The sequence below is a fragment of the Pelobates fuscus genome, chromosome 1, assembly GCF_036172605.1.
Source record: "Pelobates fuscus isolate aPelFus1 chromosome 1, aPelFus1.pri, whole genome shotgun sequence".
Classification (NCBI taxonomy): domain Eukaryota; kingdom Metazoa; phylum Chordata; class Amphibia; order Anura; family Pelobatidae; genus Pelobates; species Pelobates fuscus.
The window spans coordinates 166207113-166279201 of NC_086317.1; positions in this window are offsets into that span (position 1 = coordinate 166207113).

Sequence of the window (72089 nt, forward strand, 5' to 3'; positions counted from 1 at the left end):
GAATGCAGTGTGTGTCAGTGTAGTGGATACAGTGTGTGTGTCAGTGTAGTGGATGCAGTGTGTGTGTCAGTTTAATGGATGCAGTATGTGTGTGTGTGTGTGTCAGTGTAGTGGATGCAGTGTGTGTGTCAGTGTGGTGGATGCAGTGTGTGTGTTTAGTAGTGTATGCATGTAAATGTAAAGTTATTCCCCCCTCCCTGTTTCTTACCTGGTTCAGGGAGAGGGGAAGATTCTTTGATCCCTTGTGGTCCGGTCCGGTGCCATTGTGGGGGCCCCCCGGCTCCCTATACTTGCAGAGGGGGCCCAGCGGACTGTAGCTGTACTTTACAGCATTTCCTGCTCTCTAACTCCCGCGAGATGTGTTATGCGCGCCGCGCGGAGCGTTGCCATGGCAACGCTCTAACGGCCGCACATCTCGCGGGAGTTAGAGAGCAGGAAATGCTGTAAAGTACAGCTACAGTCCGCTGGGCCCCCTCTGCAAGTATAGGGAGCCGGGGGGGCCCGCGGCTGCACCTAAATATAGCGATCATCGCTGTATATAGGTGCAGAGAGTAATTGTGGGGCCCTGGACTGCCAAAGCAGTCCGGGCCCCCCAGGACCGCCAGGCCCATGACAACCGTCACGGTTGTCACCCCCTGATGGCGGCCCTGATCAGGATGCCCAAACGTGGCACCACTGTTAGACTGGGAGCATCAGTTAATGCGTTCACTCAATCACAAGCTCCCCAATCAGAAAAGTGAATGAAAAAAAGTATGCATCTTTTCCACTCACTTTCTCAATGAAGAGCTTCTGTCAGCTAATGCTCTCAGCCTATAAGCGGCACCCGGTCCAAGGCTTCAGACCTTTAGAGGAAGTGTTTGGGGTTAAACGCTTAATGGTTTAACAAACCTTTGGTGAGATGGTGCCATGGACCTCACCACACCATAACAACTTCATTGTGATGGTGTTATGGTGGTCAGAGTATCCCTTTAATGCCACAACCACAACATGGGAAATTAAATTGTTTCTGTTCTTGTTAATTAAACTCAAATTTAATTTTCAATTGGATTGCATTTCCATAGACATTATGCAGTCAGCCATTCTCTCTGCAACTAGAACAGAGCTGTCAATAGGCAGATCCCCAGATGTAAATGTTGTAGAACTACAACTCCCATGATGCTTTGTCATTCTAAAGGCATGCAAAGCATCATGGGAGTTGTAATTGTACAACATCTGGGATCTACCTATTGTGATCTACCCTGATCTAGAACATCAAGTTCTATTGTGATGTCACTAACCAGAGAATAGAGAACCCTATTCTTGCTGGTTGTACTAGCATTTCACAAGCATTTTCATTGCAGTGGGATGATTTATTAAGAGAATGGGTAACGCTATTTCTATATTTGAATATCCTCTGGTTTCATGGCTGTGGGGTAATCAACCCCCACCCAGGAATTCTACTAAAAGAGAATTCAAAAAACAGCCAAAGATCCAGCCTTCTACGGACAGGTAAGTAAACATCTGCTACATGTATCATATTAGACAGAGCTATTAGAAGTTGGGGTTAGAGTTCAATAGAGATTAGAATAAAGGATGGTTTGTTAATGGGCATCATCTCTATAAATAACACAGCTTTCCTGAAGATTTAACAGTGTCATCTTGAAATGAAAAGTAATAGAAGGGTTACATTTCTTAAAATGTGAATTTAAGTTTCATATTTTAGTTATTTTTGATGAGATAAAAAAATGAACAAAAAAATAAATAAAATGAAAGTGTTTATTTAGCCTAGCCCATTTATAGGTATTGAAATAAAGCAAGCAGGCAAGTTATACAGGGGTGCAAAAAAAAAAAAAAAAAAAAAAAAGTAAAATATATAAGAATTATCAAAGCCGTTTCTAACTGCTCGATTCTCTACCATTTAGGAGTCAAATCACTATAATTATGCAGCTTTAATCAAACCTCCCTGAACTTGACCTAAAGAGTCTCCCATACACATTTCCTGTGAAGAGAGATCTAATGTTGAAACTTCTTTTATTGCACAGTCTGCTTAAATTAGAATTTAATCTCCCATATTCTGTTAATAGCCTGCAGGAACCTCATGTGTGCTATGAATGGTCAATTAACAGTGCAGTACATAAAATCTGCAAAGTAAACACACAGTGCTGTTACATCTGATTGAAACGGAAACAATTTTTTTTGTCAAGTTGGTTGTGTGAGTCACTGCCCAGGGAGGTTTGGCTAGAGTTGCATAAACAGAAACAAAACTGATTTAACTCTTAAATGGCATAGAATGAGTTGCATTGAATCATCTATACACCAACACTGCTTCATTAAGCTAAAGTTGTGTTGGTGCTTAGAGACGTTTTTTAATATTGTCAAAGAACAAAGACAAAATTACAAAATCTTGATCTTGGCGTTATGGTGGCCGGAGTATCCCTTTAATGCCACAACAACAAATTGAAAAATTAAGTGGTTTCTGTACCTATAATTTAAATTCTATTTAAATTTTCAATTGGATTTAATTCCCATAGACATTATGCAGTCGGTCATTGTTTCTGCATTTAGACAATCAGGTTCGATTGTGATGTCACAGACCAGAAGATAGAAAACCCTACTCCTGCTGGTCCTACTACCATTTCACAGGCATTTTCATTGCAGTGAGATTATTTACAGAGACCATGAGTAACGCTATTTCTATATTTGAACATCCCCTGGTTTCATGGCTGTGGGGTACTCAACCCCCACCCAGGAATTCTACTAAAAAAGAATTCAAAAAACAGTCAAAGATCCAGCCTTCTACAGACAGGTAAGGGAATAGCTGCTACAGCTATCGTATTAGATAGGGTTATTAAAAGATGGTGATCAGAGTAAGATAGAGATTAGAATAAAGGATGATTTGTTAATGGGCATCATCGCTATAAATAACACAGCTTTCCTTTACATTTAATAGTGTCATCTTGACATTAATGGGAGTAATATAAGGATTAAAATCCTTAATATGTGAATTTAATTTTCATCTGTTAAGAAGAGTACCTAACAGATAAGCTAAAACAAACAAACCAATGAATGTGTGTGGCCTAGTTAATTTGTAGTGATACAATTTGAAATAAAATAAGCAGGCATGATAAACAGGGGTGTAAAAAAAAGTTAAATATATAGGAATTAATAAAGGTGTTTTGAGACCCTGATCAGATAGCACAACCGTGGGATGAAATGCAGAATGACATTAATTTGAGAAATCAAAGTTAGTTAGTTAACCACACAACTAATAATGCATAATATATAATGCCTTCTTTTATCATCTCCTAAACACACTCGGTTATTCCAGAAATAGAATTTCAAATGTATGAAATATTAAAATTCATTAATCACTTTTTCATTCCTAAATAGGCTTAAAGCTGAGCCCCAGATATTACCCCAGATATCACCTAATCTGGATGTTTGTCCAGATCCTGAGAAGGGTAAGAAATGGGAGCCATGGAAGCAGAAAGGTGGGCTTGTGAAAGAAACTCGAAAAATGTACCAACACGGCAGAAAGAGTCTTCGCTTTCCCCCTTCTGTTACATCTAAATTTGCAGAGCTTGATGAAAGGTAAATAGTGTATGATCATATTAATCAATGGGGGGAATCCTGTGCTTATTTTCTACTGTTGATATTTTGTTTTAACAAATTGACATTTTAACCTCTATACTGCTGTGAGAATTAGACTGACCATTTTGTTTGTGTTTTTCTTCAAAAGCTTTAGACGTACCTTTGTCAGCTATGGAATAGAGCATAAGATTCCCGAAGTACCATACTATGTTCGGGTGACTCCAACAAAAACCAGCAAACTAAAGACGTGTGCTCGGCTACCTAAGTAAGTGTATCATTAGACACAGAATAACTGACCACAATGCTATTAGGACATCCAAATAAAACTGCAGTGTCCTCAGTAAGCCAATACCCTGGTTCCCTCACTGGCTGTCTGTGTACACAGAAAACCAATGAGAGAAGAACCACAGATAGAGAAATATATCACTGCTCTTTCTGAACCAACAACACAAATCACTGGGAAGTACTAGGGCAAAGTAACTTACTAAGCATTACCTAATTTCCATAAGGAATGCATTTCAAAATATACAGAAGCTTTTATGGTACGAATAAACTAATGAAATTGCGGTAACCAGAATCCAATATATGAAAAATAAATGATCTGATAGTGTCCCTTTAAGCTGTCACAAGTCTAGAGGACATTCTTTGTCATACGTCTACGGAGAGGTAAGTGGACAGCGGCTGCAAGTATCCTATTAGATAGGGTTATTAGAAGATGGAGGTCAGAGATGGGTCACAATACGACCCAAATAATAATGACTTATTTTATCATCTCCTAAACACACTCAGTTATTCCAGAAACAAAACATCCAATGTGTGAAATATGAAACTTCACAAATCACTTTCTCTTTCCTAAATAGGCTACCTCTTAAAGCTGAGCCCCAGATATTGCCCCAGATATCACCTAATCTGGATGTTTGTCTAGATCCTGAGAAGGGTAAGAAATGGGAGCCATCAAAACAGAATGGTGGGCTTGTGGAAGAAATTCTAAAAAGTTACCAACAAGGCATAAAGAGACCTCGCCTTCCCCCTTCTGTTACATCTAAATTTGCAGAGTTTGATGAAAGGTAAATACTGTATTATCAAATTAATCAATGGGGGGAATCTTGTGCATTTTTCTATTGTTGATATTTTGTTTTAACAAATTTACATTTTAACCTCTATGATGGGTGATATAAGAAGTAGACTGACCATTTTATGTTTTGTGTTTTTCTTTAAAACCTTTAGACATACCTTTGTCAGCTTTGGAAAACAGGATAAGATTCCCGAAGTACCATACTATATTCGGGTGACTCCAACAAAAACCAACAAACTAAAGATGTCTGCTCGGTTACCTAGGTAAGTGTATCATGAGACACAGAATGATTGATCACAATGCTATTAGGACATCCAAATGAAACTGCAGTGTCCTCAGTAAGGCAATACCCTCGTTCCCTCACTGGCTGTCTGTGTACACAGAAAATCAATGAGAGAAAAAACACAGACAGAGAAACATGTCAATTCTCTTTCTGAACCAACATCACAAATCAATGGGGAGTGTTACGGCAACGTAACTTACTAAGCATTACCTAAACTTCCATAAGGAATGCATTTATAAAAAAAAAAAAAAAAAACAATCTTTTATGGTACGAATAAACTACTGAAATTGCTGTAACCAGAATCGAATATATGAGACAAATGATATGATAGTGTCACTATAAGATGTCACAAGTCTAGAGGATATTCTTTGTCATACGTCTACGGCAGGGGTGGGGAACCTTTGGCCCTCCAAATGTTTTGGACTACATCTCTATTGATGCTTTGCCAGTATTATGGTTGTAAGAAGATTATAGGAGATGCAGCCCAAAACATCTGGATATCCGAAGGCTCCCCACCCCTGGTCTATGGAGAGGTAGGTGGACAGCGGATGCAAGTATCATATTAGATAGGGTTATTAGAAGATGGAGGTCAGAGTTCAATAAAAAATAGAATAAAGGATGGTTTGCTCATGGGCATCACCTCTATAAATAACATAGCTTTCCTTTAGATGTAATAGTTTCATCTTAAAATGAATGGGAGTAATATACGGGTTAAAGTACTTAAAATATGAATATGAATTTCATCTTTTAGTTATTTTTCATAACAGACAAGATAAAAAATGAACTAAAAAATGAATGTGTGTAGCCTAGCCCATTTGTAGTGATTGAAATTAAATAAGCAGCTATGGTATACAGGGGTGCAAAAAATAAAATATATAGAAATTAAGAAAGGTTTTTGAGGCCCTGATCAGACAGCACCAACAGGGATGAAATGCAGGATGAAATTAGTCCAGACATTTCATAGGTTTTACAAATCATATTGAATTATTTAACCATTACAATACAACCCAAATAATAATAATGCATAATATATAATGGCTTCTTTTATCATCTCCTAAACACTCAGATATTCCAAAAATATACCATCCAATGTGTGAAATATGAAACTTCACTAATCACTTTCTCTTTCCTAAACAGGCTACCTCTTAAAGCTGAGCCCCAGATATTGTCCCTGATATCACCTAATCTGAATGTTTGTCCAGATCCTGTAAAGGGGAAGAAAGGGGAGCCATGGAAACAGAATGGTGGTTTTGTGGAAGAAATTCTGCACAATTGCCAACAAGGCACAAAAAGACTTTGCCTTCCCCCTTCTGTTACATCTAAATTTGCAGAGCTTGATGAAAGGTAAATACTGTATGATCACATTAATCAAAGGGCAGGGGAAACAGGGGGGTAAGGTCTGGTGATTTTTTATCTATTGGTAATGTTTGTTTTAACAAAGTGAGATTTAACCTCAATGCTGGGTGCTGGAATAATTAGCCTGACCTTTGTTTTTTTTGTGTGTTTTTCTTCAAAAGCTTTAGACATAACAGTAATGTCAGATATGGAAAAAAGGAGAAAATTCCCGAAGTACCATGCTATATTCGGGTGACTCCAACAAAAAACAACAAACTAATGACATATGGTCAGCCACCTAGGTAAGTGTATTATGAAACACAGAATGATTGACCTTATATATATATACACATATACAAATAAAACTGCCGTGTCCCCAGTAAGCCAATACCCTGGTTCTCTCACTGGCTGTCTGTGTACACAGAAAACCAATGAGAGAAAGAACACATACAGAGAAACATGTCCATTCTCTTTCTGAACCAACATCACAAATCAATGGGGAGTGCTACGGCAACGTAACTTACTAAGCATTACCTAAACTTCCATAAGGAATGCATTTCAAAATAAACAGAAGCTTTTATGGTACGAATAAACTACTGAAATTGCTGTAACCAGAATCGAATATATGAGACAAATGATATGATAGTGTCACTATAAGCTGTCACAAGTCTAGAGGATATTCTTTGTCATACGTCTACGGCAGGGGTGAGGAACCTTTGGCCCTCCAGGTGTTTTGGACTACATCTCCATTGATGCTTTGCCAGTATTATGGCTGTAAGAAGATTATAGGAGATGGAGTCCAAAACATCTGGAGGTCCGAAGGCTCCTCACCCCTGGTCTATGGAGAGGTAAGTGGACAATGGCATCAGGTATCATATCAGATAGGGTTATTAGAAGATGGAGGTCGGAGTTCAATAAAAATTAGAATAAAGGATGGTTTGCTCATGGGCATCACCTCTATAAATAACATAGCTTTCCTTTAGATGTAATAGTTTCATCTTAAAATGGATGGGAGTAATATACGGGTTAAAGTACTTAAATATGAATATGAATTTCATCTTTTAGTTATTTTTCATAACAGACAAGATACAAAATGAATGTGTGTAGCCTAGCCAATTTGTAGTGATTTAAATTAAATAAGCAGGCATGGTATACAGGGGTGCAAAAAATAGATAAAATATATAGGAATTAAAAAAGGTGTTTTGCGGCCCTGATCAGACAGCACCAACAGGGATGAAATGCAGGATGAAATTAGTCCAGACATTTTATAGGTTTTACAAATCAAATTGAATTATTTAACCATTACAATACAACCCAAATAATAATAATGCATAATATATAATGGCTTATTTTATCATCTCCTAAACACACTCGGTTATTCCAAAAATATACCATCCAATGTGTGAAATATGAAACTTCACTAATCACTTTCTCTTTCCTAAGTAGGCTACCGCTTAAAGCTGAGCCCCAGATATTGCCCCAGATATCATCAAATCTGGATGTTTGTCCAGATCATGTAAAGGGGAAGAAAGGGGAGCCATGGAAACAGAATGGTGGGTTTGTGGAAGAAATTCTACACAATTGCCAACAAGGCACAAAAAGATTTTGCCTTCCCCCTTCTGTTACATCTAAATTTGCAGAGCTTGATGAAAGGTAAATACTATACGATCACATTAATCAAAGGGGGGAGGGGGTAAGGTCTGGGGATTTGTATCTATTGTTGATGTTTGTTTTAACAAAGTGAGATTTAACCTCTATGCTGGATGCTGTAATAATTAGCCTGACCTTTATTTTTTTTTGTGTGTTTTTCTTCAAAAGCTTTAGACATAACATTAATGTCAGATATGGAAAAGAGGAGAAGATTCCCGAAGTACCATGCTATTTTGGGGTGACTCCAACAAAAACCAACAAACTGATGACATATGGTCAGCCACCTAGGTAAGTGTATTATGAAACACAGAATGATTGACCATAGACATACACATATACAAATAAAACTGCAGTGTCCTCAGTAAGCCAATACCCTGGTTCTCTCACTGGCTGTCTGTGTACACAGAAAACCAATGAGAGAAGAGCCACAGATAGAGAAACATGTCACTGCTCTTTCTGAACCAACATCACAAATCACTGGGAAGTACTACGGCAACGTAACTTACTAAGGATGACCTAATTTCCATAATGAATGCTTTTTAAAATAAACAGACGCCTTTATGGTACAACATAAACTACTGAAATTGCTGTAACCAGAATGTATTATATGAAATATAAATGATCTGATAGTGTCACTATAAGTTGTGCAATAACTGATAAATACAAAGTGATATGGTGGCTGACGGACCAAAGTAAGAGAATAGCTGAAGAGGAATAAGATAAATGACAAAATGGGATGATGGATGGAGAGGGAGGAAAGGATAGAATTGTATTTTAACTTTTCCTAATTAATTGCAGGGACCCATTCTGTTTTACTAAAGTAAAGCCTACATTACTTCCAAGACAAAACATAGCAACTGAAAAGGCTGCAAGTGTCCCAGAAAAGGAAGTGGTCAAAAAAGGACCAGAAAATGAAAAAGATTCTGCTGAGTATTTTAAACAGAATACTATTCTACAGCCTGGACCTGTCACAAGTCTAGAAGATATTCCTTATCCTTTGCTGCAGTCTATGTCTCTAGAGCCTACAGCGATTTTCACATGTGTAGAAAACAACAATTCTCTAGAATGCCCTGTTTGCACTATCGAACCTCATACAAATAGATTGACAGAGGATATGCCAGTGAACCTTAGTCACCCACAGTCCACTTTCAGTTCATCTAACCCTACAAATCTAGATTCACAGAACCCAGTCACAGGTCATTGTCATTTGCTGCAGTCTATGTCTCTAGAACCTACAGAGGTTGTCATGTGTTTAGAAGACAACAATTCTCTCAAGTGCCCTTTTCGTACTATCGAACCTCATACAAGTGAATTGACAGATGAGTTGACAGTAAACCTTGATCAGCCACAGTCCACTTTGAGTTGTCCATCTGAGCTTACAAATATATATTCACAAGACCCAGTCACAGTTGGTCCTTCACTGCAGTCTATGTCCATAAAGCCTACAGAGATTGTCACATGTTTAGAAGACAAAATTTCTCTAGAGTGCCATGTTTGTGCAATCGAACCTCATACTCTGCCACAGTCCACTTCAAGTTGTCATCCTGAGCCTACTAATCTAGATTCTCTGGAGACTGCCACAGTTCAGGAACAGAGTATTCTTCTTGATGTCCCAGTTTGTCCTGCTAAACCACACACTAATGAAATGTTAGAGGAGCTGCCAGTAAACTCTGCCACTGTGATTTATCCCTCTGAGACGACTTTGGATTCCCCTACTGTTAAGCATGAGGAGTTGTTTTTAATTAAGAAAGAGGGCACCCCTGAGCAGAAGCAAATTGGGATAGAGAATAATCAGCCTGCATCATATAGGAGCCTGAGCTGTGACCCTAAAGAGCAAGGATTGCCAGAAACAGAAGAAAAAGAACAACCTGGTAAGGCTGATGTGGTTTCAAAGTCAATTACAGAAAGCCAAGACCTTGCAGTACCTTCACTCCAAGATAAGTTGAATATCAAAGCAAAGGTAGAAAGGATATGCTACGACAGGAATTTCTTACTCCAATTCAAATCGATCACGCAGGAACCAAAGGACTTCTCTGAAATCTGTAAAATCCACCAAGGCATGGTTATTAGACCTCACCTTCGGCCAGTAGATCCATCACGTTTGACTCGCAGGAATTGGACACCTCAATCTGGAAATTCCTGCCACCCTGCTAAGGGTAATCGCAGATTGCCACCTGGAATCCATCAAATGAAGTCTCAGCAAGCTCCTGTTAAAGAACGTCGACAAATCCTTGAACTAAATGAGAATGTGAAACTGCAAAAATGTGAAAAAGCTTGGAGACCTCCCATGAAAAGGGCAAACGAAGAACCCAGTAGAGTCAAGGCTGAAGAACTGTTTCGGAAAGTTCGCGGTATCCTGAATAAGATCACTCCTCAGACATTCGAGCACTTAATCCATCAGGTGAAGGACCTCTCCGTAGACACTGAGTATCAGCTTAAAGGAGTCGCAGAACTCATATTTGAAAAAGCAGTAGCAGAGACTCATTTTTCAGTTATATATGCAAACATGTGCAACTGGCTAATGATGCTTGAGGTCCCAACTGAAGAAAATCGTGAAGTGTGCATTACGTTCCGCAGGCTGCTAATAAGGCTCTGCCAGGTGGAGTTTGAGAGAGGTCGAAAGGGTGGTGAAAGAATTGAAGAACTGCAGAAGGAACTGGACGCTGCTATATCACCTAATGAAAAGGCTCGACTAAAGGAAGAATTAAGTGATGCCTATAAAAGAGCACGCAGGCGATCCCTTGGAAACATCAAATTTATTGGGGAGCTATTCAAATTAAAGTTGATCTCAGAAGCCACCATTAAAGAGTGCCTTATTAAACTACTAAACAAGAACACCGAGGAGTCCATGGAGTGCATCTGTCAATTGTTGACATCAGTTGGAAAATACCTTGAAAATGGACAGCCTGGCATGGACAATTATTTCAATAAGATTAATATCTTTGTTAAAAACAAGACCTCTTCTAGGATTAGATTTTTGGTGCAAGATGTGCTGGATCTGAGGAGGAATAATTGGGTACCGCGACACAAACATGAGGGGCCAAAAACAATTGATCAAATTCATAAAGAGGCAGAACAGGAATCCAAAAGAAAAGTGCCTTGAACCAAAAGAAAAAAAAAACAAAAAGCACAGAGTATCTTAACATGTATAGCTCGGAGGAAACTATAACTTGGATGAAAGACGAGACAGGAGAATATGATAAAAACATTTACAAATATAAAGGAAATCAACAACATAAAGGAGAAGAGTAGTAGTGGATGCATGGAATAGCCTTCCGACTGAAGTGGTACAGATTAACACAGTGAGGGAGTTTAAGAATGCGTGGGATAGGTATAAGGCTATTCTCGATACAAGAGACTAATGAAAGTATTCAAAACTTGGGCAGACTAAATGGGCCGAATGGCTCTTATCTGTCATCACATTCTAAGTTTCTATGTTTCTATTTCATGGACAAAAGGACATATGCAACATATGCACAAAGACAAGCCTGCATATTCATTTACTTAAAAAATAATTCAGACAATGACAACCAACTTTTATTTACAAAGCAACACATACTCATATACAGGAAGAGACATACATATTCATGCACAAGCACAAACATTTATTCAAAGACAAATTCAGACAATTATGCAAAGACAAACATTCACATACACTCACACACTTCCTAATGACAACTTTAACAATATTTATTCAGATAAAAAGACACACACATGTTATGAAACAAACACATTAGTGGTAGCATAAAAACATGATTTAGTTATTTTCATTATTGCCAAATAAAATACAGAGTGAAACTCACATTAACAACATGCAAGGTTAACTGGCCTGCACCTGAATTCACACTTGGCATGCCAAAACCACCATTGTTTTCCTAGACATATGTATTTTATATAGTGTTCATTTTATTACAACAATAAAGTCTGTTCTTCAAATTTACCTTGTTATACTGATGTTGGTTTGTTCTTTGGATGGATTTTATTGCCAGGGCCGTTGCTAAGTTTAAAAAATTCCTATAGATTCAGTCCATATTATATCTCACATACACCTTCCTAAGCACTACCGGTGCGGTCGTAGTTATAGTGTCTAAATTTTCCTGCTGCCCTCACAGGGTAAGTAGTCAAACTTTTTGAGATTGTGCCCAAAAGCTCCTGCACTGAACTAAACCAGTATTCCAGGGCTTACCGGTAGGTCATTGGTTGAGAGTGCTCACCATACCATCTCAGCCAGCCGGATTAAAAAAGTGGAGTTAATGGAAGCTCCTTCTATCACTATTTAAGCTGCAAGGGCACTACTAGCACCATAACTACTGCAGCGTACTGTTATGGTGCTTCAAATATTCCTTTAACCCCTTAATGACGAGTGACGGACAAGGTCCGTCACTCAGGGGATTGCCATAACGACGAGTGACGGACCTCATCCGTCACCCGTTAAAATTAACCCCAGATAGCTGCAATCGCGGCGATCGCGAGGTTAATGGTGCTCCGGTCTGCCTCTGTATTAGAGGCAGACCGGGAGCACCGACTCGCGCTGTCCCAGCACATGTGCCCGCTCTGACAGCATGTCAGAGCGAGCACATGTGCTGTGTATACTCACCTTCCGCCTCCCTGCACTTCTGGGTTCACTGTGAAGTGCAGGGAGATGGATCTTCACTGATCCTGCCCCCTGTAAAAAAATAAATAAAGTTAAATTAAAATCCCACCCCCATTTAACCAGTTTAATAAAAAAATAACCCCTTCCCTGCCAATTGATCACTGACTACAGTGATCAATTGGCAGGGATTGCATTTTACTATGATCTGACTTTCCCCTGAGGGTTAATTCTTTTTTTTTTTAACCCTCAGAGGTTAAATTTATTTTATTAATTAATTTAAATATTTTAAAATTATAAATTTAGCTAGCTGGGGAAGGTGGAAGTTAGTGGGGAATTGGAGGATTTAGTGTCAAGCTAACTAGGGGTTAACGTTAAAAAAAGTTTTAAAATAAGCTTTAAAAGTTAAAAAATTAAGTTTAAAAAAGTTTTAATAACGTTTAAGTAAAAAATAAAAAACACCCTCCTTTACCCAGTCCAAATAAAAATTAACCCCTTCCCTGCCAGTCGATCACTGCTTACAGTGATCAAAATACAGATCACAGTATTATACTGTGATCTAATTTTTTTTTAACCCCTGACGATTAACTTTTATTTATTTTTTAACCCTCAGGGGTTAAATTTATTTAATTAACTAAGTTAAATATTGTATAATTAAATATTTTGCTAGCTGGGGTGGGTGGGAGTTATGGGAAAATGAGGAATTTACTGTTAGTGCTGCTTACTGCTAGTTAGGGGTTAACGGTAAAAAAAAGCTTAGAAAAATGTTAAATCTGTAAAAAAAAGTTTTAAGAAAGTTTAGGAAACTTTTAAAAAATTAATAAGAAAAACAAAAGTTGAAAAAATAGTTTTAAAAAGTAAAAAAAGTTTTAAAAAGTTAAAAAATACATTTAAAAACGCTCATTACCACTACACCTGGAACAAACTAGAGAAAAAATTATCCCACACCAAGGTTCAAAATATGCCTTTTGAATTACCCCAGGGTGTATTCTTTAACAAATAGTATGTGTTTGTGGGGAAGTTTCAATAACCAACCATCTAAACTACTCCAAATTGGAACATGGACACAGCATAAAACCTCAAAGTTAGAACAAAACTGAATGGCTGCGTCTCAAATGTGCCCCTTCAACATCCACATATACCTGGCAAAGGTACATACGGGGGTATTTTTGTACTCAGCAGACATAGCTGAGCAACATATGAAGTATTATACAGTGGTAGTACACATAAGGTTTGCAAAATATACTGTGCAAACTCACTTTGTGTGTCAAAAAGGCAGAAAAAACGCTTATTACCACTACACTTGGTACAAGCTAGCGGAAAAATGATCCCATGCTAAGGTTCAAAATATGCCTTTTGAAATACCCTGGGGTGTCTACTTTAAGAAATGGTAGGTCTTTGTGGGGTAGTTTGAATTTAAAACCTGCAAAGATGCTTGGAAATTGCACATAGGCCCAGCGTCAAAATTCAAAGTTCGGTAAAAACTGATATGGCTTGGTCTCCTATATGGCACTGTAGCTTCACGAAATAGTGCCAAAGACATTCAATGGGGGTGTCCTTTTACTCAGAAGACTTAGCTGAGCATAATTTGGGGGGGTTGAACTTAGTGGCACATATGAAATATACAAAATGCCCAGCAAAAATGCAATCCGTATGTAAAAAATGCACAAAATTATTTTTTACCACATACTTTGGCATATATTGGTGAAATAATGGGGGCATGTTAAGGCACAATATGCACCTTATGAGATACCCTGGAGTGTCTACTTTTACAAATGGTAGGCCTTTGTGGGGTTTTTTTGAACAGTCAAACTACTATAATACCCCAAATGGAAGCATAGGCTCATTAAATCCGTCTCTCAAAATTCGACTGTGAATACTGAAAAGGACAGGTCTCCTATATGGCACTGTAGCTTCACAAAATAGTGCCAATGACATAAAATGGGGGTGTCATTTTACTCAGCAGATGTAACTGAATACAAAATAAAACTTTGTACAGGAATAGCACACACTAACTTTACAAAATACACATGAGAAGTTCTTTGTTATAAGTTTGTGTGCCAAAACCCCCAAAAAACACAATTTTACTCCAATATTTAGCAGAGGTTGGCGGTGAAATGGCTACGTAGAAAGTGTCAAAACAACCTTAGGTAAATAGCCTGTGGTGTCTACTTTATATAAATATATACTTTTGTGTGGCAATTTTGTTTTCTTTTATGGCTATTAAGCTTACAAGACAAACATACCAAATTCTAAAATCGTCCACATTAAAAGTTTATTTTACTCCTTGTGCCTTGTGACCTGTAACTACCAAAAAAAACCTTAAAATCCCAGACACATTATATATTCTGTAAATCAGAACAACTAAATGAATTTATTTTTAATTACTTTCCTTAACCTGCACTAATTGTGCACACATTATTATTGCAAAAACTGTAAAAAAAAACTCAAAATGTTTCATTTTTTTGCATTTTTCTGTATTTTTTTTATAATAAAGAAGCATTTAAGTATATATATGTTACATCAAAATAAAGCCCTTTCTGTCCTTTAAAAAACGGTATATAATATGCATCGGTGCAATAAATTAGTAAAATGCAAATTGCAGTTGAACGCAAACAGCAAAAAATGCCGTTGTCATTAAGTGAATGGATGTAATGGATGCAGTGTGTGTGTGTCAGTGTAGTGGATGCAGTGTGTGTGTGTCAGTGTAATGGAAGCAGTGTGTGTGTGTGTGTGTGTCAGTGTAGTGGATGCAGTGTGTGTGTCAGTGTAGTGGATGCAGTGTGTGTGTGTCAGTGTAATGGATGCAGTGTGTGTGTGTGTCAGTGTAGTGGATGCAGTGTGTGTGTCAGTGTAGTGGATGCAGTGTGTGTGTCAGTGTAGTGGATGCAGTGTGTGTGTGTCAGTGTAATGGATGCAGTTTGTGTGTCAGTGTAGTGGATGCAGTGTGTGTGTGTCAGTGTAATGGATGCAGTGTGTGTGTCAGTGTAGTGGATGCAGTGTGTGTGTCAGTGTAGTGGATGCAGTGTGTGTGTGTCAGTGTAATGGATGCAGTGTGTGTGTCAGTGTAGTGGATGTAGTGCGTGTGTCAGTGTAGTGGATGCAGTGTGTGTGTGTCAGTGTAATGGATGCAGTGTGTGTGTGTGTGTCAGTGTAGTGGATGCAGTGTGTGTGTGTCAGTGTAATGGATGCAGTGTGTGTGTCAGTGTAATCGATGCAGTGTGTGTTAGTGTAATTAATGCAGTGTGTGTGTCAGTGCAATGAATGCAGTGTGTGTGTCAGTGTAGTGAATGCAGTGTGTGTGTGTCAGTGTAATAGATGCAGTGTGTGTGTCAGTGTAGTGGATGCAGTGTGTGCGTGTCAGTGTAATGTATGCAGTGTGTGTGTCAGTGTAGTGGATGCAGTGTGTGTGTCAGTGTAGTGGATGCAGTGTGTGTGTGTGTGTCAGTGTAGTGGATTCAGTGTGTGTGTGTCAGTGTAATGGATGCAGTGTGTGTGTCAGTGTAGTGGATGCAGTGTGTGTGTCAGTGTAGTGGATGCAGTGTGTGTGTGTGTCAGTGTAGTGGATGCAGTGTGTGTGTCAGTGTAATGGAGGCAGTGTGTGTGTCAGTGTAGTGGATGCAGTGTGTGTGTCAGTGTAGTGGATGCAGTGTGTGTGTGTCAGTGTAGTTGATGCAGTGTGTGTGTGTCAGTGTAGTGGATGCAGTGTGTGTGTCAGTGTAATGGATGCAGTGTGTGTGTCAGTGTAGTGGATGCAGTGTGTGTGTCAGTGTAATGGATGCAGTGTGTATGTGTGTCAGTGTAGTGGATGCAGTGTGTGTGTCAGTGTAGTGGGTGCAGTGTGTATGTCAGTGCAGTGAATGCAGTGTGTGTGTCAGTTTAGTGGATGCAGTGTGTGTGTCAGTGCAGTGAATGCAGTGTGTGTCAGTGTAGTGGATACAGCGTGTGTGTCAGTGTAGTGGATGCAGTGTGTGTGTGTGTCAGTGTAATGGATGCAGTGTGTGTGTGTGTGTCAGTGTAGTGGATGCAGTGTGTGTGTCAGTGTAGTGGATGCAGTGTGTGTGTCAGTGTAGTGGATGCAGTGTGTGTGTCAGTGTAGTGGATGCAGTGTGTGTGTTTAGTAGTGTATGCATGTAAATGTAAAGTTATTCCCCCCTCCCTGTTTCTTACCTGGTTCACCAGGTTTCTTACCTGGTGGTCCGGTCCGGTGCCATTGTGGCCCCCCCCCCGGCTCCCTATACTTGCAGAGGGGGCCCAGCGGACTGTAGCTGTACATTACAGCATTTCCTGCTCTCTAACTCCCGCGAGATGTGTTATGCGCGCCGCGCGGAGCGTTGGGGGGGGGGGGCGCGGCTGCACCTAAATATAGCGATCATCGCTATATATAGGTGCAGAGAGTAATTGTGGGGCCCTGGGCTGCCAAAGCAGTCCGGGCCCTCCAGGACCGCCGGGCCCTTGACAACCGTCACGGTTGTCACCCCCTGATGGCGGCCCTGCCCCCACCCTCAGGGTTCCCCTCCCGTGGCGCTGAAGGGGTTAAAACCCCTTCAGCAACTTACCTTATTTCAGCGCCGGCACTGGTGACCTCTCCTTCCCTGCCGACGTCAGTTCCTCTGTCCGACGTCAGCGGAGCAGAATGCGCATGAGCGGCAAGTGCTGCGCACGCATTCAAAGTGTCAATAGGAAGCCATTTCTCGCAGATGTGCCTCTAGTGGCTGTCTGGAAGACAACCACTAGAGGCTGGATTAACCCCAAATGTAAACATAGCAGTTTATCTGAAACTGTTATGTTTGCATCTGAAGGGTTAAAACCTGAGGGACCTGGCACCCAGACCACTTCATTGAGCTGAAGTGGTCTGGGTGACTATAGTGTCCCTTTAACCCCTTAAGGACACATGACATGTGTGACATGTCATGATTCCCTTTTATTCCAGAAGTTTGGTCCTTAAGGGGTTAAGGTGGACAAAGAGTGGAATCTTAGTGGAGGCTACTTGCATGCATCTATGCGGAAATAGCTGGAACTGGACACACAATGTCACCAAATATGCCACACTAGAAAAACTAGAACAGGGTGACCGTATTTAATTCCTATCATTCAGGATTCAAGGACAACTTGACACATTATGGCCTTTATTTAATATTTTTGGATACGTTTTTAAAATGATTTAACATTTCAATATTTTGATATTTGTTGAAGTTTGTAATATTAATATAATTTTTATATTTTTTAATATATTGAAAAAAAAAACATTTTAAAAGCGTATCCAAAGCTACTAAATGCCTCGAAAAATCATATTTAAAAAGATTAAATTGAGGCCATAATTTGGTTTTGAGATGGCAGAGTTGTTTTGTAAAGCAGAGCTGGGTTACATTGTATATAACAGTGACTGCAGAAAAATCTAAATTTCCTGTCTCTTTTGCTATCATATGTCCTCACAATGTTCCCCGAGTGTTTATGTTAAATGGTGCCTCTGGTACTATACCAGATCTACTAAATTACCCCAAAGGCTGATGTCTTCCTCATCTCCTGTTAATATTAGGGAACAGTTAGTCCTGGCCAATCTGTAACATATGGTCATGTTTATCTCATAACATTTTCTATTAACCAATTAAGCTACCAAAATGAATTAGCAAACTTGTACTGTCTCTTTTCTCATTCGTGTCTTACACCTTCTGTTTTGAGTCTGTCTATCCATTATACCGTCTTTGTTACATACTGCTATTCTGTTCTTTTTGTATATCGACTATTTCATGCTATCTAAAATGTAATTGCATTGTCCTATTCTATAAAAGGCAAACATTGCAGTCTAATAAAAATAAAAACTAAAAAACAAACAATGTTAGCGGCAAGAAAGATTTCTTATAAGTCATTGTTTTGCCCTGATCACATGGCTGGGAACTATGCCATGTTTCTCTCGGGAATATCATTAATAGTCAACCATGGACTGGCACAGTTAAGCACAAAAGCTTTCAACAATTGCTTCATTATGTGTCTGATAAAGTTAGCTTAAGGCAACAGTGATAAAAAACACTACAATGTATAAGAAAAACACTAGGTCATGTGGCAGACACGAACAAACACTCACTGAGATGTAATGTGCCTAACATTGTGCAATGACTTAAACATTCAATGGGTAATAGAAAATTCAGTGACACTCCAAGGTGACTATTCTACTAAGTTTAAAAACTTTAGTTTGGTTTAAAAATACTTCAAGTATCACAACCACTACATCAACTTCCTGATCTCCTCACCACCACCACTGTAAGTAGTCAAACTGATCGAGGCTTATCTATGAGGGCTGGATGTGGGGTGAGAGAACGAATGAGGGCTGGGTGAGGGGTGATAGAGCGAATCAGGGCTGAATGGTAGGTTATAGAGAGAATGAGGGCTGGATGGGGGCATAATAGAGAGAATGAGGGCTAAATGGGGGTGAGAGAGGGAAAATGGGGGTGAGAGAGGGAATGAGGGCTGGATGGAGGGGTAAGAGAGATAATGAGGGCTGGGAGGGGGTGAGAGAGGGAATGAGGGCTGGAGTGGTGGTGAGAGAGGGAATATAAGCTGAATGGGGGGTTAGAGACTGATTGAGATAAATGGAGGGGCTGGGGGGGAGAGGGAATGAGAAAAATAGAGGGCATAGGGGGGAGAGGGAATGAGTTAAATGGAGGGCTAGGGGGGAAATGAAACAAATGGAGAGGCTAGTGGGATTGAGAAATATAGAGGGGCTGGAGGGAAAAATGAAATGAGACAAACATAGGGGCTTGGGGGTGACACAGGGAATGAGACAAATGGAGGGACTGTGTGGCATAGGGAATGAGACACATGGAGGGGCTGAGGAGGGAGAGGGAACCAAATAAATGGATGGGCGGGAAGAGGGGGGAATGAAATGAGGGGGGGGAGAGAATGAGACACATAAGGGGCTGGGGTGGGACGGAGACACATGGAGAGCTAAGGGGGGAGGAAAGGAGACAGAGGGGTTGGGAATGGGACACATGAAGGGGGAATGTGTGAATGCCATGTCTAGGCATTGCTAGGTGAAAAAAAGACCAGGGGATTCAGCCCAAGGGTAGATTTTATGGCATTTCACTTCCTATATTTGTTTTATATGTTAAATCATTACATAATCACATATCTTTTTTTTTTTTTTTTAGTAATTGCACAATTACACAAGGTGTTCTTTGAAAATCTGCAGTTGTAAGTGTTATTTCTCTCTCAGTATGACATTTTGTAATACTGAGTAAATCAGGTTCAGGCACTCGGGATCTCTAATAAAGCAGCTTTATTAGAACAAGAAGAGCAATGTTTCGGCCTACGCAGAGGCCTTTGACAAGCTTTTTATCTACTGAAATGGTACCTGGAGCACCTGGATTGAGATGCAAGAGTGTGGTTTCCTTTTTTTGGTGTGAATTAATATTGTAATACTGAGGGAGATGTAATCCTCCGATTGCAAAATATCAAGAGACACAGGACTAACAATAAAACAGAGTAAAATTCAGACAGGGGGCTTTTCAGGAGCCCACTCTGGGCTCCAGCTTGAGTCATCCCACCCAGCAATGTCCCTGGATGTACCTTGTTTTACATTAGGTGGGTGTCTAATAGTGGGTTCAGTATTTTAAATTTACTTTGAATTTTCATTAATATGTCGCTTTAGTAAATAACACTGCATGTGCTTTTAACCCAACTAACATTAAATCATGTTATTAATAGAACAAACTTATGCACAATATCCGTCTGGGAGAAAGTATGTTATTTCAAAAGTCTTTCAGGAAATATTCACTATCCATTTGTCCAGTCATTTGCTCAATTCTTGTAATAGCCTGACTTGGGATTTCTATGAGATTGAATCAGATCCTCAACAGCCCCTAGAGACCTCTGCTCCATATTTCCTTCCTCAAAAAGAATTCTGGCAAGCTGCAATACACGTGGAACTAAAAAAAAGAGCAGTGTGTTCAGCGTCATCTACTTTTACATGTTCGTAATGAAAGAAACTTCCAGTTAATAAATTATATATAAAAAGGTAAGACAGTTTGGAAGCAGTTGCCTAACAGCAATTTTCACCATATCATGTTTTTGAATGGGGAGATTACTTAGTGAATGTGAAGGTCCACAGTAACCTCCATTTACCAGATATAAGCAGTAGACAAGTATTATGTAATTAATATGCTAAACATAGTCCAGCTAATCCCATTCCCATTCAACGATGCATCAATGTTGGTACATTCTTCACACAGCTTTCTGCTTTTCTTATTAGGCATTTGTATTTTTAAAGATGGTTATGGTGATGGGCAGAAGATGGAGATAAATAAACTTGGTTGATCATTCTGTATGAAGGTGGTATGAAAATATTAGTTTTTTTTTTTACATATTTTTGAATCAGGATGACATTGGACAAGGCACACCCGCATTTACATATATATAGACAAAAATTACATATATTAAGATTCATCACCCAAATTAAAGCATTACCCTAACATCAGATGCACAGTATGATTTTTAGCAGACATTTTTTTTTATCAAACCAGGACAATTTTATAATCTTCTTAGGTCTATAGCAGTGGTTCCCAAACGTTTTAGGTTCAAGGTGCCCTTACTATTTCAATATTTTTCCAAGGCGCCCCAAGTCAAAATTTCTATACTATATAACTGCACAACACTGCGGCATTTACTGGTGTTATGGGGTCATGTATGGTGTTGATGTTTAAAGGGGGGCTTGTATATATGTTTAGTGTTTTAATACAGGGTTGTGTTTGTATGTAATGTTTGCGTTTGATTTTAGGGGTGTGTTTGAATGTAATGTTCACTTTTAAATGCTGATGTACATTTGTGATTTGTGTGACACATCTGACACACAGATATGAACACACATATATGCACATCCTGACAAACACACACACTCACACAGATGCACACCCTAAAACACCCTCACACACACACACACACACACACACACACACACACACAAGTGATTAGCTTACCTTATGTGTCCAGGAGGGTAACTTGGAGTCCTGGTTCTGCTGCTGAAGTGAGTGAGGGGTCAGGAGCAGCTCCTGGAGTGCTCCTCTCCCCACCTTGCTGGGGCTGCCTCCTCTCCCTCCCGCACTGTCTCCCTGCACGAAGCTAGGGGGAAGTGACAGGCTGTCACTTCCTCAAAGTTGGCTGAAAATACAGTGGCCTGGTCAGGCCCCTCAGTCCATCAAGGTTAAGACATTGTCAATCTTAAAGCAGCACTGTCACAGTCTGAGGGCTTTGACAAATTCACAAAGACATCACGGCTGGGGGTCCAGTAGAAAGGGGGCGGGTAAAAGTGATATTTACTTACATGAACCTGTCTCTTGCGTGCGCCGCCATCTTGATCCGGTGGGTCATCTTCAGAGCCAACATCACTGCTGTACTTTCCATAGACACAGTCAATTCCCTGCAGCTATCACTGGTGACGACTGTCGGGATTCACACTTAGACTCCACCCTTAGTCTACAAGGTCAGATGGAGAAAAAAATACAGAGACAAAGTAGTCAATACTTTGTCTCTGTATATGTCTTGACTAGGTTGGAATTTTAGTGAAATTCCAACAAAGTCAAAATGAGTATTTCATAAAGATTCTATCTTTATGAAATACTATGTTTTTTTGGGGAGGGGGAAAAGGGGGGAGGGTTGACAGTGCTGCTTTAATATACGGAAACATAAATTGCTAAATATTTTTAATGCATCCATCCATTGCAATACAAAGATTTAGTGACATGTAGACACTATTTTTTTTTAACATACTAGCTACTTGACTCAAGGGTATCTAGGCCCTAACATTCTGTTTTTGTTGTGAATTTGACACTTAATTTTAAGTGGATGAAAAATGATAAGTCCACGTAAAAAAAGAGTATTGGGGGGGCTCCTAAAAACTTTGACCTTAAAATTATACCTGTGAGTCAGAGAATAGCAGTGTCAAGTGATTTTAACACACTCTTGTACTATATTTACTTTTGTTAGATGATTAGAGACTTCTTGTGGGTTCTCGGACATTTATATTTGTTTTAACACAAACTTTACTGGTAGCATATGCAAGCAGCATATTTCTTTTTTTTGTATTTTGTTGAAGATTAATTTATCTCCAATTTCATAGTTATTTGCAGATCAATTTAGGCTACAGAGGATTTGGGCAAAAACTGAAACCAAATTTACCCCATTATGTTTGCCTAATTTGTTGCTTTAAATAAATAATTTAATTAAATAAATGCCCAATTGGTACTCTTTCTATTTAGATATTCTGTTTCTAAATGTCTATATTTTTTTCTGAATTGCACACGTCTGTTTCTCAGGAAGCATGATAAGGATTGTCTGGTTGAATTCCCAAAGCTATTAGTGTTTGGACAAATTAGACATATTTCTATATTTTATTTAGAAAGGGAGTGGTGTAAGAATTCAGAGAAGTTAATTGTTCCGGCCACATTCCTCAGTTTCCTACGGGAATCCACATCATTACATGATGCATGGAACAACCATGACAACAGCATATTTTAACAAAATACAGGTAACCAGCAGACCTAAATATATAGTTGTTTTAATAAATATAAAGAGTTTATAGTGAACATTTTATCCAGATCAAAATCCATAACAGTTATCTATATACTTTTGTAAAAAAAAAAATTAACAGTAGCTGCTAAGCCATTTTTCTTCTCTTGGCTGTCGTTCTTTTTCAATGAGAAGCACACAAACTGTTTACTAACAGTAATCAGACACAGCTATCTAGAATGAAGACAGTATCTTTAATTGAATTGTAACCAGTACATATTCCAGAAGGGTCTCTCACTGCTGGGCGCAATAAAAGACTCACAGGATTATTTACTAAAGTGAGAATTTTACTATATGACAGGGGCTTCATATTTGCATAAACTTCTTTACTTTAAACTCCAGCAGCACAGATCAATAAAAAAAAAAAATGTAAACCAATCAGAAACTAGAGTCATTACTACATATAGCTCTGTGGTGCTTTCCACTTCCTCTTTCTTTGCTGCTCCTGCCAGAGTACAGGTCAGAGTACTGATTCTCTTATATTATTGCTTACACTCAATGAAACTCAATCAAACTGTTTTATCAGTCTAATCCACTGTTACTGTTAACACCTAAGGTGTTTCATGATCTTTTCCACTATCCCTGCTCCTGCGGAACCCTGTCTCTACCATCCTCTCTATCTGGGCAGCCAGGCACTCCGCCCGCAGCGGCTGTCAGGCTGATCTGCCTGCATGGACGCTAATCTATATGTATGCTACCGCATGGACCAGTCTCAACTACGACCCTCGCTAGATGGGTCCGATGGTTGCTATCACTGGCGGGCGTTGAATTGTACGTTCAGAGCGCACTCCATACGCGGTGCGGCGGCTATGTGTGCTTTTTTGTCGGGTGCTTCACTGACGGACATTATGCGTTCGGCTGACTGGTCTCGCGAAGATATGTTTCGGATCTTCTACTTCTGTCCTACTCCTCATGCTTCTTTCACTCTTCTTTCATAGTGTTAAAAATGCAAATATGAAGCCCCCTGTCATGTGGTAAAATTGTAGATTATGCTAACGTAGTATACCTATAATCTTAATTGTATACATTGGATCTACTCATCACATTCTTACTGTAGCGGTACTTACCCTTTCCAGGGGCCGGCCGGGGTCCTCTGTTCGAGCCGCGCGCGGTCCTGCTGCTGCTCGAGCAGCGCGGCTCATCCGAAGGCAGGAACAGGAAGGCGGGCAGTGACCGCGAGAAGCGGTCACGTGTCCCGCCTGACTCTAAGAGCGCGACGCGGGTCTCGGGCGCGCTCTTAAAGGGACAGTGGGAGCCTAAATTGGAAAAGGCCTCCCATTGTTCCCTGTCATGCCACACTCCCCATACACTTACCTTTTGGGGGCGTGGAGATGACAGGGACCAATCAAAATAGATGTTTAGCTATCGTGGTTTCTGTTTCAGTTCCCTATAGCGCTTGTTGTGTTCAGTTGTGTTCCTTCGTACTTGACCTTGGCTTTGTTTTCTGACTACGTTATCTCTTTATCCTTATCTGTTCTGTTTGCCGGCTTGCTGTTTACTGTGTACCAGACCGGGGTACCAGTCCTAGTTTACGCTGTCTCTTTGTGCCCTTGACCTCGGATCGTTCCTGACTCTGTACTTCTCCTATATACGTCGAGTTCGGCCACTCTAAGGTCCGGTAGACGTATCTCCCCTCTGTGTTGTCTTCTGTTTAGCTGAATCCTGCGTGTTGGGGTATATTCTCGTTACATTACGATAGGGCCATGGACCCCGCAGATTTAGCTCAGCAAATGGCATCCCATGAGGCTAGATTTGTAGAGCAGGATCACCGTATGGATCAGATAGCCCAGGCTCTCCAGACGCTCTTATCTAGAACTATTCCAGCAACTACACCTAACCCTCCTACACCTCTTCTTCCTGAAGTATCTACTTTGCCTAATACTTCGGCCCATTTAACACCTCCTCCTAGGTATGGAGGGGACTCTAAGACATGCAGAGGTTTCATTAATCAAATAGAATTCCATTTTGAGATGTATCCACGTTCATTTCCCACAGAAAAGTTTAAGGTGGGGTTCTTTATGCACCAACTTACTGATAAAGCACTTGAGTGGGCAAACCCTATTTGGGAGGCTAATGGACCTATGGTGCATGATTTCAACAGTTTTCTTACGGCTTTTCGTAGAACTTTTGACACAACGAAAAAGTAAAAAAATGCCGCAAGAGCATTAATGAGAATTAAACAGGGTTCTAGGTCTGTGGCTGAATATGCTATTCAGTTTCGTATCCTTGCTTCACAGGTAGATTGGACCAATAATGGGTTAACTACTGCGTTCATGGAAGGTTTATCTGACACTATATTGGATGAGGTAGCAGCTAAGGAGCTTTCTATTGCATTAGAGGACCTTATTGACTACCTCATTGATATAGATAATAGGATTCGTGACAGGCTCTATACTAAGAACAGGAATAGACGTTTTGTTACACCTATTAACCCCAGAGTTGATAAACTTGAGAGTGTTAAAGTATCTGAGGAGGAACCCATGCAATTAGGGGTTGCCAAACTCTCTGATACTGAAAAGTTACATAGGAGAAGGGACGGACTCTGCCTATACTGTGGTAGGAGAGACCAAATGGTAAAGGAATGTCCTTTGCTTCCGGAAAACTCTTGCACCTAAGACCTTATAGGGGACTGGCCTTGGGTGTGATATCTAAGTCTCCTAAATTGCTCCTAACCGTTTGCTTCTCCCTGTTTCTTTACATATGGGAGAGAGTTGTATAGCTGAGCACATATACGCTCTGGTTGACTCCGGGGCAGCTGAAAATTTCATAGACTCTGGTTTTGTTAAGAAAAACAACATTCCCATCAGAGAGAAGGAGATACCCTTGGCCGTTGAGGCCATAGATGGTAGACCATTAAGTTCTCCAGTTGTTACTTATGAAACTGTACCGTTACACATGTATACAGGGGTTTTACACTTTGAAACCATTCGGTTCCAGGTCATCACCTCTTCACATTTAGTGTTAGGGTACCCATGGTTACGTGCTCACAATCCCATTTTCGACTGGGAGTCAGGGCAAATAAAATCATGGAGCGAAGCCTGCCATGAATCTTGTACTATTGAAGTCACCCCTTTGAATTCTATTAATGTTCCTACTACTCCTCCTTTGTCTACGGTTATACCCCCTCAGTGTCACGATACCTTACCTGACTTCCTCGGACCCACGCAGCACAGCGCCCTCCTTCACTGAGCGGCACGGCACTTCTGACGCCGGCCGCTCGATCAGCTCGGAATTTCTAGGTTCGGCGCATGCGCGCCACTGCCGTCGGCTTGAAGCCGACAAGGTCCTGACGCGGCCACGCCCCCGGACCTTTTGGGGGCGTGGTTTTAAGGCTACACACACCACACTATAAAAGGGCTGCCCTGACAGCAGTAAGACGCCCTAGTGTGGTTCTTGCTGGTTCCCCTAGTGCTAGTTTCTGTGATATTTGTATTCTACCCTGGTATTTGACTTTTGGCTTCCCTATTCGACTACTCTACTCTCTGGTTCCCTGTACTTTGGCTTGCTTATCGTTATCCCGTCTTCTGTTATCCCTTGACCTCTGGCTATCCCATTTGACTACTCTAACGTGAGTCCGGCCATTCTAAGGTCCGGTATACGTTCTATAGTTAGGTTACACTCTGCGAGAAGGGGTCACTGTCGTGACATTACACTAGGGCCATGGACCCTGCAGGTGTTAACCCTCTTGGGCTTGGTACTGACAATAGGTTTGAGGAACTGGACCATCGTATGGACCAGATCGCTCTCGCCGTACAGACGTTAATTAACCGTACTGCTTATCTCCAGCCGGAGGAGCAGACTCCTAGTCAGAGACCCCAGGAACATCCCATGGAAGTGCTACCTACAGGCACTTCCAATCAGGCTACAGCGCCTCTCAGGTATGGGGGTGATCCTAAGGGATGCAGGGGGTTCTTGAACCAGATAAGCATCTATTTTGAACTCCATCCTAGAGTGTACCCTACCGATAGGGCTAAGATTGGGTATGTTATCACCCTGTTAGTAGATAGGGCCTTAACCTGGGCTAATCCCTTGTGGGAAAATGACAACCCAATTGTCTTTAATTATATAAACTTTGTTGCAGCTTTCAGGAGAACTTTTGATCCCCCAGGCAGAAAGACTAACGCTGCCAAATCCTTGTTACGTTTAAGACAAGGTACCCGTTCTCTAGTAGACTATGCTTTGGAGTTCCGTACTTTAGCTGCAGAAGTCAGATGGAACGAACAAGCTTTCATGGATGTGTTCCTGAATGGAGTGTCTGACAGAATCTTAGATGAAGTGGCCACAAGAGATTTACCAGACACTCTAGAGGAATTGATAACATATTTGGCTCATATTGACGAATGCCTTAGGTATAGGCAGAATACCAGAGAGAGACCTAGGATGGTACCGGAACGTCTTGCTCTGACTTATCCCTCGTCAGAAACCCCAACAGTTACCCCTCCAGAACCCATGCAATTAGGGGCTACAAGATTGTCTGAGACAGAGAGACAATACCGCAGGAGGGAAGGTTTATGTTTATATTGTGGCAGGAAGGGACATACACGAGTGAATTGTCCTAGCCGGCCGGAAAACTCTCGCACCTAAGTCCGCAGGGGGGACAGGCCTTGGGTGTTATGTGTATGTCCTCCTTCAATGATAAAAAAGATCTCCGGCTTCTTCTACCTATTACTCTAGAATGGGAGGGAAAGAAAGTATCCACCCTTGCTTTAATTGATTCTGGGGCTGCCGAGAATTTTGTGGATCACTTGTTCGGGCAGAAAAATTCTCTCCCATTCCAAAAAAGATCTGCACCCTTGGCCGTTGAGGCCATAGATGGTAGACCACTGTCGATACCTCTTATTACCCAGGAAACCATTCCCCTAGTATTATCTACAGGTCTCCTTCATAGGGAGGTTATCACCCTGCAACAGATAACATCCCCTATTTTTCCTGTAATACTTGGGTTTCCTTGGTTAGCCCAGCATAATCCTTCGATTGACTGGGAGAAGAGGGAGATTCTTAAATGGGGAGAATCTTGTCACAGTAAATGCATTACTCCGATCAAACCAGTGGGGTTGATCAATATACCTACTATGGAACCATTGACCACCCAAATACCCAACCAATATATCGATCTTAAAGATGTCTTTGAACCTAAAGAGGCAGAAAGATTACCTCCTCATCGTCCCTATGATTGTTCTATTGAATTGTTGCCCGGCACTATGCCTCCACGAGGTACAGTTTATCCCCTGTCGATAGCCGAGAATAAAGTATTAGAGGAATACATTGCTGAGAACTTAAAGAAGGGGTTTATCACTAAATCTTCATCGCCTGCGGGCGCTGGGTTTTTCTTTGTATCTAAGAAAGAGGGGGATTTAAGACCCTGTATTGATTACAGAGGGTTAAATAAGATTACTATACGTAATGCTTATCCTATCCCCTTAGTGACTGAACTATTTGACAGGTTGAAAGGAGCTACTGTCTTTTCTAAACTGGATTTGCGGGGAGCATATAATTTAATCAGAATAAAAGAAGGGCATGAATGGAAGACTGCTTTTAATACTCGTTATGGTCATTATGAGTATCGAATTATGCCCTTCGGGTTATGCAACGCCCCAGCAGTCTTCCAGGACTTCATTAACGATGTGTTACGAGACTTTTTACAAATGTTTGTAATAGTATACTTGGATGATATCCTGATTTACTCTAAAAACATGAACGAACACTATGAACATGTCAGATTGGTTCTTTCAAAGTTATTAGAGAATGGTCTCTATTGTAAATTGGAGAAATGTTTGTTCCACAAGGAAGAAGTGCATTTCCTGGGATACATCATTTCTAGTACGGGTTTCCAAATGGAGCCGAAAAAGTTAGAGGCCATTCAGCAATGGCCCTTACCAGTTGGACTTAAAGCAATCCAACGCTTTTTGGGGTTTGCCAATTACTATAGGAAATTCATTAAAGGATTTTCTTCAATAACAGCCCCTATTACTGCTATGACTAAGAAGGGAAGGAATCACAGGGAATGGTGCCCAGAGGCTAAGAGAGCTTTTGATTCATTAAAAGAAGCCTTTTCTTCAGCGCCAGTATTACGGCATCCTGATCCTTCCCGTCCTTTTATACTGGAGGTAGATGCATCCGAGTCAGGGATAGGAGCGATACTATCTCAAAGACCTTCGGATGATCAAGCATTGCACCCATGTGGGTTTTTCTCTAAGAAATTAACAGAAACTGAGAAAAGATACGATATAGGGGAGAGAGAGTTGTTGGCAATTATTTCTGCCCTTAAAGAATGGCGATACTTGCTTGAAGGGTCACCCATCCCTGTTACCATTTTTACAGACCATAAAAACCTCTCTTACTTCAGTGAAGCCAAGAAAATGTCTGACAGACAAGTACGTTGGTCTCTATATCTCAATCGTTTCAATTATATTGTTACATATAGGCCTGGGTCAAAAAATATTAAGGCTGATGCCCTATCCCGCCAATATGAACCTTTTACATCTTCCAACGAAGTTATGTCCTCTTTAATCCCTAAGAATCGTATTGTCGCCACTGTCTATGCTAGAGTCTCAACTGGATTAATAGAGGAACTCTCTACGTTCCAAGATCGCACTACCTTGACTGTTCCACAAGGAAAACTATATGTGCCATTGGCCTATCGGGACAGAGTACTATCCCTCATGCATGATTCCAAAATGGCAGGGCATCAAGGGATACATAAAACCACATCATTGCTGGTGGAACGGTTTTGGTGGCCTTCCTACAAGAAGGATGTTCGTGAGTTTGTCCTTGTTTGTGGTATTTGTTCCGCTACTAAATCCCTTTGCCTATTCCGGAGACTCCGTGGTCGAGTATTGCCATGGATTTTGTAGTAGACCTACCTACTTCTAAGAACCACACTGTCATATTAACGATAATTGACAGATTCTCCAAGATGTCTCATTTGGTCCCTCTTTATAAATTACCTACATCTTCTGAACTGGCTTCTATATTTATAAGGGAGGTGGTCCGCTTACATGGGGTACCCCATGATATTGTCTCTGATAGAGGACCTCAATTTATTTCTCGTTTCTGGAAAGCGTTTTGTGGACAGTTGGGTATCAACCTTAACCTTTCCTCTTCTTATCATCCCCAATCAAATGGTGTTACGGAAAGGATGAACCAATGCCTGGAACAATACATCCGCTGTTTCACTTCGGTTCATCAAGATGACTGGGCGGAGTTGTTATCATGGGCAGAATTTGCTCACAACCATCATGTCCATGAATCCACTTTACACAGCCCCTTTTTATCAATTATGGGTTTAACCCTACGACTCTACCAAGTTCCGTCCCTTCTACGGGAGTGCCAAGTGTGGATGACACCGTCCGGAATATGAGGGAGACTTGGCTAGGGGTTAAACAAATCTTGACTCAAAGGGCTAGTGTGTACAAAGCTAATGCGGACAGGCATCGGAGACCTGCTCCCACGTTCATGATCGGAGATAAAGTGTGGTTAAGTACCCGTAACATTAAACTTAAGGTCCCGTCTATGAAATTTGCTCCCAGATTCATTGGCCCGTTTCAGGTCCTCAAACGTGTCAACCCTGTTTGTTACAGTCTTTGTTTACCCTCTAATATGAAAATACCGAATTTGTTTCATGTCTCACTTCTCAAGCCATTAATCTGTAATCGGTTTACTCGTAGTACCCCTCCTCCTCTTCCTGAAGTTGTGGAGGAACAACACGAATATGAAGTGAGGTCTATTTTGGGTTCTCGTTTTTCTAGGGGTAAACTTCAATACCTTTTAGACTGGAAGGGTTATGGTCCTGAAGATCGTTCGTGGGTGGACGCTTCTGATGTTCACGCCCCTCGCCTGGTTCATTTGTTTCAAAGGAGGCGTTCTAACCGCCCTGGGGGCGGTCCTTGTGGGGGGGGGGTACTGTCACGATACCTTACCTGACTTCCTCGGACCCACGCAGCACAGTGCCCTCCTTCACTGAGCGGCACGGCACTTCTGACGCCGGCCAGTCGATCAGCTCGGAATTTCTCGGTTCGGCGCATGCGCGCCACTGCCGTCGGCTTAAAGCCGACAAGGTCCTGACGCGGCCACGCCCCCGGACCTTTTGGGGGCGTGGTTTTAAGGCTACACACACCACACTATAAAAGGGCTGCCCTGACAGCAGTAAGACGCCCTAGTGTGGTTCTTGCTGGTTCCCCTAGTGCTAGTTTCTGTGATATTTGTATTCTACCCTGGTATTTGACTTTTGGCTTCCCTATTCGACTACTCTACTCTCTGGTTCCCTGTACTTTGGCTTGCTTATCGTTATCCCGTCTTCTGTTATCCCTTGACCTCTGGCTATCCCATTTGACTACTCTAACGTGAGTCCGGCCATTCTAAGGTCCGGTATACGTTCTATAGTTAGGTTACACTCTGCGAGAAGGGGTCACTGTCGTGACACTCAGTACTTATTTCTCAAGACTGTCTTCGATAAAAGGGAGGCTGACAAATTACCGCCTCACAGACCCTACGATTGTGCTATCGATTTATTGCCTGGCACTTTACCTCCAAAGGGCAGGGTGTACCCTTTATCTGTTCAAGAAAATCGTGTCATGGAGGAGTATATTAAGGAATCACTAGAAAAGGGGTTTATTAGGAGATCCTCTTCCCCGGCTGGAGCGGGGTTCTTTTTTGTATCGAAGAAAGAAGGTGATTTAAGACCGTGTATCGATTATAGAGGTCTAAATAAAATCACTATCAAAAATGCATACCCTATACCTTTAATCACGGAATTGTTCGACAGGCTCAAACATGCGACTGTATTTACTAAATTGGATCTTAGAGGTGCATACAATTTAATACGTATTAAGAAAGACCACGAATGGAAGACGGCATTCAACACTAGATCTGGCCATTACGGGTATACTGTTATGCCATTTGGTCTATGTAATGCCCCAGCAGTATTTCAAGAATTTATTAATGACGTCTTAAGAGACTTTATTCACACATTTGTAATTGTGTACTTGGATGACATATTAATATATTCTACAGATTTACACACTCATCACAGACATGTTACAACAGTTCTGAAGACCCTTCTTGCTAATGGTCTTTATTGTAAACTGGAAAAATTTCTATTTGACCAATCCGAAGTCCAGTTTTTGGGGTACTTGATTTTCGCTAAAGGTTTTCGTATGGATCCCCAGAAGCTTTCTGCTGTCATAGAATGGCCTTTACCACAAGGTTTGAAAGCCATTCAGTGTTTTCTTGGTTTCTTTAATTATTATAGACGTTTTATTAAAGGTTTTTCCTCTATTGTAGCGCCTATCACCCGTATGACAAAAAAGGATGGCAATGCTCGTGTCTGGTCTCCCGAGGCACTTAAGACTTTTGCATTTCTTAAGACTACGTTCGCCTCTGCACCTATTTTACAGCATCCTGTCCCCTCATTGCCCTATATTCTTGAAGTTGATGCTTCCGATATCGGGGTAGGTGCTGTCTTATCCCAAAGAGAGTCGCCTGAAAAACCATTGCATCCTTGTGGCTTCTTTTCCAAACAGATGTCCAAAGCAGAGAAGAATTATGATGTGGGTAATCGCGAACTCCTTGCTATTATTTTAGCACTTAAAGAATGGAGACATTTGTTAGAAGGAACTAAGGATCCTATCCTCATATTTACGGATCACAAGAACCTATCCTACCTTAGTGAGGCTAAAAGATTGTCTTCTAGACAGGCTAGGTGGTCACTGTTTTTGTCTCATTTCAATTATATTATCACCTATAGGCCAGGTGATCGCAATACTAAAGCAGACGCTCTGTCCAGACAGTTCGAAACTGCTGACAAACAGGAGATTGATGTTACTCCCGTCATTCCCCCAGACAGGATAATAGCTACTACTATTTTGTCTATTTCCTCGTCCCTCTTGCAGGCTATACAAGCGAAACAAAGCATGGCTCCTAGCGAGAGGCCTACTGATAAACTATTCGTTGATGTTCCCGAGAGACGGGATATTCTGTTGTTGTATCATGACACTAAGACTGCTGGAAATCCTGGTATTTCCAAAACGGTGTCAGCTGTTTCTCGGTATTTCTGGTGGGATTCCTTACGCAGGGATGTCACCGACTATATAGGTGCTTGTACTACTTGTGCCTGTATGAAATCTTCTCGCAGAGTTCCTTGTGGGCTGTTGCATCCGTTACCCGTTCCCGAAAGACCTTGGTCTAACCTGTCCATGGATTTTATTGTTGAACTACCCCCTTCGAATGGTAACACAGTTATCCTAATGATAGTAGATCGGTTTTCGAAGATGTCCCATTTTATGTCTCTACGCAAGCTGCCCATGTCTAGGGAACTGGCACTTATATTTGCTAGAGAGGTGTTTAGGTTGCATGGCATTCCTGTATCTATTGTGTCCGATAGGGGTAGCCAATTTATTTCCAGGTTCTGGAAAGCCTTTTGTTCGGAAATGGGTATTACTCTCTCATTTTCTTCCGCATACCACCCCCAGTCTAATGGAGCTGCTGAACGTGCCAATCAATCTCTGGAGCAGTACCTTCGTTGTTTTGTATCCCACCATCAGAACAATTGGTCTGACCTTCTTCCTTGGGCTGAGTTTGCTCGGAATAACGCTACTCATGATTCTTACGGCAAAAGTCCTTTTTACGTTGTCTATGGCCAGCATCCCGTTGTTCTTCCGGCTGCTTTCTCCTCACAGGGCATGCCAGTTCTGGATGAGCATTTGGCTGGTTTACGTAATACTTGGGAGCAGGTTCAGCGTTCTTTGGTGGGTTCCGCTGCTCGCCAGAAGGTGCAGGCTGACAAGCATCGCAGGGCGGCTCCTTCTTATGTCGTGGGGGAAAGGGTTTTGCTTTCCATGCGGAATATTCGCCTCCGGGTGCCTTCTATGAAATTGGCTCCCTGCTTTATTGGTCCTTATCGTATTTTGCATAAGGTTAATCCTAAGGTATGCCTTAGGTCTTCCTAAGAATCTGCATATTCCTAATGTCTTTCACACCTCGTTGTTGAAGCCTTACGTACGCAACCGCTATACCCGGCATACTTCTCCTCCCCCTCTGGTCTCTGTGGAGGGTCATGAGGAGTTTGAAGTTTCTGCTGTTCTTGACTCTCGTTTCCTTAGAGGTCGACTTCAGTACCTGGTGCATTGGAAGGGCTATGGGCCTGAGGAACACAGTTGGATTTCCGCTGACGCTGTTCACGCTCCTCGCCTTGTGCATTCTTTCCATTCTCGTTTTCCTGCCAGGCCTGGCCCTCCCCGCCCGGAGGGCGTGTCCTCAGGGGGGGGTACTGTAGCGGTACTTACCCTTTCCAGGGGCCGGCCGGGGTCCTCTGTTCGAGCCGCACGCGGTCCTGCTGCTGCACGAGCCGCACGCGGCTCATCCGAAGGCAGGAACAGGAAGGCGGGCAGTGACCGCGAGAAGCGATCACGTGTCCCGCCTGACTCTAAGAGCGCGCCGCGGGTCTCGGGCGCGCTCTTAAAGGGACAGTGGGAGCTTAAATTGGAAAAGGCCTCCCATTGGTCCCTGTCATGCCACACTCCCCATACACTTACCTTTTGGGAGCGTGGAGATGACAGGGACCAATCAAAAGAGATGTTTAGTTATTTATACTTACCTTTTCCCTTGGTTCCTTGCCCTATTGTGGTTTCTGTTTCAGTTCCCTTTAGCGCTTGTTGTGTTCAGTTGTGTTCCTTCGTACTTGACCTTGGCTTTGTTTTCTGACTACATTATCTCTTTATCCTTATCTGTTCTGTTTGCCGGCTTGCTGTTTACTGTGTACCAGACCCCGGCTAGTCCTAGATTACGCTGTTTCTTTGTGCCCTTGACCTCGGATCGTTCCTGACTCTGTACTTCTCCTATATACGTCGAGTCCGGCCACTCTAAGGTCCGGTAGACGTATCTCCCATCTGTGTTGTCTTCTGTTTAGCTGAATCCTGCGTGTTGGGGTATATTCTCGTTACACTTACTGTTCAAGCGATTCTTGGAGTTACATTGGATCCACATCGTTACTTGAGTAGTAATTGTTGGACTTGTTCACTGGAATATTAGTTCAAAGAAAGAGGAAGTGGAAAGCAACACACAGAGCTATATGTAGTAATGACTCTTGTTTCTGATTGGTTTAAATTGTTTTGATTGATCTGTGCAGCTGGAGTTTAAAGTAAAGAAAGTTAATGCATAGGTACACTACGTTAGCATAATCTACAATTGTCAATAGTTAAAAATTAGTTCAATGTAAATATAAATTTTAAAGAGACACTATAGTCACAAGAACCACTACGCCTTAATAAACTGGTTCTGGTGTCTATAGCTTGTCACTGCAGGCTTTTCAATGTAGAGGCTACCTTTTCAGAGAAATGGCAGTGTTTACATTGGAGCCTAGTAACACTCCTAGAGGCTGTCACTCAAATGGCTACTAGAGGTTCTTCCTAGTCCTGTGCTGTACAGTGTGCAGCTCTGGCGTTCAGCGTCTCATTTTGCTGCGCATGCACACTAGTGTCCCAATTCCCAATACTTTCCTATGGGAAAACATTAAATTGGTTAAGACCATCAAGATCAATGATCTCAGCCATGGAGGCTGAGCCAGGAGGGGACAGCCACACCAAGATCTGTGCAGCACGGGGAAAAAAGGTGAGTAAAATCAAATTTTCAGTGTGATTGAATCATGATCACCTAAAGAGCCACACCAGCACTATAGTGTCAGAAAAACATGTTTGTATTCAGGACACTAGAGTATTCCTTTAAGTAAAAGTAGCTGAACTACAAGCATAGCTAACTTGAAGAATTTTTTTCCATTTCATCTATTTTGAAATTCACTTTCAATTCCTGGCAATTCTCACTTTGGAATATAATCCAGTGAGTCACGGTTGGCAATATGCAAGCTTTGTAACATTGATCTCAACTAGTTACTTTGACACCCATGAGACTGTCATCATATGTCCACTGCTTGATCAATTGCCGAACAATTTAAATATCAGTTCAATGTATAGCAATCAGGGTGGAGCTTAAAACACGGTTCTGTTTCGGTTGCCAATCAAATATACCCACATCAGTACAATCAGTCCCACAGAGGGTAAGCAGTAGAACATCATCGACAGAACAGAACAAAATGGCTGCAGCAGATTTTGAGATCTGGTACAAGGAAGAAAATATAGACATGAATAAAGGCAAGTGGCAAGAAGGAGAGTATAATCTGTAATATACAAGTGGTAAAAGTAAAGGAAAACCAAAGGGGAAAAAAAGTTACTAATTGCCTGAAGGTATAAAATTCTCTTTCACTCGTACCCACTCCTGTTTATAGGATATTGTGAGGCTTTGCATATTCCTAATTTAATAGCATGGTGCCTTTAAATCTGCTTCGTGCTATCATAGTAACCATAGGAACAATGGCACCATGAGTCACAAGTCAGTGGATACCGTAGCAACAATCACCTCGATTTAATAGCTTTCCAAATGAGTCAATACTGTGAAATTAGTTATCTGAAAAATTCCCTTAGACCAGTGGTTACCAAACTTTTTAGGTTTAAGGTGCCCTTAATATTTCAGTATTTTTCCAAGGCACCCCAAGTCAAAATTTCTAGGTTGCATATCTGTACAGCGCTGCAGCATTTACTGGCGCTATTGTGTAATGTACAGTGTTGGTGTTATTGTATTTTAATACAGGGGTGTGTTAGTATGTAATGTTTGCGTTTGATTGCAGGGGTGTGTCTGAATTTAATGTTCACTTTTAAATGCGGATGTACATTTGTGTGAAGTATTTGTGTGAAGGGTGAAGGGGTGTGTATATATTTTTTTAGTTAGATTGCAGGAGTGTGCTTGAATGTTGTGCTGGTGTTTGACTGCTTGGATGTATGCACATACACTACCACATACATACATACATACTTACACAGATATGCATGCACATTAACACACAGAGTCATATAAATACACCGACACATACACACACATAGATACACACAGTGATGCATATATTGCGAGGAGAACAAGGCACTTGCCTTGGGCAACACTTTGCAGGGGGCGGCAAAAAAAGCCGCCCCCAAACGCCCAGGCAGATCCCTTGTTTGCCTCGTGTCCTGGGGGGCTAAAGAGCTGGTCACCTTGAACCCCCCGAGGCGGGCTGAGCTCTTCCTGCTCTGCTCCATCTCGCGCCGCTTAATGACGACACTCCGGCTCCCGGCATCACTAAGGGCAGTGCGAGGGAGCAGAGCTGGAAAATCAGAGCTCCCTCGCCGCCTACTCAGCCTGTCTGCCCCCTGCCTGCCCGGACAACAGCCCCACTAGACCGCAGATAAGTAATCTACTCCAGCTCTCCCAGGGAGTCTGGGTGGATTTAAATTAAAATTTAATAAATAATAATTTGTTGGTGGAAATGTGTGTGTGTCTGTGAGTGAATGTATGTGTGTGTGTCTAAGTGTGTGTGTGTCTGTGAGTGTGTGTGTCTAAGTGAATGGTTGTGTGTGTGTTTCTGTGAGTGAATGTGTGGGTGTCTGTCACTGAGTGTGTATGTGTCGGTCAGTGAGTGTGTGCGTCTGTCAGAGTGTGCATCTGTCAGAGTGTGCATCTGTCAGTGAGTCTGTCAGTGAGTGAGAGTCTTGTCCGAGTAATAGTGTGTGTCTGTCTATCAGTGTGTCAAATCAGTGAGTGTATGTGTATTTCATTGTTTGTCTGTGTATATGAGAGTGTGTGTCTGTCAATGAGTGTATGCATCTATCAGTGAGTGTGTGCGTCTGTCAGTGAGTGAGCGTCTGTCAGTGAATGAGCGTCTGTCAGTCAAAGTCAGGCCTTGACAGGAAGGGGTGGGGAAAATTTAAATTAGGGCAGCACAAATCCAAAATACACCACTGGATACACATAGACACATACACACATATAGATACACACAGACACATAAATACACACCAACATATACACACATGCATCCTGACACACACAAACATTGATACATGCCCACACCATGACACAGATACACACACTGACATGAAAACAAACACCCTGATACACAGACGCACATACACAGATGTGTGTGCAGAAACAGAAGCACAATGAAATAAATATATATATATACAGTTTGGGAACCACTGCTATAGACTTTTTTTCATTCTTTATTTTCATTGTGCATGAAATGACAACAGGCGTGCAGAGCCACAATGGCAGCTGCAGGCTTTTCATAGCATTTTAGCATTTTACAGTGTGGCAGATTAAACAGCACATGTTTTTTTTTTTTTTTTTTTTTTTAACATGAAAATATCTGGCTTTATAACAATAGTAGATAGTTTTCAACACGCTAAGCTAGACAAGCTTGTGAGTGGTTTAGTTATGTTTAAGATAATGTTAAATATATGGCATTGCATTTCTGAGGCGGTCAAACATTTATACTTATGCCATAATTACAACTGTTTAAATTCTCTCTTTAATTAAGAATCAAGATGAGCCTGACAGGTAAGAAAAGTCAGAGGAGAGACACAGAGTGAGAGCACTGCATTTTTGGACATCATTGCATTGGATTACTAACGTTGTGTTACATACATGACTGCAGGCAAAACAAAGCAGTGAGTTTACAGGCGGTTTACTTTATACAAGCAAATTACTGACTGGGATGGTTGAGTAGGTGGGTCAGTCCGTAGGTAACTGCTTGTGTCACTTCTCCAGAGGCTGGCATAAACAAGGAAAAATAAGAAGGCGATGCAAAAAGAAAAGAAGAGAGTCCCCAAGGTTCTGAGCAGTGATGCCGTCAGCCGATGCCTTGCGGGGCATTGGTGGCGCGACGATGTGGTGCTCTGTGTAAGAATGTCCAATACCGGGATAGGCAAGGCAAAGTTCTCATATTCTGTCTCGGACTGTCCGCATGGCTCTATGTGTGTATATATCGCCAGTGTCCCTTGCTTGCGTTGAGTGATCTTGTAGATTGCTCAGCCGATGCCCTGTAATGGGAGACTGTCGGTGTACAGACGCCTTCCTACCTTGGTTGTCAGCGCTCCAGTGGTTAAAACCTTTGCTTGTCCCTCTCTCTGGACCCTTCCATCGGCCTGTGTGTGATGTTCTCCGATTTGGTTAGTCTCTCCGTTGCGGGCTGGAGCTTGGGGGTTGGTGAAGTTGGTATGAAGGTCGGAGGTCGACGATATCTCTGAGTGGTTGAGAGGTTGGGTATACTGTCTGGACTCCCGTTTGTGTGAGTGTAAGTTAGTGCTGTCGCCCAAGGGACATGTTGGCTTTTCCCACCATTCTGTTTGTTGGCTCCAGTCAGGAGGCCGCTCTGATAGATCTAGGCGGGAGCCCGCCCAAGTGTCACCGGATTGCCGGGCGTATCCAGGCCGCCACCGTTCTCCTTGCCTTCCTGAAGGCTCTGTGTTTGGCACGGAGTTCCGTCCAGAAGCTTGCGCAGAGCCGCTCTAAGAATGCCAAGGTATGCTTGGGCGGCTTGATACAGGTGCGCCGCGTGCGCAGCCTTTATCGCTGGTTTCATAGCATGTTCACATTGCTTTGCGGGGGTAGTCGCCCCCAACGAGGACCGGGATATCCCCCACTGGTCCAGAGGGTGGCGGGGGTTGCAGGGCAGCGTGTGATTCTTGCTTGCGAGTGGTTCCCGTGCCGGGCAATCGGCCCTCCCCCCCCAGGCACTAGTCTCCGCTCCCACTTTGGCCGGTTTCAGCGCTCGTGTAGCAGTTTGATGCGGGACCGGTATATTTGCAGTCAGCATTGTTTTCCGGGCATGGATATAAGATAATGTAATATTATCATCACTGCAATGACATGGAGGCCATGTCATTGCAGTGATGATAATATTAAATTATCTTATATCTTTAAATATTTAAATAGCATCGGATATGGACTTAAAGCATGATTTACACAGAAAAGGTGAATGTATTTAGACAAATTCCAATTTGTTTGAAATTGCTTGTTAAAAACTAAAACTAGACCTGGAAAAAACAATGTAAAATGCAATGTCTACTAAATCCTCCTGTTTTTTCCAACATGTATTATTTTTGGTATTGCCTATGCACATTCCACCACAAATCATTACCCGTAGAATAGTTGTTTTCTGGTTAAAGAACATGCTCAAAAATAACTAGTTGATCACATTAAGGTTTAGGACATATTAGAAAAACAACATCTGACATCTAACATCAAAAGATATTTAACATCAATGGACAATTTCACAACTGGACTTTTTCCAGTTTAATTTTAAAGAATTTATTGTGTTTATGTCAACAAGAAGTAGCTTTGGAGATTGAAAGCATTTAAAAATGGCTTTGTACTGTTTTAAAAAGATTAAGCATCACTCTGCAGTACATGTTTGAAAGGAAAGGGATCTTGTGATTCATCGCGGGCTTTTTTTGGTGTTATTTTGGAAGGTCTGTATGGGAAGGATAGCTCTCCTGTGTCTGCATCTGGAAATTTGAATGAAATCAGAATAGTCAAAGGACCATTAAAGTCACCCAGACCAATTAAGCTCACTGAAGTAGTCTGGGTGCCAGGTCCCCCAGATTTTAACCCTGCAGCTTTAAACATACTATGTTTACATTACAGGGTTAATCCAGCTTCTAGTGGCTGTCTTCCTGAGAGCCGCTAGAGGCGCTTCCCCGACGCTTCCCTGACGCTCAATGCGAAAATCGCATTGAGCATGCAGAACGTCCATAGGAAAGCATTGAGAAATGCTTCCCTATGGTCGTTTTTAATGCGCGCGCGGGAGCTGACGTCGGAGGGGGAAGAGAGGTCACCAGCGCCGAGGGAGCCCGGCGCTGGATAAAGGTAAGTAGCTGAAGGGGTTTTAACCCCTTCAACCCAACGGGAGGGGGGTCCTGAGGGAAGCGGGGACCTAAGGATTATTTATATAGTGTCATGAAAACAAGTTTGTTTTCCTGACACTATAGTGATCCTTTAACAATGAGATCCATGAGAACACATTTCCAGTTTGGGTCACCCAAATATGATTGAATATGATCTTCTTTTATAAAAAAAAAAAAATCAAAAAAAAAATCAATTCCATTCATCCTTAAATATCTAATAATATACAATTCATAAGTATACTATATAAAACTGTTGACGTTAGAGTGTAAATGGAAACTTGGAGAAAAAAATAAACAAATAATTATACAAAAATAATGAAAAAAACCTAATATATTAGGGATCGAGTCGATACCGATAATCTGTGAACTTTCAGGCCGGTAGCCGATAACTTACCAATACCGATATTCTGTACATTTACTATTTTGAAAAAAATAAACAATTTATACACAAATATACTGTTAACTGAACATGTTCATTATGTATTTATTTTGTTGCAAATCTTTTTTTTATTAAGGTAAATGCACAAAATATATATGCCAGTCAGAATGTTTTATGTTTTCAAGAATATATGTGTGTAGTGGATGCAGTGAGAGTATTTGATTAGTCAATGCAGTGTGTGTGTTTGTGTAGTTGATGCAATGTATGTTTGTGTAGTGAATGCAGTGTAGCGGTTTGTTTGTGTAGTGTGTGTATAGTGAATGCAGTGTGTTTGTGTAGTGTGATATAATGAATGAAGAGTGTGTGTGTTTGTGTATTGTGTGTATAGTGAATACAGTGTGTTTGTGTAGTGTGTGTATATAATGAATGTAGTGTGTGTTTGTGCAGTGAGTTTTGTGTAGGTATGTAATGTGTGTAAAATGGGAGAGGGGCATTTTTTAAAACGTTTTTAAATATAACATTTTTCAACATATATATATATATATATAGGAGTCTAGCCAGCTCCCTGGTTTTGCACCGCCCCCTGTCACAGGTGTCTCATCTCAGGACCCTATTTAAGCCTTGTACTGCAGAGAACTCGAGTTGGAAGGATTTCCCCAAGTGAGTAGCTCATTTAGTAGACAGTTGGCAGTGAGAGTAGGACCTGCCAAAGATGGGGTACATTGACGTTTGTGGCAGGCTTATGCAATGTATGATCATATAATGTAACTAAACCCCCATTATTTTTTGCCTAGATTAGGTGTTTTTAATAAAACTAGTCAAATTTGTCAGCATCAAAGTAGCTGTTTAGTTGATAAGTGAGTGCGCTGGATTTCTATTTTTACGATATATATATACACACACACATATAGCTTTTTATTTAAAGATAGATATTCATGTATCTATATAGCACTATACTATTTTTAATTTTTTTTTAAATTTATCCTTAAAAGGAATTTTAACTTCTCCACCACCAGAGAGAAGGTGGAAAGTGGATGTCTCTACTGACAGTTTCAGGAGAGTTAAAACGATGAATTTGATAATGATGGCTGGGGTGAGAAGAAGGATTTAAAAAGCACTTTCAGGGGTCGAGCATAAAAAATTAAATAAAAAAAAAAACGCAGCAAAAGTAACCACTTCACAGCTAAAGTAGTGAAGAGGTTGTATACAAAGTGACATAAGAAATAATTATAATTGGCAGGAACATTGCAGAGTTAGTTTAGCAATTTCAGTGCCAAGCACTTTTAACTGAAATGTTTAATGGATAATCTCTCCCCTCCCCAAACCCTTCCTTATATGAGTTAAGTGTGGTGCCAATATGATGGGCATGGCAGAGGGATAAGGGGCTGGAGATAACTAAACATGTATGTAATGAATTGACTATTTTCCATGATCTATATAGATAAATACATGGGGCACAAGATAACAGTTGAGATGGGGTATGCACACACACAAAAAAACAACATTTAGTTTTAGTCCCCCCTCCCTGCTTCCTACCTGGCCAGGGAGGGGGGATATGGCATTCCCTGGGGGGCCCAGCACACTCTTACTTACCTTCCCAGCAGCTCCCTTCAGCTCCCGTGTCTAACTCTTGCGGCCTGCGTGCCGCGTGGAGTGTTGCCATGGTAACCCGTGGCAACGCTCTGACAGTCGCGGGACTCGTGAGATTTAGACAGGGGAGCTAAAGGCAGCTTCTGGGAAGGTAAGTAGAGTGTGCTGGGCCCCCCAGGACCACCATGATCCCCCTAGGATCCTGTGGGCAGCCCCTGTCTGCATTATCGGCAATATCTGTATCTTTATTGGCTGATAACGATATTGCTGAAAATACAAATATCGGCCGTTAATATCGTCTAGACCGATAATCGGTCGCTCCCTAAAATATATAACACTTATGCTGTGGAGAAAATAAAAATGTCAAAATATATATTTAAATCAAAATCTATATTAAGACCAGTAACAGAAAGAGTCTCCTTCTAAAATATTACCAAATTCCCCAAAATGATTTCCTAGCCTCCAATATTTGTTCATCTAATATATATCTAAAAACAATGATACTGTGGCCTTGATATAATAAGCTTTCTGTTTAATGGCCTTGACTTAATAAGCTTTCTAAATGATTACATTAATTAATTCTGAAATGATTACCAAAAATGTCCTGATGATTTATCAACAGAAAATTCCATGCATTTTAATGGTGACTTATGTAGATAAATCATTTGGAAAGATTTAATATTGGAAATCAAGGCCTATGTTTCATATATGTCTTATTAAAGTTGTTAATACGTTCAGATATCCTACTCTTTAGTGTCCATGTGGCCATCCCTATATATTGGAAATCACGAGGACACCAAATTAAATAGATGATATTACAATAATTTAATGTTATAATATCTTATATAATAATGTGCACCCTATTATTGACATTGAGCTAACTTTCCAAAAAGTTTTTTTTTTTTTAAATTGTAGATTATACTAGCTTTAGTGTAACTATAATTGTAATTTTATTAATGACAGGAGGTGAATATTTGCTTAAGTCTCTCTTTACTAGAACTCCACAGCAGCACATTAACACAGAGAAAAAACAACCAATCAGAAAAAAGAAAGAAACAATAAAGGTCCCCTCCCAACCAACTACTTCCTCTTTCAAGCTGCGACAAAATAAGGAACAGAAACAAACATATACATCTAGTAGTTGAAAAAATCAAACAAAATCAACCCATGACCTCCATCCAGAACCTGAAACCGAACGTGGATCCGTAGATGAACCATTAAACTTTATCTAGACAAAGGTATTGAACGTGGATCTGTAGACGAACCATTAAACTGAAATGAGATAAACAGAGTCAAAAGCTCCGGTTAGTGAACGAAATGTACTGTGAAAACATGAAGACCCCATAATCAACTACAGACAGTACAATATCCATAAAGTCTCACCCCGACATCCATCAGGAAGGCAAAACCACTGACCTACCTAGTCTTAGTTCTGAAGAACAAACTAACAACTAGAGGTGATCGAATAAAACAAACAAAATCAACAATGGTAGGGTGAAACTGGGAGGGAAATATTTGCCTCCTGTCATTAATACAATTAAGATTATAGTTACACTAAAGCTAGTAGAATCTACAATTTTATAACATGACAGGAGGCTTCATATTTGCAGTTTTAATGCTCATACAGCACAGCAAAGGAAACATAATCCGTCGGTCTGAATTAAAAATGGCGGAAAGCGTTCCCCAGGGACCAGTCAATTGATTGCAGTCAATTTTAATGTAAACACTGCCTGGTAACAACTCTAGTGGCAGTCACTCAGGGCTTTCTGGTTCAGTGCTACAGAATCTCCACGGTCTGCATGGAGGTGCTGGATGTTCCTCACAGAGATGCATTGATTTAATGCATCTCTTTGAGGAATGGAGGTAGAACCAAAATAATTAAAAAAAATATATATGAGTAAACATAGCACAGAAAAGAGAAAAGGTATTCTTTGGAGCCGTTTATGAAAATAGAGAGAAAAGGCTAATGATGCAGAATTTCCCAGACGTATATAATCACAATAAAATAAGTCTTATATAGTCCTACTCACATTTAGTAGAGTTTTAAAACAGCTCTAGTATGAATTGCGTACAGTGGTATAATCCCCATTTATAGGATACGTGAGGAGATGTTTATAGACAGATGTTTCATCAGTATGAAGACCATAAAAGTATAAAAGAACAACAATAGTGGTCACGGCAAAAAAAATGCCAGGAGTATAAAATAACGAAAGGTTACTCACATTTCATTGAGCAGGTTAACAGCTCAATGTGAAGGTGTAAGTGGTATAATCCCCAACTTGGATTCTTTAGGAGGCTTTTTCAAGTGGAGTTAAGAAAGTCTAACCTGGCAGGTAAGGGTTTTTATAGTAGTAAAGAGAATTTGGGTGCTAGAAAATATATGCAGAACAGGTGACACTCCTGTAATTTTCTAGATTTATAATTGCACACTTATGTTCAATCCCAATTCACCAATCCAGCATAAAATGATAATATAATAATAAGTGGAGCAATATAAATGTTGTAATTTAAATATATACAAACGTATTGGGTATATCCTCCAATAGGTGGCGTTTGATTAGAATTCATGGAACATGTAAAAAAGAAAATAGAAAGAACAAATAGTACAGATAGCTTTTGACAAAGTCTAATAATCTTGTCATCCACAATCACTCTAATAGTATGTAAATCTGAAGCTTATATAGAAGGATGTATACAGATATTATAATTCAAAAATATATGAATATGGAATAATCCTTTAAAAGATGGATGATATAAAACTTATTTATTATACACAGACATGAATGATGAAAAGTGAATAAATAAAATAGTGAGAAGCTCTGCCTCTGCCTCTCAAAAACGGTTGGTTGAGTAATCACGGCGTATGCCGCTACTCACTGATCAGGCTCAATGTGGGTGAGCTGCAGGCGTCTCTACATGCGGGGTAAAGTCCTCTTGTGATCCTGGCAGCGATTTTGGCACGTCTTTCTGACAGGCTTGATGCTCTTGGCTTCCCGCTGTGTATTGCAAGTCCACAAGCTCCGCCCCTCTCAATGACGTCCACGCGTTTCGCCGTTCAGTTGCGGCTTCCTCAGGACGTGCTGATGACTCCATGTTGGAGATGGGCATAAAAGGGCAAGGTCTCAAGTCCTTATTGCCTGTTTCAAAATGCCCCACTTGCATATTGTTTGTGTAGTATGATGTTACCCATATATACAATTACACAATACATATAGCATATAATCTAAACAATAGTGTGTGTCATAAAATACACTCATGTAGTGGTCTTATAAGAAATCTCACATATGTATACATACAGGTTCCAACATTATATATTAGAATGGATCACTGTCCTAATTCATCATATTGATACATTTAAACATACAATCTAAAAGACAAATAAGAAATCCTAAACATAAATGACTAGAAAGAAGCCATAATGCAGTAGGTAGTATTTGCAAATACTACCTACTGCATTATGGCTTCTTTCTAGTTTTTTATGTTTATCACACAGCACAATGCCACAGATGTCGCAAGTTTTGTGGGAGCGTGCAATTGGCATGCTGACTGCAGGAATGTCCACCAGAGCTGTTGCCCATGAATTGCATGTTCATTTCTCTACCATTAGCCGACTCCAAATGCGTTGCAGAGAATTTACAATCTAAAAAATGGAAACAGAGAGAAATATCAGATAATGATGTAGAATTAATGTCACCAGGAAAAGTGCTGAGTAGGATTGCACTCACAAAATAGTCTTAGACTGCAGGCACATACAGTATTAAAGATGGAAGGAACTCAGTTCTCTTCTCTTTCTTCCTTAAGAGGGATTAAACAGAGAGACACATAACATAAGAACAAAAAAAGACCTGAATGGAGAACTAAAGTATTCAGAGAAGGAATTACTCTCTGAATACTTTCGTTCTGAATACTTTAGTTCTCCATTCAGGTCTTTTTTTGTTCTTATAGTTTTTGTTCTTAAGTCTTTGGGATGGCACTGTAACCTCTGTATACATAGTGTAAGTCCTATACCCACAGGTTGAGGTTTTCTCTTATACCATATACCTTTTAAAAAGTCATGTATCTTATGGCGTTCTATTAATTTACAATAGTACTTTTCCCTGTTTTTCTCTCTTTTTTTAATCTTTTAATATATTTTGTATGATACACGGTTGAATGATGGCTATTTTTGAACTTCCGGTTCGCTATTTGGAACGCATGATGCGTTCCATGCGATACCGGAAGTATTTTTTCTCTTTTTTTTTTTTTTCTGTATAAATTCTTTTATTTTGTTTTTTACAAAAATACATATAACAATAGGACCAAACATGTCCAGTACATACTATACATAGTCCGCACATTTACAATACATAAACACAATTACACCGTTAACTGCAAGGTCGGGCACTGGGAGGTAATCTCGTTACGCTCAAGGCTCTAACTATTCCTTAGATAATAGGTCTAGTATATCTCAATATGATTTTAATCTAAGTTTCTATTTTATCGATCCAACTTTGCCATAGGTCTCTTCTTTTAAGGGAGTTCAAATATGGGATGCTCAGATCTCTTTCCATCCTCATCTGGAGATGGATTTGATCTTAATAGTATCCCAATAAATTGGCTTATTAGATTTCCAATTCCGTGCAAGAATAATTTTAAATGCTATAAAAAAATAAAAATAATAAAGCAACTATTACTATATGACATCTTTGGCCAATGCATATGTAACAGAACTACCTCTGCTTTCATATCTAAATCTATCCCAGTATTAGCTTTTATAAATCTTAACATAATCTTGATAGGACTCTGGATGTTTGGACAACTCCACCAAATGTGGGTAAATGAGCCCACCTCTTTATCACATCTCCAACACTTAGGAGAGACCCCTGGATACATCAGGGATAGCTTATTGGGAACTAAATACCATCTGTAGATGACCTTATAGTAACATTCTATTAAATTTAAACATTGCACCTGTCGACAGGTATTATTTATAGCTTTACACCATTCCTCTTGTTCTAGAAGACATTTCAGATCCATTTCCCACTTAATCTTCTGAGGAAAACTAACTACCTCATTAATATTTCTTACCACCTCTATTGCTTTGGATAAAACTTTCGGTACGTTCTGATGTGAAAATATACGTTTTATCATTATGGGAGCTTTTCCGGAATCTTTATTAAGATATTTCTGCAAAAAATATTTAAGTCTCAAATAAGTAAATGCCTCTCGCTGCGATAAGTGATACTTTTGTAAAATAGTATCAAAAGACAATATATTGACTGAGCCTAATATCTGCGAGACTTTGTGTATTCCGTGAATATGCCAGCTATCCAAACAAAGATCGCTCATATTGACTTCGATTACGCTCAGATTTGCTGTATCTAGAATTGTATATTTAAGACCCATTTTCTTTTTAATTTCTTCCCAAACGGGCTGCAATTGAGCCCATATAATATTATTTTTAATATCAATCCTCATCTTCTCTAATGGTTTCGTATTCCAAAGTATACCCTCTATATTTTTTAGTCTCAAATCTTCCATTTCAATACTAAACCAACTTTCTTCTTTAGCCGCCACCGTTTGGGACCTATACATATGCGTTATCACGTTAGCCCAATATATAAATTTTATATTTTTATATAAAGTATTTTTTCTCAGTGATACACGGAAGTGTTGCGTCTGAAACGCACATGGACTCAGGTGATTCCACTCTGCATGGTGCCATTGGAAGGGTGAAAAGGGCGCCAAGAGACCATTTAAAAGATGGAGGAAGGTGACTTGGACTCTCACACTACTGCCCCTGACGAAGTTTGAGAGAACGAAACGTGTAGGGTGGAGAGACCCTTTCAGCACAAGAACTTTATTGGATTTGATTCTATTTTATTTATTTGTTTGTTTTTCTATTTTAAAAGTGTATTGTATTTTTTCAGCTATCCCATTTGTCTGCTGACCGGAAGGAACATCTGGAAGCTACATAGTCCGAACAGAGACTATATTGTGATAAGCTGATTTTTACAGAAATCTTGTGAGTGCAATCTAGAATAAATTACATATATTTTTTACTTCAATGGTGCACTATGTTCTGTGTCTCTCTGTTTAACCCCTCTTAAGGAAGAAAGAGAAGAGGACTGAGTTCCTTCCATCTTTAATACTGTATGTGCCTGCAGTCTAAGACTATTTTGTGAGTGCAATCCTACTCAGCACTTTTCCTGGTGACATTAATTCTACACCATTATCTGCTATTTCTCTCTGTTTCCATTTTTTAGATTGTATTTTCTATATATGTATGTAAAGAAGACCAAGGGTTCTTCTTACAATCTATTCCTGTATTAGGGTACATTTTATTTGTAACCCTTTCCCACTGTGGTGAGCACGTGCGTTTTTATATCAGCTGTACATATTAGTGTTTCAGAGAATTTGGCAGTGCATTCAACCGGCCTCACAACCGCAGACCACGTGTAACCACACCAGCCTAGCACCTCTACATCCAGCATCTTCACCTCCAAGATCGTCTGAGACCAGCCACCTAGACAGCTGCTGCAACAATCAGTTTGCATAACCAAAGAATTTCTGCACAAACTGTCAGAAACCGTCTCAGGGAAGCTCATTTGCATGCTCGTCGTCCTCATCGGGGTCTCGACCTGACTGCAGTTTGTCGTCGTAACCGACTTGAGTGGGCAAATGCTCACATTCCATGGCGTCTGGCACTTTGGAGAGGTGTTCTCTTCACGGATGAAGCCCGGTTTACAGAGCAGATGGCAGACAGCATGTATGGCATTGTGTGGGTGAGCAGTTTGCTAATGTCAATGTTGTGGATTGAGTGACCCATGGTGGCGGTGGGTTTATGGTATGGACAGGTGTAGGTCATGGACAACGAACACGGGTGCATTTTATTAATGGTATTTTAAATACACATAGATACCGTGACGAGATCCTGAGGCCCATTGTTGTGCCATTCATCCACGACCATCACCTCATGTTGCAGCATGATAATGCCCGGCCCCATGTTGCAAGGATCTGTTCACAATTCCTGGAAGCTGAAAACATCCCAGTTCTTGCATGACCAGCATACATACATGTCACCCATTGAGCATGTTTGGGATGCTCTGGATCGATGTATAAGACAGCGTGTTTCAGGCCCTGACAATATCCAGCAACTTTACACAGCCATTGAAGAGGAGTGGACCAACATTCCACAGTGCACAATCAACAACCTGATCAACTCTATGTGAAGGAGATGTGTTGCACTGCGTGAGGCAAATGGTGGTCACACAGATACTGACTGTTTTCAGACCCCCCCAGACTCCTCCAATACAGTAAAACTGCACATTTTAGAGTGGCATTTTATTGTGGCCAGCCTAAGGCACACCTGTGCAATAATCATGCGGTCTAATCAGCATCTTAATATGCCACACCTGTGAGGTGGGTGGATTATCTCGGCAAAGGAGAAATGCTTACTAACACAGATTTGTGAACAATATGTGAGAGAAATAGGCCTTTTGTGTACATAGAAAAAGTCTTAGATCTTTGAGTTCAGCTCATGAAAATGGGGGCATAAACAAAAGTGTTGCGTTTATCATTTTGTTCAGTGTATGTTTGCCCAAAATGGCAACTGACTCCCAGTTAGCCATAAAGAGGTTTGCATAACTAGGGACAAACCTGGTCCCCAGAGCTATGCCTTGTCTTTATATATGAAAGGAGTCTAAAAAACAGAAGTAGTTATTTTTTTTAATTTTTTTTATTATTCTTTTTGTCAAATTTTACAAATGTAACATCACAGATAAAAACAGTTCAGAATTAGACATATAGACTTTGATTTACAATAGAAGGATATAGAAACTGTTGGGTAAACTTCACACACAGAAACACAAATATCACAATTTAAAAGGACTGAGTGGATTAGGCGGGCCTAAACTATAATAATTAGGTTACTTCATAACTTTCCTGAATACAGTACCACAGGGAAGAACTAGAGTGATCTTTATATATAAGGATATTCATAACAGAGAACGCAACAAGGTATAAAGTTATATCAGATTATCTAGCCAAGGTGACCATTTCTCGTCAAATTTTAAGTGGCTATCGTATTGAAAAGAAATTCCCCTTTCCATATCGTGTTGGTATTTAAGCTGAGTTATCACTTGGGTCCAAGATGGAGTTTTTTTCTGTAGCCAATATCTTGATATTTCTATTTTTATGGCCATCATAAGTCGGATTATTAAATATCTATTTTGAGTTGAGAATCTTCTTAGATTAAAATGGAAAAGAGCAACCATTAAGTTATCGTCCAAATCTTCTCCCACTAAATCTGATATAACTCTAAATGCTTTATTCCATATAGGTCTTAAAAGCTTACATCCCCACAAGATATGTTTAGAGCTACCTTCAGCACAAGTACACCTCCAACAAAGTTTGAAATTATCAGGGTTGATTCTATTTAGAATTTTTGGTACCCTATGCCATTGATGAAGAATTTTATAATGGAGCTGTATGATATTTAAACAATGCAACGATTTTCTAACTTCTTGAATTGATCTATACCACTGCTCTAATTCGATTGAAGACCAACTTTCTTGTTCCCAGTTTTTCCAGGCTTTTGGTTTAGACTCTTTTTCTTCTTCTCTCAATAATTTATACCAACTAGATATCGATTTACAATTAGTATTATTTTTAAATAGATCATTTAATTTTTTATTTATCCTAGTGTTGTCATAAAGCAGATGGTTGTCCAAATAATTTTTGATTCTTAGGTATGTGAATAACTCTTGAATTAAGGTCAAGACTTTACTGAAGATATGAAAAATACCTTATTTTATTCAATTCTAATAAATCATCTATTTTAGTTGAACCAAATCTGATCCAATTACCTAAATTTAGGTCATTAATATTATATTCCATTGTCTTAATTGAACTATACTTAGAAATTTTATTTAAAATGTGATTTCTTTTCCTGTATTTTACCCAAATTTCATAGATATCTTTTATGTATGAAGTTTCTATGTGTCAGGGTACCTGAAGTCTCTACCTCTGAGAGAGGTAGAGACTTAGACGTTTATCCGTCCAGACGAGCCGTTTCCTCCGTTCCTCGCGGTTCATCCGCTCACTTAAACGCTGGCCGCGAGGGATCCACTTCCTTTTCTAACATGACGCTCGGTACTTGACGTCATGACGCCAATCCCGAGCGACCTGTCACTCAATTGTCTGATATCTAATCAGCACTCGTCGGAGGCGTGTCTACTCTCCGGAGCCAGGGTATTTAAGCTTGCTTCTCTCTTCAGCTCATTGCCCTGTCGTGGTTCTAGCTTGTCTAGTCACTCAGTGCTCTTGTATTCTAGTTTTCTCTTTGGTTCTGACCCGGCTTGTTGTACTACCCTGCTTATCTCTGTTACCCCTTTGACCCGGCTTGTCTCTCGCTTACCTGTCTTCTCGTTCCCTCGACCTCGGCTTGTCTCTGACCATTCTCTATTATTCTCTGTACGTTAGTCCGGCCATTCTAAGGTCCGATATACGTACCTTTCTACTGTTTGTACTCTGCGTGTTGGATCCCTGTCCCGATCCTGACATTACGACAGGGCCAATGGATCCTGCAGGTACAAACAGTCAGCTTGGTTCTTCCGACCCCAGGTTTGACGCCATGGAACACAGGATGGATCAGATGGCTCTAGCACTACAGGCGTTATTGTCTTGTGCTAGTAACCCACCAGAGGAGACGCGTACTCCTTCTATTTCTCCTGTAAGTTCAGGTCTAGAGGTAGCCACTGTAGGCGCTTCTTCCCGTATTACCCCACCAGTACGTTATGGCGGTTCCCCTGAGAAGTGTGGTGGTTTTTTGAACCAGATCAGCATCCACTTCGAATTACAACCCCGCTCCTATCCTACAGATAGAGCAAAGGTTGGATTTATTATTACGTTACTCATTGAGAAAGCTCTGAGATGGGCCAATCCGTTATGGGAGAATGATAATCCGTTAGTCTATAATTATAATGCCTTTGTAGCTGCTTTTAGAAGAACTTTTGACCCCCCTGGTAGAAAGGTCAATGCAGCTAGATTACTGTTACGCCTTAGACAGGAGAATCGAACACTTGTGGATTATGCACTAGAGTTCAGGTCCTTGGCGGCAGAAGTTAAGTGGAACGAACAGGCTTATATAGATGTATTTTTGAATGGGTTATCAGATGTAATCCTTGACGAGGTCGCTACTAGAGAGCTCCCTGAGAATTTGGATGATTTAATTTCTTTTATCTCTCGCATTGATGAACGCTTAAGAGAGGCAGAACACTCGAGATAGGACTCGTAGACCCTCCTTTAAACTAGCTCCCTCATTTCAAAATTCTGAGACCGAAACCATACGTTTTCCAGAGCCTATGCAGATAGGTAACACTCATCTCACAGAGGAAGAGAGACAGTACAGGAGAAGGGAGGGTTTATGTATGTACTGTGGAGTCAGAGGTCACTTACGCCTAAATTGTCCTAATCGTTCGGGAAACGCCCGCACCTAAGTTTCTCTAGAGGACAGGCCTTGGGTGTTTCTATTTTGTCCTCTATTCACAACTATAAAGATCACAGGCTTCTGTTACCCGTTTCTTTGACTTGGGAGAAGGGAGTATTAAAGACCATGGCATTGATCGATTCTGGAGCTGCTGAGAGCTTTATCGACCAGGTATTTGTTACCAAGCATGCTATCCCATCCCAGTTAAGGGAGACACCCCTGGCCGTTGAGGCCATAGATGGTAGACCTTTACTTGAGCCTGTTATTTTCCGTGAGACCATACCTGTTAACTTAACTGTTGGTATCTTACATGAAGAAGACATATCTTTATTGCTTATTTCCTCTCCATCTATTCCCATAGTCCTGGGGTATTCTTGGTTAAAGAGACATAACCCTATCATTGATTGGGAGTTAGGGGAGATAGTCTCATGGGGTCAGAGTTGTCAAGAGAGATGTTTGCAGAGGGTCTCGCCCCTTTGCCTAGCTAACACATCGGCTAATTCTTCCAACTCTACAGAGACACAAATACCGCCTCAGTACCTGGATTTAAAGGCGGTATTTGATAAAAAGAAAGCCGATACCTTACCTCCACACAGGTCCTTTGATTGCAAGATTAATCTACTCCCTGGTACCATGCCTCCCAGGGGTCATGTATACCCGTTATCTACTAAAGAGAACTCAGTTCTAGAGGAGTATATTCACGAGAATTTAGATAAGGGATTCATTAGGAGATCCTCCTCTCCTGCCGGGGCTGGATTTTTTTTTGTTAAAAAGAAGGATGGTACACTGAGACCTTGTATTGATTATCGAGGTTTGAACAAGATAACCATTAGGAATGCTTATCCCATTCCTTTGATTACCGAACTCTTTGATCGTTTAAAGGGTTCTAAAATTTTCACCAAGTTAGATCTTAGAGGGGCATATAACTTGGTGAGAATCCAGCAGGGACACGAGTGGATGACGGCGTTCAATACTCGATATGGTCACTATGAATATACAGTAATGCCTTTTGGGTTATGTAATGCACCGGCTGTATTCCAGGATCTGATTAATGAGGTTCTTAGGGAATTTCAGCATGATTGTGTTATTGTATACCTGGATGATATACTCATACATTCTAGAGAGATTGAGACTCACCACAAACAAGTCAGAAGGGTTTTGCACAAACTTCTTCAACATGGCTTGTACTGCAAATTGGAGAAATGTAGCTTTGATCAATCCCAAGTAAACTTCCTTGGTTATGTGATCTCTGGGGAGGGATTTAAGATGGATCCGGATAAACTCCAGTCCATTCTAGATTGGCCTTTACCTAAGGGTCTCAAGGCCGTTCAGAGATTTATTGGATTCTCCAATTATTATAGGCGCTTCATTAAGGGATATTCTTCAATTATTGCGCCTATCACCAATATGACCAAACAGGGGGCTGACACTAAGAATTGGTCTACTGAAGCTCTCCTTGCTTTCAAAACTCTCAAGGAGCTTTTTGCTTCCGCTCCAATTTTAGTTAATACGAGGTCAACTCCATCATCGATTCCCGATTCTCCCGGGGGAGACTACAATATCTGGTCAACTGGAAGGGATATGGTCCTGAGGAGAGGAGTTGGGTACCTCAGGAGGATGTTCATGCCCCTCGCCTCCGCAGGGCGTTTCACTCCCGCTTCCCATCTCGTCCCGGTTCCTTCCGCCCGGTGGGCGTATCTGAGAGGGGGGGTACTGTCAGGGTACCTGAAGTCTCTACCTCTGAGAGAGGTAGAGACTTAGACGTTTATCCGTCCAGACGAGCCGTTTCCTCCGTTCCTCGCGGTTCATCCGGTCACTTAAACGCTGGCCGCGAGGGATCCACTTCCTTTTCTAACATGACGCTCGGTACTTGACGTCATGACACCAATCCCGAGCGACCTGTCACTCAATTGTCTGATATCTAATCAGCACTCGTCGGAGGCGTGTCTACTCTCCGGAGCCAGGGTATTTAAGCTTTCTTCTCTCTTCAGCTCATTGCCCTGTCGTGGTTCTAGCTTGTCTAGTCACTCAGTGCTCTTGTATTCTAGTTTTCTCTTTGGTTCTGACCCGGCTTGTTGTACTACCCTGCTTATCTCTGTTAACCCTTTGACCCGGCTTGTCTCTCGCTTACCTGTCTTCTCGTTCCCTCGACCTCGGCTTGTCTCTGACCATTCTCTATTATTCTCTGTACGTTAGTCCGGCCATTCTAAGGTCCGGTATACGTACCTTTCTACTGTTTGTACTCTGCGTGTTGGATCCCTGTCCCGATCCTGACACTATGTTGGAGATGAATTTTGCACTGGCCCCAACGTCAATCCATAACATATTAAAAAGATCTTTTGAATTACACAGAAAGGATTCAATTTTATACCAAGGTTCTTCTAATGAGGTTGGGCCCGGCCATCTCCACAGATGGTACAGCCTAGAGGCTTAGTAATATTTAATAAGATTCGGGACAGCCAGGCCACCCTTACTGGGCTTTTTCATTACATGTAAGATCGAGATCCTTGACCTCTTATAATCCCATATGTAATTGAGAAATAATTTATGAATCTGCCTAAATTTAGTTATTGTTATAGATAAATGGATCATTCTGAACAGGTATTACCAATGAGGTAGAATATTTGATTTGATGATATTTATTCTTCCCAACCAGGAAATTCCTATGTTTCTCCACTCTTTGAGTAATTTATCACTGGTATCTTTTATAAGATTATCCAAGTTTTTATCGATCATTTCTTTTAAGTTATAAGAGAAAAGAATCCCAAGATATTTAAAACCTTGTGATGACCAAGTGAAGGGATATTTAACTGATAATCTATTAATTGTCGTAAAATCTAAATTGATGGGCATAACTTTGGATTTACCAATATTTAATTTATAGTTTGAAACTCTACCGTAGTCTTCCAACTCCCGAAACAAGGCCCCTAGTGATATATCCGGATCAGACAGTGTTAATATTATGTCATCAGCATATAGGCTGATCTTAAATTCAAAATGGTTCAGAATAACTCCTTTAATTTGATAGTTGTTTCTTATGCTCACTGCGAGCAGTAGTTATTATTTAAGATAATATTGATCCCTTGTATAATACATTGATTTGTTCTTCTGGGATAGAATTTTCTGCTTTTAATATATTAAAAACTGCTTCACAACCCTTCTTGTTGTAGGAGAATATCTATATAATCAGATAGATACGACAATGTCGAGTTTATACCAGAGACAATTGGTCTGCCAGGGGGATTTGTCTCATTTTTGTGTATTTTTGGAAGAAAATAAATTATGGAAATTTTGGGCTAAAGTACATTCAGATAATCACATTTTTTATTGAGGATATTGGACTCTAAACATGTACCTAACAATATTTTCATAGTTTCTTTAATAGTGGGGGTGAGGTCTGAGGATAATTTACTGTAAACGTTTGGATCATTAAGTTGTTGTTTTTTTTCGGGGGGAGGGGTTTACTGGCACATTTTTATATTAGAAAAAAGAGAAAAGAAACAGTGATATATCAAGCTGGTTCATCATGTCTAACTATGCAGTGACTAGAGTGCAAAGCATGGGCATAGCAGTACGTATGGACAGACAAGGACTGGATGGGTAACATGAGTAGTGTTGCTGTCAGATAATAAATGCTAGACATGGTAGGTACAGGTGAGACAAACATGCATTAAGTTGTTTATGTGCTTTATCTATGTACATGGATTTGGAGAGTATAACCAAATTGCCCCCTTTATCAGCTGGCTTGATGACAATGTCAGCATCTTCCTGTAATTCTTATAAGTGCTGTCTGTTCTATAGAGCCAGATTTAAAACTTGATGGGTAAAAATGTGAACTGACTTCTTACTACTGAGAAATATTTTGAAGTAGTAGGACTGGGAATATCTGTAGGGGTGTTAGTGGTGTTTATTAAAGTGTCGGATGCATTTGATTTACTTATAAAAAAATCTTTTTAACGTAGCCTTTCTCAAAAAAATGTTAATGTCTAAAAACACTTGAAATGGTTTAAAATGATTGGTAGGGGCAAATCTTAGGCCCTTGCTTAAAATAGAAATCTACGTGAAAGTTAAAACTTTTTGGGATAAATTAAAAATATTATGTTCTTTTTCATTTTTATAAGTTAATACCTTTCTAGTCTCTCTCTTTTGTAATCTTCATTCACTTCTCCGTCCTCTATGCTTAGACTTCTCTTTTTTGCTCTTGGTGGATAAGGTGTTTGGGCAAGAGGGTGGGCATGGGTCCTGATCTCTAAAAAAAATGCTCTTAGTTTTCAGTTTCTGAATCTATGGATAGCAATTGCTATCTGTTGGGGTGGTTGTAATTCGTGGGGGACTGTGTGCGATTTTGTAAGTGTTTCTTTGTCTTTGTGGTCTTGGGGTAATATCGTGGGTGGCTCATCTATGTGCGGGTGGATAAGAGGTAGAATTGGTATATGTTAGTATGGGATAATTAAGGTCATTTAGTGACGGCATGTGTTTTTTGGGAATGTAGTTAGATGTTCTCTGATATCTTTGTGGTGATTAGTAATTGTTTACTCTTCTGTGGTACTGGGTTTGTGATAGGCCTGAATGGTGATTTTTTTTAAAATTCTTTGTTGGTTGTATTTTTTTTACTTTAATATGTTTGGTATCCATCTTTTCAATTTTGTTTTGTATTAGGATAAAATTGTGTTTGTAGACCTGCGTCTCAGTAAAAGGCAGAAGATCTTAAGAAAATGCTTGGCAAAAAGGAAATGTACTGGGTTTTCTTTTCAAAAACCCTATACTGATGGTCTTAATGTAGATTTCAATCTTTTTAACTTTTTATACATTTTTATATTCATTTATGTATTTTTTCAGTATACCACTTTCCCTTTAAGATAATTCTGTAATCTTATTGCAATTTAAAACATCAATACTAAGTCTAATGCACCTCTTTCCCTTTTTATATATTTATATTTAATATTTTTTATCATATCCATTGCATTATATTTCTTATATCTTCTACTTATTTAATTGTATATAATTGTTTTGTCTTTCTGTTTCCACTCCAAATATGGCCACTTAACAGTTTGTTTCTTTTCCCTCTTAAGATGACCACATATCCCTCTCCTCTAATAAAACTGCTGACGCCATCTGGAGACAGGCTGGCTAAGCTCTTCCTGTCTCCCCTCAGTCTTTGATGCTTTGTACTGCGATAGGCTTTCTCCCCTCTGTTTCTATTTTCCAGCTGCGACCATGTTCGGCCGCAGCTGAACTACATTTCCCACAAAGCATTGTGCATGGCCCGAAAAGCACAAAAAATAATAAAGGCTTAGACCATCACTAAAACATTCCTAATCAAATTTGTTGTTGTCCAGTACCATAACTATTCAAAGTTCACTTTAGGCCTTTCTCCTCTTTCCTTCCTTAATCCTTCCCCCCTTTCCTCTTTCCTTGCTTTATTTTATCCCCCTTTCCCAGATGATGTAGTATTAGTATCAATTTTGAGCAGTTGTTAAGCTTAAATTACTTAATTTAAGTCAGGGGAGTATTACTCCTGTTTGTTGTTAGGTTTAACTGATTGTTTTAATAGGGAGTCAGGTAATTTATAATAATTAGCCAGAGTCCCATAGAGACTGCTATACAGGTTTGCAGTAAAAAAGGAAAAGAAGAAAAAAAATCAAAAAGACAGAGCAAAGGAGCAGATAGATCAGACCAAAAAAATGAAAATAAAAAATAAATAAATAAAGCAGAAAATCTTATCTGGATCGCTTCAGTGTCCAGAGGTAATCCTAAGTTTGCGTCCAGTATATAACAGATTCCCTTTGTGGAGCCTGGGTTTCATAACCTCAGTCAATATGGTGGGTATCAATTACAGTACCTCTCTGAAGTCTCCCTCTTACTTAGACCTCGGTATGATCTCATACAGTACGGCGTTCTCAGACCGAAGTATAAGTCAGTTCCCGCTGATCCCCTTTCCTGTTTTCAAGCTGCATCTTGCATGTTCTTCTCCGCGTCCTCCGTTCTTAGCGCAGTGAGCGTTACCACGTGGAGCGCGTTGAGACATTTTATTATCCATGACTCGCGTTATCTTTAATTTAAACACGGTTATTAGCTTTGTTTTGCTTAGATATTTAAGTTCCCATATCTATCTATTTACTAACCATATGTTTTATTTAAGAATTTATGAAATGTTTAAAAATCTAATTATGATGTCATTTAGGCACCAAATTTAAATGGCAATACCTGCATTCGCTATAAAAAACCCTTACATGCCAGGTCAGACTTTCTTATCTACACTTGAAAAAGCCACTTTGTTGAAACGTGTTAAAGATATTTTATACTGTTTATGTTGTATTATATTAATAAAGGTATTTTGGCTACTTCTTACTGTGAGTTTTTCCAACTTTACTTTTTTATTTTATACTATTTTTCTATCTTCTACCAGGCATCTGTTTTTACTGTTCCAGTGAGAACTACTCCTAAAGAATCCCAGGTGGGGATTATACCACTTACACCTACACATTGAGCAGTTAGCCTGCTCAATAAAATGTGAGTAACCTTTCATTATTTTATACTCCTGGCAATTTTATACTGTGAGCACTATTGTTGTTCTTTTATACTTTTATTGTCATCATACTGATGAAACATGTCTATCAACATCTCTTTGCATATCCTATAAGTGGGGATAATACCACTCTACACAATTCATACTAGAGCTGGTTCTAAGCTCTACTAAACGTGAGTAGGACTATATAAGACTTATTTTATTATGATTATATATTTCTGGGATATTCTGCATCATTAGTCTTTTCTCTCTGTTTTCACAAACATTTCCAAAGAATACCTTGATCTGGCTCCCAATGCTTTCTTATGGTTATTGGATCGACTGAGATCGTCAAGCGGCGCTGGAATAAAGATAGATTTTAGCTCTATTCAGGGGTGGCAAGAGGGTGCTGGCCACCTAACGTGTTTTTAACACAAAAGGGCCAGGAATACACATTTGTATTCCTTACCCAATAGTGTTACATTAAGGGATGAAGCATCACATTTTTCATTTTTATGGTCTTAAAATGCCACCCTTTAATAATTACATGCTTAGTCCGTATTGTATTTACCTCCTGAGATACAGTTTTAATAAAAATATTAACACGTCTACTGTGGTTAAGGTGGACATTTTTGATTGGGTTGATTGCACTTCTAGTTTAAATGTTTTTGTTGTTGTTTAAACATCTTAATAAGCTAATAAGGCTTTTTTAAATGAAATGTATTTATTTAAACTGAGGGAGAGAAGAATAGCTCCTCTGGGAGAACTCGTGCCTAAACTCTCTGGTAAGAGTACTAAAAATAAATTACTAATTTTCTGTTGTAATAACTCTTTTTGACATTTACACTTTCCTCCCACTTCTTGTGGTTTCTCCTCTCTTCTGTGCTGCCTTGATATCTGACCTAATTCTATTACCCTTTTTCCTTTGTGACAAAAAATATTTCAGAGATTTTTGTTCATTCCACTTTAATTGTCGGATACAGACAAATCAGAGTACAAATTTGAATTGTCCTGTTTGTTTTGTGTTTTTTTTTAGATTCAGAAGTTTTCTTACATATAATTCTTCTTTTCTTTGATGTAAGCAACTTAGAACAAAACAATTATGTGTTTTTTTTACAAGTTATTAATTTTTAGCCAGATTTTGTTATTAAAAATATTTACAAAACATTTATATGAAACAGGCAATGTAGGAAAAACAACAATATCTTAACCTTATTATAAATATTTTTTTCATTGTTCATAGAAATAATGTAAAGTCATATAATTAGATATTATTTGGCTTTCCATTTTTGCGTTATTTCAGACAGAAAATATTGGTTTACAAGTAGAAACACAATTTGGTGTAAGGCAGGAGGCTCATATTACGCACAATAGTATTTTACTAAACTCCAGCAGCCAGGAAAACACAATAAAGTTGTTTTCTCTTCACACAATGTTCTAGTCAGTTATTTATTTATATATGTTCCCTTTTTCAAACAAACTCCCAGTTTCAAATAATTGTTATTATTGAGAGACATTAAATAGTTATTCCAATCATCATGGCCACTTCAGCGATTTGAAGTGGTCACAGTGGTAGGAGTATGTATATGCAGTGTTTCAGCTTGTCACACTGCACATACTGAGTTATTTCCACTTGTGTGCTGGGGGCTATTTACACCCCTAGCATATGTGACCTAAGTAGTCCAGAACTCTGTTCTGGGCTACCTAATGGCAATTCAGTAAATATTTCACATCTGTCATCAGCACACACTGCATTCTGCCGACAAATGTAAAAATCTTGCAAGGGGAAGCTAGCTCTCCCTTCCCTCCCTGTGGGCACTCCTATCCTGCCTCCCTAGAATGCCCAGGACTGATTTCTTACAAAAAAGTCTGAGAGATCCCTGACTTGTATACTACAATAAGCCAATTCCTTATGAAATTGAAGAGGAATCCTCGCAAATAACTTGACAGATCTTTAAAAGGTCCTTGACAGGTATTAGATCAATCAGCTGCCTCTTGAACTTCTCCAAATACAGATGATTTAAGAGGCTGAGCCCAGCGCATCATGTGTTTCCTTGGAAATGCAAATGTGGCTTTGCCTATTGAACGCCACAGATTTTAGTTAAAAATGGCCTATAGCTTACAAATATAGTCAATTCCAAACCTTACCCAGCTGCAGAAGGCATCGTTCTGGAGAAATCTTAAGGTTTTCATTATGGCTGGAAGAGAACCAAACTGCCCTTTTTACCAAAACAGGCAGGTTCCCAGGAACAATTTCTCCTGAATTAGACCCACTTTTGAACCACAGTAACTATCTCCTTCTGTGTGGCAGACTGTTGGAGATCCAGAGGTCAAAGAGGGATATCCCGTGCCTACATTTACCCTGCCTTCCCCAAAAGCATTAGTAGGCAGACTGACACTTTATTTTCATGTGCGAAGCCAGATTACAAATTATGTCTGGGTTCTAGATACAATACTGGGATCAGTGATGTATTTAGTATCTGTGCTGCCCTAGGCATGACGGAACTTGGGCACCCCCTAATTTACATTTGACCCACCCCTTCCTGTCAATGCCACACCTCTTCCTGTTAAACGACTAACACACACTTTGACTGACAGACACAATCACTGACTCCCTGACGTATACACAATCCCTGACATACACACACAATGACGCAGACACACGTTCACTGACAGACACACACTGACAGACACACACACAATCACTCAGACACACAGGTGCCCTCACTGACACACAATCACTCAGAAACAAACACATTCACTAATAGACACTCACTGACAGCCAGCCACACAGTGATAGACATACACACAATCACTCAGATACACACTGACAGACATACACACACTGACAGCCAGACTCACAATCACACAAACACTGACAGCTAGACACACACAAATACTGAGACACACACTGACATACACACACTGACAGCCAGACACACAATTACTCAGACACACACAATCACTCAGACACACACACTGACATACACATACTGAGAGACATAGACACACAACTCCCCCTCCTCTCCCCTAAACATTAATTAATAAAGATTACTTTTTCTATTTTAGTTTAAATCTACCCAGCCTCCCTACATTTGGAAGAGCTGGGTGGATTTTTTTTTTTTTACCTGGCGTCTTCTTGGTAGGGAGGGCGGCAGGCATGCAGGCACTTGGGCGGCTAATTGTAATCCAGGCGGGCGGCACTGGCGAGGGAGCACTGATTTGTGAGCTGTCTCTGCTCAACTCCCTCGCACGCCGCAGTGTGATGCCCGGAGCTGGAATATGATGTCATATTCCGAGTCCCTGCATCACTCTGCGGCGCACGAGGGAGCCACGCGCGCCTGGATTTTTAGTTAGCAGAATGCCGCCAGGCTAACAAGGTATTTGCCGGGGCATTTGGGGGTGGTGTTTTTTGCCGCCCCCTGGAAAGTGCCGCTCAAGGCAAATGCCTTGTTTGCCTCGCGGCAAATACGTCCCTGTATAGGGGTGTGGGGCCCAACAGCTAAGATGGCCAGACGTGTTCCTTGAGAGCTCGGGCACAGTTGTACTTAAAAGATCACTATAGTATCAGGAAAACAAACTAATTTTCCTGACACTATATCATCCTTGGGGGACCCTCACACTCAGGGTCCCCCTCCAGTGGCACTGAAGGGGTTAAAACCCCTTCGGCAGCTTACCTTAATCCAGTGCCAGGCTACTTTGTGGAGCAGAATGCGCATGCACGGCAAGAGCCATGCGCGCATTCAAACAGTCCATAGGAAAGCATTTTCCTATGGACGTTCTGCACGTTGGATACGAATTTCGCATCCAACGTCGCTGAAGCGCCTCTAGCGGCTGTTAGGAAGACAGCCACTAGAGGTTGGATTAGTTTCTGCTATGTTTACATGTGAAGGGTTAAAACCTGAGGGACCTGGCACCTGAGCTGAAGTGGTCTGGGTGACTATAGTGTCCCTTTAATTACGGCTTTTACTGCCCGACTCTGTGCTCGCCCTGAGCAACAGCTTTTTTGCCCCCATGCATCCCCCTTGTGGACCATTGAGGGTTATCCCGGTTCTGGGGCGCGTTCAAAACAGGCTTCCCTACCATATTCTACCTGCTATTCCAGATGTACTGCTGTGGTGGCGGTTCACTGTTCGTGCCCAGGTCTGTTCAGAGGTACGTCCCACCAAATGACCAGGGGGCTCTTAAGAGGCCTTTGCTTTTATGGCCCGTGTTCATGCCCAGAGTAGCTGGAGGGTCCTTGGATGTGCGTCGCTGACCCCCCTCAAGACCTGGGCTCAGGGAGAAGACAACTCCAGATACAAGAGACCTTCCATGGGTCATATGCATGTAACCCTGTTGTACTCGAGGGACTGTGGGAGGGCTGGAGGCACACTCAAAACTGGCTTGGAGAAGGACTGTATCCTGAGGCCTCCTCGTGGCATTGGCTGACTCCCGGATGGCAGAGACCCTGTTTGAGTCAGAGCTTTATACTGTTCACAATGCAGGGTTTTCTCTCCCCTATCTCTTCTTGTTGACATGCCTAATACCCAGCGCTATTACCTCTCATCTGTCTTAGCTATTAATCTGCCCTGTTTAATAATTCCACGTATTCCACATATACAAAAATAGTGATCGATTTCTATCTTTATCCTCTACCTGCTCTGACAGGAAGCTCTCAGTGAGAGAACTGAACATCTTCCTGTCAGTCCATATACAGTGGAACCTCGGAACTCAAACTTACAGAACACTTTAGTTACCAGAACAGCTACAACTACAGCTTATTGAATTTGTTCTGGTGAGTAGAATCATTATCTTCACACTTTTTGCTGTAAACACTGTCTTTTCAGAGAAAATGCAGTGTTTACATTACAGCCTAGGGATAACTTCACTGGCCACTCCGCAGATGGCTGTTAGAGATCCTTCCTGAGTCATGGCTGCCTAAAATGCATCCAGACACTGAACTTTCCTCATAGAGATTCATTGATTCAAATCATCTCTATGAGGAGATACTGATTGGCCAGGGCTGTGTTTGAATAATGCTGGCTCTGCCCCTGATCTGCCTCTTTGTCAGTCTCAGCCAATCCTATGGGGAAGCATTGTGATTGGATCAGGCTACCACTGCAGTGGGCAGGTCAAAAGGACAAACTAAGCAGCTCCAGAGTTGAATTCAAGTAAGATTTTACTATATTTATGGAGGGAAGGGTGGGGGCACGGGGGCTACATAGTGGTTTTAACCCTATAGGTGCAGGAATACATGTTTGTGTTCCTGACCCTATAGTGATCCTTTAATCCATTCCAGAAGACTGTTCCAGTTCTGATGTGTTCGGGAACCGAATCAACATTTCCCATAGCAATTAATGGAAATTTGATTGATCCATTCCAGACATATCATGTACCAGATGTGATCATGTACATCCAGTACATCCAATCCTTCCTGACTACTGTATCGCCAACATGCAGTCACTACAGTACTTGTGTTCACTTTTACAAAGAAATCTGCCAGCCAGTTGAAAGCCTAACGTGGAACAGCGGTGTCCCAAAAGATTGCTCAACGGACACTCACCTCCATCATGACCCCCGAGTCGCTGCCACTCATGTGGACAGGACTCGTCCATTCATATTTTCTAGCGTTCAAAGGCTGACCTGGAAGATAGCAGCTCCTCTGCACTTACACAGAGTCCACTGCAGAGAGCGACCGCCACAGTAAGGGCACTGCCCATCAAAGTCGAAACCCTGACACGAGCAGCTTGTCCACCGTATCCATCAACCTCTCCAGAATACAACCTGACTACTGATACTCACGTAGAACCAGCAGGTGTCACTGCTTAAGATTAGCAACGAGATTACCATAGAGGTGTTGTGTTCGGGTCTTGAGGCTCTTTCACGTACCAAGATATTTTTAGCACAAAATTTCAGTTTGAATTCCGAATTGTTTGTGAACGGGAACGTTAGAGTTCCGAGGTTCCACTGTACACTGATCAGACACTACAATAAAGCCACTGACAGGTGTAGTAAATAACATTGATTATATCTTTACAATGTCAACCTGTCGAGGGGTGGGATATATTGGTGCAATATATTACGCAGCAAGTGATCAGTTCCTGAATTTCATGTGTTAGAAGCAGGAGAAATGGACAAGTCATAATATCTGAGTGACTTTGACAAGAGCCAAATAGTGATGGCTAGACAACTGGAGGCCCCACCTCGCACCATGCAGGACTTAAATGGACACTATAGTGTCCCACTATTATGCACATGCTATTATTGCCAAAATATTTTAAATGTTTTGGCATTTTTTCATAATTAATGAAATGTATCTATGTATATGTGACATCAAATTAAAGCCCTGCTTGCCCTCTAAAAAACAATACATAATATGTGTTGGTGCAAATAATGATAGAGATGCAAATTGCGTTTGAACACAAACAGCACAAAATGCAAAAATGGTTTGTGTCCTTAAGAGTAAGACAAGCTGTGTCCTTAAGGGGTCAATCTACATACTGAATAGGAAATCCTCCATTGAAGTCTATAGGAATATTGCTATTCTGTAAGTAGAGTATAAACTCTTCATCTGCTCAGATCGTCCGACCATTGTATCTACAGCAAATATTGAAAATGTGTACAGTGAACATTTCCCAAGCACACACTGCTTGTATTTCTATTCTTTCTCATATACAGCTACAGATGTCCAGTGTTTGAAAAGGAAAAATTAACTTACATTTTATTCCAATATAACTTTATTTATTAAATATTATAGAAATGATACATCACAATAGAATGCAAAAAATAAAAGGTTCAACGGAAGGTGCTTCGAAGAATGCAACAGTAATCCGTTCCGGTGACTTACATAATCACATGAAATTCGTCAGATAACATGCGTCCGTAACATACTGAAAACAAAAGTGTCAAGGCACCTGTTATTTCCTGTACGCAAGGCGGACTGGGGTTCTGTGGGTAACATTCTGCACTTTATAAACTAAATATTTTTTTTATATATATTTTTTTTTTTTAAGTTGTTAGCAGGAGCTATAATATTATAGAATCAGACAGTTAATACTCTGTTGCTGCGAGAGTCACAATGTTGAGAAGAATCCACAAGCGATAGACGCTGATAGGAAGCCAACGGTCGGAAACCAGAAGCTGAGACAAAAGTCAGACTTGGAGAAATTTGTAACCTGTAACACGTCCATCTTAGCTGAATAATTCGGGATGAGATTAGTATTGATGATCGGTGCTGGAGTTCATATTTCAATTAACTGTAAAGAGAGAAATAAAGTATTAACAAACCCTTGCGTGTAATGCTAAATCTATAACATTGAAAGTGCAATGTAACTATGATGTCATGCATTTAATATGTCAGAGAGAACAAGAAAACGTCAAGGTTATGTTGAAGGTCGACACATATAAGTAGAATAAAGAGAAAAAAAATATTAAAATAGCCATATATACAATAATAGTAAATTAATAATAGGAGGTAAAAAAGACCTTAAATACTTTTGCTCTTTTATAAAAATATAATGTGTCACCACCTACATTCCTGACTTACATTACAGAGCCGGATGGGTGTCAGGCAGGCTCTGTATTACCCAAGGATAAGACAAACATAACGCTTAAGTAATAGCATAATATGATACTATGCAGAGAGCTGGAGAACTCTGCTTTTATGGGTTACTCCAACCACCAAGATCACTGCAGTGATTTAAAGTGGTAATGGTGCCTGGAGTCTGTTAGTGTAGAGTTGAAATGCTATGAAACGCTGCACATACATATGGGGTGTCATTAGCCAGTTGAGAACAATAGAATTGGGCTCGCTAATATCAATTCTGTGCAAAATTGGGGTCTGATGCCAGTGCGTACACCATGCTGGCACCAGACAGCCAATGGCATCATGTCCACATTCCATGCCACTCCAATGATGTCAGTCGAGGAAGATTGGGCTTAGAAAAAAGTTGCCGTAGGTGAAGGAAAAAGGTTACGTTTATAGATGTATTTTTTATTTTTTTGGCGTTTTGGGGCAGTTGCGGACAACCACATAAAGAGTTACTCCAACTAAAATCAGTGCTTTATGAAAACACTGGATTTTGGTTGGAGTAACCCTTTATTAAATAAAAATGTCACATTTATTTGCTATTGAAAATAAAAGCCATTAAAAGATTAACCAAATAAAGTGAAAAGAAAAAGAAAATATGACGTAAAAATAAAATCTTACAGACTGATTATGAAAATAATATATGGCTACCTACCTTTTTACTGTCAGATGAAATTCTCTAATCCGCGGTTTGCAGGGTGGATACTTCATTTATCGACTTTCAACTAACTCCAATAGAGGCTCATCCATAGCAGTACTTTGGTCAGCGTCTCACCAATTTTTGTTGCAAAAAAATTATAAAATCCCAAACTGTTGGCAGTGGAGAGGACTACTGAGATGTTCATAGTTTGTTTTTTAAGTTGTTTATTTGCAATTTTCAACAATATTAAAAGTAAAGATGGTGAGGAGAGGGTAGTTTGGGCAAAAGGAAAAAATCTGTTTTCTGGGGAAGTTTGACTGAAAAATGTTCATGAAAAAAAACCATAAATCTAGACTTGAGAAAAATGTGAGACTTTGAAAAAAAGCTGTGTAGTATCTCTGGAATGATAACAGTTTTCCAGCTTCCCCTGCCCTTGGCTGATGACAGTCTGGACAAGCTGTAAAGAACAACTGGGCATGTCAAGATCTTGTTGCAATTGCAAAAAAGTGCCCCTTCTGATTCTACACCTCAGATGTGCCCTATCTGCTCCTAGAAGGGCTTTCTGATGTCACCTGTTCACTTTCCATAGGGACAGCTGATCCTGGACACCCAAGGAGAGAGGCATGGGCATTGCTTTCTCTTCTAGAGGTCCCATTGACTCTCAGCATCAGGAGAGCAGGGTTACAGTACCTGGACTTCTCACAAACAAGGAAGAACTCTTGGAAGTAAAGCAAGCAGCATTATTCCTATCCGCAACACCTGCCTATAAAATTACTACCATTTTACCATCTAAACAAAACATCTGGTGGGAGGGAGTAGAGGACTCAGTGGCCTAAGTTTGTGGACTAATTGTGTATCTGTGTCAGTGAGTGAGATTTGTATTTATATTCACTGTTCAATTACTTGAGTTCTATACATTAAATTAAAGGAGCTATCTAGACACTGTAACCAGAGGGTTGGTTAGCCCAGCGCTCTGAGCAATTGATTGCCATTCAGCTTGTTTAGTTACATAGTAGTCTAGGTTGAAAAAGACTAAAGTACATTAAATTCAACCTTGAAACCCATTCTTTTATGATGTTGATCCAAAAGAAGGCAAAAAATTTAATTTGTAGCCATTTCCCCTAATGGCCAGACAATAAATGTCACCGGCATCTTGGGGAAGGCACTTGCCATGATCCTCCCTAGCCAACAAATCACTCAATGGCTTCTCGGGTGGGGGGGCATTTGTCCTGGTGCCCCCCCCTTGGATCCACTGGTGACAGCTTGCAGGACTGGCTGCAGGTTCGCACAGCGCGGCAGCCAACCCCACCTGAACCACCCGTGCGCTCGCTATCCAGCAAGCAACAGGGGGAGCAAGCAAAAACCCGCTTGAGCTTAGAAGATGCCAGCCGTGAGGCTGTGTTGGAGACTGCTATATGGTTACGTAGATGGCAAGAGGAGGTGGGAATGGCTACTCATGCTGCTAATTGTAGGACAGAGAGAAGCTATCCTAATATTAGTGTTAGGAAAGTGGTAAATCCCAATGGCGGTGGGATTGTTGTGATGCCTAATGGAGACTGATGTTTGGGGATGCCTAATGGTGATAGGAGTTAGCAGGGTGATGCCTTATGGTGATGAGAGAGGGATGGGGTGATGCCTCATGAGGATGTAAACACCACCATGAGGAATCACCCTCCTCCCTCTTCCAACACCACTTGGCATCACCCTCTCCCATCACCTCTAGGCACCACCCCACGTCCTTCTCACTTCATCACTAGGCACCACCTCCACCGCCATTAGCAATCATCCCCTCCCTCTAACACCACCATTAGGCATAATCCCTCTCCTATCAGCATTAGGAATACACCTCTTCCCTCTCTCACCACCAGAAGGTACCAGCCCCCTCCTTCTCCCGTGATGATTAGCCATCAATTACCGCTCCCATCACCATAAGGCAACCCCCTTCATCTTCCACCACCAGGATTAGTTTCTGTATTTCCTTAGTAACCCGCAAATGGTAGATATGAGATAGAGGGGTGAGTCTAATGGAGATGGGAAAGGGAGGGGCTGATGGATGCCTAATGGTGATGGGAGTGGGAGAGTGTGACACCTGATAGTGATGTAAGAGAGATGGAGGGTGTCACATAATGGATATGGGAGAGGAAGGGAGTGGTGCTAAGTGGTGATGGAAGAGGAGGGTGGTACCTTCCTTCTTCTCCCATCACCATTAAACACAGATCATTTCCTCTCCCATCATTCATCAGCATCTCATCTCTCTCCCATCACCACAAGGCATTACTCTCCTTCCCATCACCATTAGACATCGGCCCTCCCTATTCCATCACCCCCTACTTCTCTCAGCACCATTAAGCATCAAGTCCTCCCTCTCCCATCACTATTAGGCAGCCTTCCCTCACGTACCGCTAACATTAGGCTCCATGAAACCCTTTCTTACTCCCATCACTAACGTATAGGAGAGGAGCCGAATAGTGAGTGGAGAGAAAGGGGTGATGGCTGATTAAAGAGAAACCATAGGTGGAAAATGTCCCTCCTTTTACTGCATTAAATAGAACAGGGGTCTCAAACCACTGGCCCATGGACCATGTGTTGTGCCCAAGCTACTTCTTGCGGCCCGTGGTGTAGGAGATAGTCTGGAAATTGAGTTGCCGGCAGTTTGTCTGGTTAGACACTGGACACCTGGCAACTGACAGTCTTTTAATTGAGCTGCTAATCCACTGACCAGCATTGAAGAGTGGTGCCTTGAGATCTGTGTGTATGTGAATGTCTGTGAGTGTCTGTGAGTGTGTGTCATTGGGAATCTGTGAACGTGTCCGGGAGTATGGATCTGCGTCTGTGTGTATCCATGAGTATTTGTATGTATGAGTTTATCTGTGAGTGTGCGTCTATATGGTATGGCACCGATTATCTGTGTATCTGGGTGTGCGTCTGTTTGTCAGTCAGTGTGGATCTGTGTGTGTTTCTGGAAGTATGGATCTATATGTGTCTAGGAGGTTGGATCTGTAAGTAGAGATCAGCAGCACTCCATATGAGAAGGCACCTCTGCCACAGGTCCTCACGTAAATTTGCATTGACACCCCTGATATAGATAATGCAGTAAAAGGAAATAATATTACCAAAATTACCCCAACTTTTAATATTGTAAAAATAAACTCCAAAATAATTCATTATTATAATAAGTTTAAATAAAAGCAATACTTACCATGAACGATCCCGGGAGAGGCTCGGTTTAGTGGGACTGACTGCAGTTACAGGCTGGACCCTATTTGAGCAGGAAGAGGCTCCAGTCAGGAGCATCTCATTTTGACTATACCCAGCCTGGGAATATGGGATAAGAATATTATCAGTTACAAACATCACATTTGATGATCAGAACTGTTCTGTATACAGATAGCGGCCATACCACCATTGCTATCAGTTTATACACATTCCAGCTCAGTGTTTAATGAATTGGGCTGTATGCACATCTTGGCAGAGGAGAGAGATCCCAGTTCTATCTGTGTGTGTCATATGGACGTCACAGACACAAATTGGACAAATTTGATCTTCCTTACCAGGATGTCAATCAAACAGCCAGTGGAAGGTGGAGCTTCATACTCCAAATCTCAAAAGATAAGATCTGAAAACTGACATTGAAGGTGAGTCCCTGCACCAGAACTACTTCAACAGGATAAAATAGTTTTGATGCAAGGTACAGTGTACATGTTAGGACAGGTTTCTTTTCACCTCCAAACACTGTAATGAGAGCTTAGTCCAAGTTCTGCTTGCAGTTTATACATACAATCTACGTGCTTGTGGCTCGTACATGCCATATGCACAATGTAGACTACAATGATATCAGACGGACAGTACTGAGAATTCCAATTGCTGCAACTGACAGATCTGTGGGGCTGGCTTATGGCAGATATAAGCCACTCACAGAGACTCCATGCACCATCAATATTGCAGTGATGCAAAGTTGTGATGGTGCTTAGACTGATCCATTAATGACGGTGGGAGAGGAAGTTGGTGATGGTCAGTAGTGACGTGAGAGAGAGAGGTATTGATTAATGATGATGGGAGAGAGTGAAGTCTAATGGTGGTCGGAGAAGGCGTTGATAAGTATGTT